The sequence below is a fragment of the Podarcis vaucheri genome (assembly GCF_965113315.1).
Source record: "Podarcis vaucheri genome assembly, chromosome: 4".
In the NCBI taxonomy this organism is placed as follows: Eukaryota; Metazoa; Chordata; class Lepidosauria; order Squamata; family Lacertidae; genus Podarcis; species Podarcis vaucheri.
In genome coordinates, this window is record NC_138762.1 from 4307894 (window position 1) to 4379585 (window position 71692).

At 45.5% G+C, this 71692-nt stretch overlaps 5 protein-coding genes across 5 annotated transcripts in view; 3 read left to right on the top strand and 2 right to left on the bottom strand.

The window, feature by feature from the left end:
- LOC309530427 (uncharacterized protein) overlaps positions 1 to 3467 on the top strand; it is a 14968-nt gene extending 11501 nt beyond the window's left edge. The window contains exon 5 of the mRNA XM_082219398.1: positions 1798 to 3467. Within this exon, the coding sequence (XP_082075524.1) occupies positions 1798 to 3032 (1235 nt within the window). The 3' untranslated portion in view covers positions 3033 to 3467. The remainder of the gene's footprint in view (positions 1 to 1797) is intronic.
- A 10436-nt stretch (positions 3468 to 13903) lies between these two features.
- On the top strand, positions 13904 to 16311 carry LOC309530521 (olfactory receptor 51E1-like). The gene is made up of 2 exons (XM_082219546.1): positions 13904 to 13999; positions 14337 to 16311. Coding segments are annotated over exons 1-2 (948 nt in total). The 5' UTR covers positions 13904 to 13998; the 3' UTR covers positions 15284 to 16311.
- A 3968-nt stretch (positions 16312 to 20279) lies between these two features.
- Positions 20280 to 48391, bottom strand: LOC309531596 (uncharacterized protein; the record flags this gene model as incomplete). Its single annotated transcript, XM_082221186.1, is given in 5 exon segments — positions 20280 to 21983; positions 44839 to 45012; positions 46825 to 46981; positions 47702 to 47950; positions 47952 to 48391. Coding segments are annotated over 5 exon segments (2163 nt in total). The 3' UTR covers positions 20280 to 20840.
- A 1532-nt stretch (positions 48392 to 49923) lies between these two features.
- Positions 49924 to 50886, bottom strand: LOC309530507 (olfactory receptor 52M1-like; the record flags this gene model as incomplete). Its single annotated transcript, XM_082219531.1, has 1 exon — positions 49924 to 50886. The coding sequence occupies one exon, from the start codon at positions 50884 to 50886 to the stop codon at positions 49924 to 49926; it is 963 nt and encodes a 320-aa protein (XP_082075657.1).
- A 19224-nt stretch (positions 50887 to 70110) lies between these two features.
- On the top strand, positions 70111 to 71154 carry LOC309530794 (olfactory receptor 52K1-like; the record flags this gene model as incomplete). Its single annotated transcript, XM_082219915.1, has 1 exon — positions 70111 to 71154. One exon carries the CDS (start codon positions 70111 to 70113, stop codon positions 71104 to 71106), a length of 996 nt encoding a protein of 331 aa, XP_082076041.1. The 3' UTR covers positions 71107 to 71154.
- Positions 71155 to 71692: the final 538 nt, after the last annotated feature.

Consider the following 71692-nt stretch of genomic DNA (forward strand, 5'->3'; position numbering starts at 1 on the left):
GGTAGATGAAGGGAACGCAGTGGATGTAGCCTACCTTGATTTCAGCAAGGCATTTGACAAGGTGCCCCATGATATTCTTGTAAAGAAGCTGGTAAAATGCGGTCTTGACTATGCTACCACTGAGTGGATTTGTAACTGGCTGACTGACCGAACCCAAAGGGTGCTCATCAATGGTTCCTCTTCATCCTGGAGAAGAGTGACTAGTGGGGTGCCACAGGGTTCTGTCTTGGGCCCGGTCTTATTCAACATCTTTATCAACGACTTGGATGATGGACTCAAGGGCATCCTGATCAAATTTGCAGATGACACCAAACTGGGAGGGGTGGCTAACACCCCAGAGGACAGGATCACACTTCAAAACGACCTTGACAGATTAGAGAACTGGGCAAAAACAAACAAGATGAATTTTAACAGGGAGAAATGTAAAGTATTGCACTTGGGCAAAAAAAATGAGAGGCACAAATACAAGATGGGTGACACCTGGCTTGAGAGCAGTACATGTGAAAAGGATCTAGGAGTCTTGGTTGACCACAAACTTGACATGAGCCAACAGTGTGACGCGGCAGCTAAAAAAGCCAATGCAATTCTGGGCTGCATCAATAGGAGTATAGCATCTAGATCAAGGGAAGTAATAGTGCCACTGTATTCTGCTCTGGTCAGACCACACCTGGAGTACTGTGTCCAGTTCTGGGCACCACAATTCAAGAGGGACACTGACAAACTGGAACGTGTCCAGAGGAGGGCAACCAAAATGGTCAAAGGCCTGGAAACGATGCCTGATGAGGAACGGCTAAGGGAGCTGGGCATGTTTAGCCTGGAGAAGAGGAGGTTAAGGGGTGATATGATAGCCATGTTCAAATATATAAAAGGATGTCACATAGAGGAGGGAGAAAGGTTGTTTTCTGCTGCTCCAGAGAAGCGGACACGGAGCAATGGATCCAAACTACAAGAAAGAAGATTCCACCTAAACATTAGGAAGAACTTCCTGACAGTAAGAGCTGTTCGACAGTGGAATTTGCTGCCAAGGAGTGTGGTGGAGTCTCCTTCTTTAGAGGTCTTTAAGCAGAGGCTTGACAACCATATGTCAGGAGTGCTCTGATGGTGTTTCCTGCTTGGCAGGGGGTTGGACTCGATGGCCCTTGTGGTCTCTTCCAACTCTATGATTCTATGATTCTATGATTCTATGATCCTTCCATTTGCGTCTTTATATATTAGCTTTGGCTCCAGGTTAGGTTTTACGTATATCACCATACCTCTTTTTTTTTTTTGTCTGCTGTTATAAATTCTGACCCTAGTTTTGGATTTATCAACACTCTTGTGTGTTTTTTATTTATATGTGTCTCTCGGATACATGCTATATCTAAATTCTGTTTTTCCACTATGCGTTCTAACTTGTTTCTTTTCTTTTTATCTTTCAATCCTTTTATATTCCATGATAGTATTTTTAGATTCATACTTTATTAATTTGAATAAAGAAGAAAGAAGACAAGAGAGAAAGAAAGAGGGGAGAAACAGGAAAAAACAGATATTACAATTAGACAATTTTAAAATGCAGTATTAACTGCACAGATTGTTTCTAAGAAGTAACTGCTAAAAGTTGCCTTGGTTTGTTATGCTCTTTCTTATACTCTTTTTATTTGTGGTGCCTAGTCACTGTCATGATCTTGATTTGATATTCCTGATTTGTTGCTGGGGTCTTCATCAATTGGTTGCCTACCACAAATTTAATTAGCATTAATCCATAACTGGGACTTCCATTTGTTCCTCAGGCTTAATTCCTTTTTGTTTCCATTGCAGATTGTGAAAAATTGGAAATCAAGAACAAGGGTGACCATGAGAAAATCCCCAGAGAGGAGAAGCCACATAAAAATTTGGAGTGTGGAGAGAGTTGCAATCAGAGCTCCCATTCCATTTCCCATCAAATAAATCTCATTAGAAAGAAACCCTACCAGTGCATGGAATGTGGAAAGAGCTTCAGTCAGTGCTCCTCTCTCACTTCCCATCACAGAATTCATACAGGGGAGAAACCCTATCAGTGCTTTGAATGTGGAAAGAGCTTCAAGAAGAGCTCCCATCTCATTTCCCATCAAAGAATTCATACAGGGGAGAAACCCTATCAATGCTTTGAATGTGGAAAGAGCTTCAGTATCAGCTCCAATCTCACTTCTCATCAGAGAATTCATACAGGGGAGAAACCCTATCAGTGCATGGAATGTGGAAAGAGCTTTAGTCACAACGTTTCTCTCACTTCCCATCACAGAATTCATACAGGGGAGAAACCCTATCAGTGTGGGGAATGTGGAAAGAGCTTCAAGAAGAGCTCACAGCTTACTTCCCATCAAAGAATTCATACAGGGGAGAAACCCTATCAGTGCATGGAATGTGGAAAGAGCTTCAGTCACAACGTTTCTCTCACTTCCCATCAAAGAATTCATACAGGGGAGAAACCCTATCAGTGCATGGAATGTGGAAAGAGCTTCAGTCACAACGTTTCTCTCACTTCCCATCACAGAATTCATACAGGGGAGAAACCCTATCAGTGTATGGAATGTGGAAAGAGCTTCAGTCAGAGCTCACATCTTACTTCCCATCAAAGAATTCATACAGGGGAGAAACCCTATCAGTGTGTGGAATGTGGAAAGAGCTTCAGTACCAGCTCCAAACTCACTATCCATCAAAGAATTCATACAGGGGAGAAACCCTATCAGTGCTTTGAATGTGGAAAGAGCTTCAGGGAGAGCTCCTTTCTCACTTCCCATCAGAGAATTCATACAGGAGAGAAACCATATCAGTGCATGGAATGTGGAAAGAGCTTCAGTCACAATGTTTCTCTCGCTTCCCATCAAAGAATGCATACAGGGGAGAAACCCTATCAGTGTGTAGAATGTGGAAAGAGCTTCAGGGAGAGCTCCTTTCTCACTTCCCAACAGAAAATTCATACAGGAGAGAAACCATATCAGTGCATGGAATGTGGAAAGAGCTTCTGTCAGAGATCCAATCTCACTTATAATCAAAAAACTCATAGTGAGTAGAATCATAGGATCGAAGAATTGTGGAGTTGGAAGTAACCTCTGGTGTAATCTAGTCCACCCCATGTGAAGCAGGCATCGCAGCTAAAGCATCCATGAGAGGTGACCATCCAACTTCATAAAACCTCAATGGATGGAGATTCCAGCACCTTCCAAGGGAGTCCATTCCACTAACAGCTTTTGCTGTCAAAAGTTCTTCCTCATGTTTAGTCAGAAATCTCCGTTCTTTTAGCTTGAAGTCATTGATTGATGTCCTACCCTCTGGAGCAGGAAGGAAAAAAGGTTTCCTCTATCTTCCATTGTTTATAGTATTATTGTGTATTTTGTGTTTTTATAGTGTGATTTTATGTTGTGAACCCTCTGAGACCTGTGGGAATAGGGTGGTTTACAAATTCAATCAATCAACCAATCAATAAATCAATAGATTCTTAGTTGCCATCCTCTGTACATGTTTCAACTTGTGTTTTTTTTATAAATATTTTTTATTGCTTTTTTCCAGATGAAAATATACAGTCAATTACACAAAGAAACATCAACAACAAAGAAAAGAAAGAAGAAAAAACAGATCATTTCAAAGCTTATTTCAGTTTTCTTTCGGACTTCCCCACATCTCCCACACAATGCATTCCTAACAATAAAAATATCAGCAAATTATAACCTTGTTTCATGTGTTTCTTCTATACTTTCAAAAACTTACGTTTTAGTTTAAATTACTTGTTGTCAATTTACTCTAAAAAACTAATATAATATCATTTTAAACATTTAAACATTAGTCCTTTCATTAATTATTATTTGATTTCATATGTCATCCACTCTCATTGCTGGAGCTAATCTTTCCAAATCGTGCGAGTTCTTATGATTCATATAATTTGTAAAACTTTTGCAAATAGTCCTTAAATTTTTTCCAGTCTTCCTCCATTGCTTCTTCTCCCAAATCTCGGATCCTGGCAGTCATCTCGGCTAATTCCATATAGTCCATCAATTGCGTCTGCCACTCTTCCAGTGTGGGTAAATTTTGTGTCTTCCAATATTTTGCGATAAGAATTCTTGCTGCTGTAGTTGCGTACATAAAAAACGTTCTGTCCTTCTTTAACACTTTCTGGCCGACAATGCCCAGCAAGAAGGCCTCTGGTTTCTTAGGGAAGGTGTACTTAAACACCTTTTTTAGCTCATTATATATCATTTCCCAGAATGCCTTCACTTTTGGACAGGTCCACCATAGGTGAAAGAATGTCCCTTCAGCCTCCTTACATTTCCAACATTTGTTGTCCGACAAATGGTATATTTTTGCAAGCTTGACTGGGGTCATGTACCACCTGTATATCATTTTCATAATATTTTCTTTCAGGGCATTACATGCCGTAAATTTCATACCGGTGGTCCATAACCTTTCCCAGTCTTCAAACATAATGTTGTACCCAATGTCTTGAGCCCATTTTATCATGGCTGATTTAACTTTCTCATCCTGAGTGTTCCATTTAAGCAGCAAGTTATACATTCTTGATAATAGCTTAGTCTTTGGTTCTAACAGTTCTGTCTCTAGTTTCGATTTTTCCACCTGGAAACCTGTTTTTTTATCCATCTTAAACACCTCCTGAATTTGAGCATAATGAAACCAATCTTGCACCTTATTCTTTAGTCTTTCATAACTCTGTAACCTCCAATTGTCTCCAATTTTTTCTATTATTTCCCCATATGTCGGCCAGCCGGCCTCCATATTGGGTTTTTTCCGAGCCTTGGCCTCCACTGGTGATAACCACCTCGGGGTCTTACTTTCTAACAAGTCTTTATATTTTGTCCAGACTATAAATATTGCTTTTCTGACAATATGGTTTTTGAACATTTTATGTGTTTTTACCTTGTCGTACCACAAATACGCATGCCATCCTAACGAATTATTAAACCCTTCCAGATCTAGGACATCAGTGTTCTCTAGTAACAACCAGTCTTTCATCCAGCAGAAGGCTGCAGCTTCATAATATAACCTTAAGTCTGGCAGGGCAAACCCCCCTCTTTCTTTTGCATCAGTTAGTATTTTAAACTTTATTCGGGGCTTTTTGCCCTGCCAAACGAACTTTGAGATATCCTTCTGCCACTTCCCAAAACATTCCACTCTGTCCACGATCTGTAAGGTTTGAAACAAAAACAACATCTTTGGCAAAACATTCATTTTTATAGCTGCTATTCGGCCCTGTACATGTTTCAACTTGTTGATATCCTTTTTATTATTTATAAAAGTCATGTTCTGCCCTTCATCTGAAGATTTCAGTAATGGTTCTTCGTCATCCTGGGATGAAGTGACAAGTGAGATGCCACATGATTCTGTCCTGGGCCCGTTGTTGCTCAACGTTGTTGTTGCTGCCGCATTCTGGATTAGTTGTAGTTTCCGAGTCACCTTCAAAGGTAGCCCCACGTAGAGTGCATTGCAGTAGTCCAAGCGGGAGATAACCAGAGCATGCACCACTCTGGCGAGACAGTCCGCAGGCAGATAGGGTCTCAGCCTTCGTACCAGATGGAGCTGGTAAACAGCTGCCCTGGACACAGATTTGACCTGTGCCTCCATGGACAGCTGTGAGTCCAAAATGACTCCCAGGCTGCGCACCTGGTCCTTCAGGGGCACAGTTACCCCATTCAGGACCAGGGAATCCTCCACACCTGCCCCTCAAGACGGTCCAGAAGGATGCTATGGTCGATGGTATCAAACGCCACTGAGAGATCCAGCAGAACTAGGAAACACCTTTGTCCCTAGCCCGCCGGAGATCATCAACCAGTGCGACCAAGGCAGTTTCAGTCCCATGATGAGGCCTGAATCCCGACTGGAAGGGATCCAAATGGTCCGCTTCTTCCAGGCATGCCTGGAGTTGTTCGGCAACCGCTCGCTCAATCACCTTGCCCAGGAATGGAAGATTTGAGACTGGGCGATAGTTGGCCATCGTGGCCGCATCTAAAGATGGTTTTTTAAGAAGCGGTTTAATAACCGCCTCTTTCAACAGGTCTGGGAAGGCTCCCTCACGGAGGGAAGCATTCACCACCCCACGAAGCCCATCGCCCAGTCCTTCCCGGCTAGCTTTTATAAGCCAGGATGGGCAAGGATCCAGGAGACAGGTGGTTGGTTTCACTCGTCCAAGCAGCCTGTCCACATCCTCGGAGGTAACAGATTGGAATTGATCCCACTCAACTTGACTAGACAGAACTCTAGCACTCTCCCGCCCCGGCCCTGCTCCCACGGTGGAGTCTACTTCTTCCCGAATCTGAGCGATTTTATCTGCAAAAAACTTTGCAAAATCATTGCAGGAGATCTTGGGGTCTTTACAAGGCCCTGATGTTGCAGGTGGTTCCGCTAAATTGTGAACCACCTGAAAAAGTCTCCTGCTGCTGTTTTCTGCAGATGCAATAGAGGCGGTGAAGAAAGTCTTCTTCGCCGTCGCTATCGCCACTTGGTAGGCTCGACGTTGAGCTCTAACCTGTGTCCGGTCAGATTCGGAGTGAGTTTTCTGCCACCGACGCTCTAGCCGTCTCAGCGATTGTTTCATCGCCCTCAACTCCGAAGAAAACCACGGGGCTGTCCGGGCTCCATGCAATCGGAGAGGGCGCTTCGGAGCCAGACAGTCGATAGCCCTGGTTAACTCCGCATTCCAGCGGGCCACCAGGGAATCAGCTGAAAGGCCATCAACACGGGATAAAGCATCCCCTACCACTCTCTGGAAACCATTTGGATCCATTAAGTGGCGGGGGCGGACCATCCGAATTGGTCCCATCCGATTTTAACATATAAATTATAATACGTACCACAAAGCTTTGTCACTTATACAACCTTTTTGGATTTACATCAGCACCGCTGATGATCCACCGTTTTAATCACTTCTTATGCATTTCTTAACTTTACATTACCTTTAAATTTCTTAACTAATCATCCTCCCCCTTATCCATTTTTGCAATAATTCCAATAATACTCCTCACAAAACTTCTTGTAAACCTACAAAGGTCGTCACTTCAGTTTGTTGACTCTTATCCAGTCCGTTATCGAGGCAAAACACTGCTCCAGAGCATTGACTGCCTGACCTGCAGATGTCAAGGAGAAGAACTGAGTGTCACCAGCAAATTGCTGACAACGTGCCCCAGATCTCTGGATAACCCCACCTAGTGGTTTCATGTTTCTTTTTTTAAAAAAATAATTATTGGTTTTTCACCTTTTATATAGACATATAGACACACAAAAAGACAAAAGACAAAAACATGTATAATTTCAGAAAATCCTATTTTCCTAACCCTGTTCCCTGACTTCCCCCCACCCCCTCTCTTGCATCCCAATTCCCAAAATTATGTCAGCAAATTGGTATTTCTCGTCTTGACCATCTTAATATTACGCCTTTTATAAAGAAAAATAAATTTTTTCTAAGTTGGACCCAGGTTCCCTTCCATCGATTTCCCATTTTGTCTTAGATAAAGATCATATTAACTAAACCCCATGGTCTTGAGTGTTTTTAAAAATCCATTCTTCCCTCCCTCCCATCCCCGGTTTTCGTCCCTTCCCAGTGCATGTCCAAAATGACAGTTCTTAGCCTGGGTTCCTCACGTCCGAGGCTCTCAAGTCTCTTTCAGTCCCTCTCCGCCGGTCTTGTTGGTAATCCTTTTTGTCGGTCGTCGAATCTCGAAAGAGTTCTGTCACCATCAACCCATAGTCTCTTCCCATAAGGGTATTTGGAAACAGCTGCTGGAAAATTTCCACAAAACCTGCATCTTCAAAATCAAAGTCAGAGTCAGAGTGGAGGCCCCAATTATATTTCTTTATTTTAAGTTCCTGTATTCCATAAACTCCCGGGACCTCCACTTTCATCTTTTGCATCTTTCGCAGATTTGTGGTAGATTTAATCCAAAAGTCTCCTTGCCTGTTTTCCACAGATGTCAATTTCTGGTTGGTACTTTCCAACTTTACTTTCTCTTTTTCTTGTTTAGACTCTTCCACTTCTTTAGATATCATTTCCGATGCAGCTGTGGATTCTTTCTCATTCAGGTCCTCATTACATTCAGCAGAGCTGCTTGTTCCAGAAGTCAAGGTCATAAGTTGTTTATTCATAGCCAGACTCTGCTCTTGCAAGATTCCCACCAAATGAAACATTCTTTCGATTTCCACTAGTATCTTTCCATCCACAGCCATTGTAATTTCGCAGAGTTCCCCCTAGAGGGAATCTGGTTACTTGGTGTTCTTTTTTCCAACAATCCTCTAACTTATTGTTATTACTTTGTTTCCAACAATTTTAGCTCAATTGTAACTCATTTTAGTCCAGAGGGCTCTTAAACAAGAATTTTTCCGCTCTAAACTGTCCGTTTGACAGCTTTGACAGCTGTCAAACTCTACACCTCTTGCACAAGCTCCAAAACAGGACGCTCCCGAGCCCGGGAGGGGGGGTTGTTTACAACGGGGGAAAAAACTTCCAAAGCTCCACTCTCCTACTCAAAATTTCTTTTTTGCCAAATCTTGGAAGTTTATGTCTTTTTTAACTCACCCCTCGAAGGGTAGGCTCTCCAGCTTAGTTCTTATATCGTTGCTCTAGATCGTCTGCAAAGGGGGGGGGGGGTGCGGACTTCCTTTTAGCACACCCCCCGGTCGTCTCAAATTCACAGGATAATATTCTTAAAGTCCAATTCCGTCTTACTCACGGGTTATTCTTTTCGGTCCGAATTTCAAGGAAGGAAGTCAGCGCTCTCCAGTCCTGGCTCGCGGCTTCACTCAACCGAGGTAGCGATCGACTCTCAGCGCCACGCCGCCCTCCGTATCCTCTCCGCAGCCTTTAAAAAGGCTCTTTGTGAATCAGAGGGGGCGCTTAAGGCGCCCACCGAGTCTTCAGTCCGCAGGCTTCCGCGCCTGCGGTTTTTAAGGGTCCCCGCGTCACCGGCGCGGCAAAGACCCGTCCTCAGTTGAGCCGATTCCCTCCGCAGCTCGGAGGGAATCCGCCATTTCCAGATCACGCCAACCCGGAAGTCAGTGGTTTCATGTTTCTTAGGGGATAAAATCAAACCCCAAGGAACCCCACATTGAAGTCTCCATGGGTCAAAGAGCACTTCCGAAGCATCACCCTGTGGAGATGCTCATCCACAAAGGACCAGGAGCACCACAAAGCGGCGTCACCCACCCCTAACTCAGACGGAGGACACCATGGCCAATGGTGATGGTATTATTATTATTATTATGTGTACACCCATCATCATGGCAAGCTCTGTGCAAGGACCAGGACCCAGGACCAGGTTCTCAGATGGGCCATCAAGATCATTTCTCATGTTAACACCTCTATCCCAGGCATAGCTGTCAACTTTCAGATTTGAAAATAAGGGATCAGCAGCCTGGAAAATAAGGGATCAGCAGCCTCACCTATCTAACAATCTGGGATAGCAGCAGGAAGCAGCGGGAAACGGCACTAGAATAAGGGAATTTCCCACAAAAAAAGGGAAGGTTGACAGCTATGATCGCAGGTGAGGCCCTGGCTTGGAAAGGAAGCTTAGCCTGTATTTTTCCACTGGCCCCCCGATCTTCCCTTCAGTTCAGGTTATCCTGTTAATTGGATTTTAATTAACTGCCCTGCCCTGTAGGAACCTCCAACTTAAAACACTGATGTTTTGGTGTGGCAGCAAGTGTACTTTGAAACTCCCTGCCACTTGACATCAGGCAGGAGGCTTCACGGTCCACTTTGCAGCTGAGTTTGTGATAGCTACCCATTGAGGAGAGAGAAACCAATCTCTTTCGTATATCTGAATAAATTGAGAAAGTCTGGTTTTCAGTAACTCCGATTAAGCTAACATTGCAAAAGAATGCCTAACGGACTCATGGGGAAATAAGTATTTTGGGGGATGTTTTGAAAAAGTAAGTTTAGTGATCATTTATTTATTTATTTATTTATTTATTTCATAAAATGTCTATACCGCTTGATGGTAAACAAAACAAAACCCTCGAGGCAGTTTACAAAAAGATACACTGAAATCATGAAAAATGTACAGCAGTACTTTAAAACATGCAAAAAGTTAAAATGCTCATATTCACCCCAACTTTTTAAGCACCTGCACAGGCATGTTTTTAGCAGGTTCCCCGAAAAGGTGGGAGGGAGGCGCCTGTTTGATCTCAAGAGGCAGGGAGTTCCGAAGGGTCTGTGCTGCCATACTAAACAATTGAGGTCTATTATGTGGCACCTAAAGCTGAAGCGGTCGAGTGGGCGTCTGTAGTTCTCTCAATCCACTTTCTACATGCCGTGCAGAAATTCATAACCATCCATACCAGGATTTCAAAGGCGGAATTGTCCAACAACTTTCGGGGTGTCCTGGCTTTTACTTTTTGAAATCGGGCAACCCTAGGTCACTTGGGATACAATGGAGAATCTCCTTCAGAGCTGAAGTCAAACTGTTGGAAGATAGCAGCACCTGCAATAGAAGCCGGTACAGAAGAGACATGTTTAGTTGCAGCTGGGGCTGATGAAGTCATCTGTTTGTGCTGCCACAGATGCACCAGGGCATGTTGAAACGTCACCAGCCCGGGAGCTGTGCCAGCCTCCAGCCAGCCTCCCGAACATCCTGCAAAGGCGAAGCTTCGTGATCATCCCTGGCTGCCGTTCAGGAATCTTCCTCCTCCTCTCAGTCCAGGACGGTCGGACAAATGGGCAGCCTCTCTCTCATGAGGAAGCATACCAATTTTCCCTTGCACAGCAACAAAGGGAAAAGGCAGTCCTGTATTTTCACAACTACTTTATTTACTGCAAAACAACAACAACAACACAAAGGACTGCATGTTTGAGCACCCAAGCTCTGGGTTTTGCCATACAACCCAGCTCTCTCCTGAGAGCGGAAGAGACTGTTTGTTTTTTTCTCTGGATCATGTTTTGCCTATTGATGCTTTTGGGGGAGGATGTTGGGAAAAAGCCCCAAGGCAAATGCCAGCTCCAGATGGCTGGAATGCAAAACAGGAAGCTGTTGTTTTGCACTGTACTGTTGGGGAAAAGGTGGAGCCTATTCTCTGTACTGAGCACCGGATGTTAGCTCAGTGTGTCATCTGTCCTGTGCTGGAAGTACAGGGGAGGAGTGTGAGTCTCTTCTGATGGAGTCTGAAGGGAACGGTCGCATTTCCATGTACTGATGAGTGACAGGAATAAACATGTAAAAAGGACTCCTGTCTGTCTCATTTCTCCTCCCTGGGAGAATGCAGGGAGGGAGAGAAGAAGAGAGAAGCAGAGGGTGTGTTCTTCTCACGACTAATGAGAAGAATCGCCGAGTTTGTTTACCTAGCCTGCCGGGGTCGCAGACGGAAGGTAAACACAGTATCTCGCTCAATTGCCTCGGGGGAGGCCAGGTACCTCTGCCTGTGAGCCAAGATACTAACAGAGAGACCCCTCCCAGCACACAGTGAATCAGGCTGAGAATCCTCTCTGACTTCCTGTCTCACGCTGTGAGGCTTCACATAATGTAAACAGCACCTGCTGTTTCCTGCCAGCGTGACAACTGGTGGGGGCTGAAATCCCAACAGGGCGTTTCTCCTCCCTGCTCTCCTCCCAGAGGTCATTCCTCCTCCGGTCACTGCTATGGATACATGACCATATTGTCTGTCTCCAGGCTCTGCGGTCGTCTGTGGACTGTGTATCTCTTCCCTCACCCAAAGGGATACCTGAAAGATGGATAAATAGAGCCAGGAAGTGAGTATTGTGTGTGAGGCCATGGCATGCAGGCTACAGGGCCTGGTGTATTTGTTTCAAGAAACAGTGAGAGGAGGTGAGTGTGCCATGATTTTGGTGGTGATATTTCTGAGCAGAATTTGTGATCTTGTCATTTTTTAATTGGATCTTGAATTACACAAAGGAGGATATCTTCAACCCCCTGCTATGCAGGAATCTCAGCTAAAGCATCCAGGACAGATGTCCGTCCAACCTTTGTTTAAAAACCTCCAAGGAAGGAGAGTCCACCACCTCTTGTGGGAGTCTGTTCCACTGTCAAACAGCTCTTACTGTCAGAAGATTTTTTTCCAAATGTTTAGTCAGAATCTCCTTTCTTGCAACTTGAAGCCATTGGTTTGAGTCCTCCCCTCCATGAGCAGGAGAAAACAGGCATGTTCCCTCCTCCATGTGACAGCCCTTAGAATATTTGAAGATGGCTCTCATATCTCCAATCAGTCTCCTCTTCTCCAGGCTAAACATACCCAGCTCCATCAACCATTCCTCATAAGGCTTAGTTTCCAGAATCTCGATCGTTGTGGTTGCTCTCCTCTGCCCACCTTCCAGCTTGTCAACATCCTCCTTAAATTCTGGTGCCCAGAACTGGACACAGTATTCCAAGTGTGGTCTGACTAAGGCAGAATAGAGTGCGACTATTACCTCCCTTGATCTGGACACTAGACTTCTGTTGGTGCAACCTAGGTAAAGGTAAAGGGGACCCCTGACCATTAGGTCCAGTCGCGGATGACTCTGGGATTGTGGCGCTCATCTCGCTTTAGTGACCGAGGGAGCCGGCGTACAGCTTCTGGGTCATGTGGCCAGCATGACTAAGCGACTTCTGGCGAACCAGAGCAGCGCACGGAAATGCCGTTTACCTTCCCACCGGAGCGGTACCTATTTATCTACTTGCACTTTGACGTGCTTTCGAACTGCTAGATTGGCAGGAGTAGGGACCGAGCAATGGGAGCTCAGCCCGTTGCAGGGATTCGAACCGCTGACCTTCTGATCGGCAAGTCCTAGGCTCTGTGGTTTAACCCACAGTGCCACCCGCGTCCCTTGATGCAGCCTGTTGTTGTTGTTGTTGTTGTTTAGTCATTTAGTCGTGTCCGACTCTTCGTGACCCCCTGGACCAGAGCACACCAGGCACTCCTGTCTTCCACTGCCTCCCACAGTTTGGTCAAACTCATGCTGGTAGCTTCGAGAACACTGTCCAACCATCTCTGTCCTCTGTCGTCCCCTTCTCCTTGTGCCCTCCATCTTTCCCAACATCAGGGTCTTTTCCAGGGAGTCTTCTCTTCTCCTGAGGTGGCCAAAGTCTTGGAGCCTCAGCTTCACGATCTGTCCTTCCTGTGAGCACTCAGGGCTGATTTCCTTCAGAATGGAGAGGTTTGATCTTCTTGCAGTCCGTGGGACTCTCAAGAGTCTCCTCCAGCACCATAATTCAAAAGCATCAATTCTTCGGTGATCAGCCTTTTTTGCTGCTGCATCCCACTGTTGACTCATGTTAAGCTTGTGGTCCACCAAGATCCCTAGATCCTTTTCACATGTATTGCTGCTGGTAAGCCAGGTGTCCTTCATCTTATATTTGTGCATCTGGTTCTTCCTGCCTAAGTGCAGAACTTTACATTTGTCCCTACTGAAATTCATTTTGTTAAGGTCATTTTGAATTCTGATTCTGCAGCATTAGCTACCCCTCCCAGTTTGGTGTCATCTGCAAATGTGATGAGCATCCCCTCAGTTCCTTCATCCATGTCATTTATAAAAACGTTGAACAACAACAGGCCCAGGACAGAACCCCTCTTGTCACTTTTCCCAGGATGATGAAGAACCATGAAGGAATCCTGTTCAGGTTTAGACAGTCAAATCCACCTAACAGGTACCTCATTCAGCCCACATTTTACCAGCTTCTTCACATAAATATCACGGGGGACTTTGTCAAAAGCCTTACTGAAATCAAGATACACTATGTCCACAGCATTTCCCTGATCCACCAAGTTTGTAATGCCATAAAAATTTAAAAAACAAACAAACAGATTGGTCTGGCATGACTTATTTGGGAGAAATCTTAGTAATCACAGCACCCTTTTCTAAATGCTCACATACCAACTTGAATTATCTTTTCTAGGATCTTCCCTGGTATTGATGTCAAGTTCACCAGTCGGTAGTTAGCTGGGCCTTCCATTCCCTCCTTTCTGAAGATGGGGACAACATTTGCCCACCTCCAGTCTGTAGGGACATCACCTGTTGGATGACTGGGAGAGTGGTGACGGCAGCTACTGCACAGTAAGATCCAGTTGGCAGCACTGCAGGGTTATTGTGCAGGAGATGGGCAAAAAAGGGGTGTGAGGAGCTCTCCTAAGGCTCCTCTCCAACTTCTCCACAATGCATAGAACCACTAAAACACTTATTCTGTAACGTTCTCAACTGGCTACACAGTACTACCTGAGTCTGAAGGGCGGAATTATTATTTATTCAATTAATATACAGCCCTTTATCAAATGATCCCAGGGCAGTGTGCAACATTAAAAACACACCAATGATAAAGCAAAGTAAAAAGCATACTGACAGATAATAATAAATCAATACGATAAAAAAAGAATACCCGCTCCTTGTGTTTCAGTGCTCACTGAATCCAGAAGGAACACAGAGGCACTGACCATGTCCTCTTTCCATCAAGGCAACGTCACCACTGCCATGTTCATTTTAGTCGGTTTCCCAGGCATGGAAGCATCTCACTTCTGGCTGGCTTCCCCCCTATGCTTCCTCTTTCTGCTGGCCATTCTGGGCAACTGCACCATCATCTACATCATCCGCGCAGAGCGGAGCCTCCACGAGCCCATGTACCTCTTCCTTTGCATGTTGGCAGCCATCGACATCATGATCACCCTGTCCACCGTGCCCAAGATGTTGGCCATATTCTGGTTCAAATCCACCAGCATCGCCTTTGATGCTTGCTTGGTCCAGATGTTCTGCATCCACAGCCTCTCTGGAATGGAATCCACCATCTTGCTAGCTATGGCTTTCGACCGCTACATTGCCATATGCTACCCACTGAACCACTCGTCTATCCTCACCACGCCCAGGGTAGCTAAAATAGGACTGGTGGCTGTGTTTCGTGGAGCAGCCCTGATGGCCCCTTTGCCCGTTTTCATTAAGAGGCTGCCCTTCTGCAAGTCCAACGTTCTCTCCCATTCCTACTGCCTGCATCAGGATGCCATGAAGCTAGCCTGCACCAGCATCAAGGTTAACATCATCTATGGACTCGTGGTCATCATTTTCGCCATTGGGCTGGATTCCCTGCTCATCTCCTTGTCTTACTACTTCATCCTGAAAGCTGCCCTGAGTCTGAGCCAAGAGGCACGTGTCAAGGCCCTCGGGACGTGCCTCTCCCACATATGTGCTGTCTTCCTTTTCTACGTGCCCTTTATTGGCTTGTCAATGGTTCACAGGTTTGGTAAGACGCACGGCTCCAACATCCATACCGTGATGGCCAATGTCCACCTTCTGGTGCCTCCAGTGCTGAACCCAGTCGTCTATGGGGTGAAGACGAAACAGATACGTCACTGAATAGGGCGGGCATTTTGCAGAAGTAGGTGCTGATAAGAACCTACCGCAATTAACTTTTTTAAAAATTAAACCATTCATTTCTCAGTTCCAACATCATGAAACATATGGTGATCCCTCTGCAGGGTGTGGGATGTCTCTCCAATGAATCGTTGGGTACAAGCTCCCATCTCCTGCTCCCTTTATTTTTCTTCATGGATATTTTCCTCCTCAATACTAGAAGCATGGATGCGTCAAGAAGACCCCTTGCTATGGTGATTTTGAGCACTACAGATGACAGTTCTGGTTCTGCTCCATTTCACCCCCAAGTGGTTGTGAAGATCCTTCTGAAGATTCCACACTTTGAACTTCCATAACCACCCAGATCTAATATAGAGAACCACCCTTCTCTATATATGGGCTCATTCCTGGCCCATTTGAAAGAACCAGTACAGTTTTCTCTTACTGGCCATCTGTCAGGGATTCTTCAGCTGTGATTCCCGCATAGCAGGGGGTTGAACTAGATGGCCTTTGGGTGAACTTCCAACTCCACAATTCTATGATTCTGTGACAAGGAGGTTTGGAGTGAAATGCCATCAGCAGATGTTTGATAATCTGCTCCTTCTCTCTGTTCCACCAGAATCAAAAGAAGAAGTTGAGGTATCAGAGTGGTGCCTGGTTCAATAAACTGAAGTTGAATCTTGAAAATACAGAAGCATTTTGTGTCCTAAGTTATTGAATCTGGAAGGAGATGACACTGATGATGTTGATGATGATGATTACCAGTTCTCTGTTCCATCGGAATCAGGAGAACTAGTTGATGTTATTAGACTGGTGATCTTGAAATGACCCGTCATTTATGCTGAGTAGCTTCCTTTTGTTGTTGTTTTACCTTTGTGCTTTAAATTAGAGGCTAACTTGGCAGTAAATGCATAGAAGTAGGAACTTGGTCTAGATAGCAGAGGAAGTTTACAGTGGATTCCAGAGAAATTCCATCCAGCTTCTGATGAAGGCTAGCAGATTTTCATTCATTCATTCATTCATTCATTCATTCATTCATTCCATTTATGTCCCATTCAGCTCAGAGTGTCATCCAACAGTTATTGTTGTTGCTGTTGTTGTTAGTCCCATCTTCCAGGAACTCACAATCTAAGACAATCAAATGGTTGGGGGATAAAATAGGGCAAATGAAACTAAAAAGACTTAGTAATGATAAATCTATCCTCTCAAAACTAACCCAAAGCCCCAGGGTAGCAGAGCTTGCTGTCAAGTCCTGCTGACCATACAAATTGTCCTGCCAAGGGCAGTGGTTCTTTTAGGATTTAGAAGCAATGGACACACTGATGGGTGAAGACTGAAGGTTCTTTATTAATGCAGAGAAAGACTAAAGCATAAAAGTGAAGAACAAGACCACAATGCTTATGTCCCTCTTATTGCTTGAGCAGCAATGCAGAGACTCCTCTGTCTGCAGTCTGGGTGTGCACTGAGGTTCAAAGATGCAGGGCTTCTCTTGGGATGACTATACTGCCTTCATCTCCTGGACCTCAAATTAACCTTGCACATCAGATTGATGCGTTAATCACACTTGTGGTGAGAATTAGGCAACGGTCCTCCAGTTCATACATTCTTGCACACCTAGGTGAGTCTGTGGCAAGCAGCCAATATAGATGACTGCATTTATACATTTCAAAGATAAGGGATGTGGTGGCAAGCAGCCAGTACAGAACCATCCCAGGTGCTCCCTTAGTCAGCTGGTGGGACATACTTAACTCAGGACATCCTTAACTTGGACAGAAACAGACATACAGACACACATAACTTGCTAGTGTGTGAGGAAATATTGAAGCAGAGAAATAGAGAAGAAAGCAGCAGAAAGAAGCATGGCTGACCACCAAAAGACTGTCAGGATCGTCCTACATGCACGTAGGCATCCGATAGAGACACATGCCCGACTAGCATGTTCGCTCCCTCCTGGTTGGTTGTTTGGGAGCTTCAGAAGCTTTCTCCAGCCCGAACATCACAGTGACGGATACCAAGAGGCATCAGCGCACTTAGGAACAGCAGAGTGTTAGCAGTTTGCATAACAGAATCAGCAGCACAGCATTTTGGCTCATCTACTTTATTTACATATAGCACACTCAGAGCATTCTGACTCGGCTCCTTCCTCTTTCTCATCAGACAGCAAAGAGAGAAAGACAAAGGACAAGAGTCCCACATCACGGAAACACAGTACAGTGGTACCTCAGGTTAAGTACTTAATTCGTTCTGGAGGTCCGTTCTTAACCTGAAACTGTTCTTAACCTGAAGCACCACTTTAGCTAACTGTTCTCATCCTGAAGCAAAGTTCTTTTTTTTTTTTTTTAAAAAATGTTTATTACAGTTTCACAGACAATAAAAAATTCCAAGATTTATACATAAAAGAAAACTACTAAAATGTAAAAATACAAAAACAAAACACATAAAGAATGCACAATAAGAAACATTTAGCAATAGAGAAAAGACAAAGAAAGAATAAAAAGAGAGAAAAAAGCCAAAAGGCAAAACAGAAAATAGATTAATATTTTCGAATCTTATATTTCACTCACTAGTTTCTTGACCTCCTCACACCTCCCATTTTGTATTCCAGTTCAGATATTAAGTTCAGCAAATCCTTACCCTCTAACATTTATCCTCACTCAAGATATTAACCTATTATAAATTTCAATTTTCCAGTTATCAATCCTTCTTTACATTTTCTTAACAGTCTTTTTACCAATACCAATTATTTTCCATCAGACATCGTTTTAACATTCCTTAATTTTACAATACTTCTGCAAGTAGTCTTTAAATTTCTTCCAGTCTTCCTCCACCGACTCTTCTCCCTGGTCACGAATTCTGCCAGTTATTTCTGCCAATTCCATGTAGTCCATCACTTTCATCTGCCATTCTTCCAATGTGGGTAGCTCCTGTGTCTTCCAATACTTCGCGATGAGTAGTCTTGCTGCTGTTGTTGCATACATAAAGAAAGTTCTGTCCTTCTTTGGCACCAATTGGCCGATAATGCCCAGGAGAAAGGCCTCTGGTTTCTTCAAAAAGGTATACTTAAATACCTTTTTCAATTCATTATATATCATTTCCCAGAAAGCCTTAATCCTTGGGCACGTCCACCAAAGGTGAAAGAACTGAAGCAAAGTTCTTAACCCGAGGTACTATTTCTGGGTTAGCGGAGTCTGTAACCTGAAGCGTATGTAACCTGAAGTGTATATAACCCGAGGTACCATTGTAATCCAAACATCCCGTCTCCATCACTTCCCACACTGTGGAATGAAAACATACACCGTCATGTGATAGAAAACAATCCCATGACTGCAAGAACGGAGCAAGAATCCTAGCAAAGACTTGGGTAAGCTGGGTACAAAAGGACGAAGGGTGTCATACCACACAATGCTAACTCCTCAATATCACAATATCACCCATCCCACACCATAAATAACCATTCTAATATGTCAACCAAATGACAATAATTCAGCCAGCTGCTAAATGCCCACTTTGCTCTTCATTTTGATTGTTTCCTTTCCTTTTGGTCCAGGAGAACCTGAACATCCAGAAATACAGCACAGTACGTGCCAAATACTTCAGATTTGCTCCTATCCAACAGGATGCTTGAGCTTCAGAGAAGACAGAGCTGGGCTTCCCAGCCTCTGACCACCCATGCTGCACCAGGTTTCCTGATTTTGAATCTTCATGCACAGCTTGCTCACCTGCTTCTTCGTTTATTTCAGTCGTGTCCCACTTTTTGACTGGAGTCTCCAAAGCAGCTGAGAACATTCATTTAAAAAAAAACACCACAAAACAACCCAACTGTTCCATTAAAAACTCTACATTTAAAAATGGAAACCATGAAAAAGATAGAGAGGAGGTGGAGAACACGGAAAATAAATTAAAAAATCATCCTGTGTAAGAAAGTGAAATGCTTCTGGGAAATGATTTATAATGAGATGAAAAAGATGTTGAAATATACATTTGTAAAAAAAAACCCAGAAGCATTTCTACTTGGTATTGTAGGCACTGACATTAATAGACAAGATTAAAAAAATTGTTTTTATATGCGACAACTGCAGTAAGATTACTGGCACAGAAATGGAAGCAGGAAGAACTACTGATGAAAGAGGAATGGCAGATGAAATTAATTTGGATAAAGATGACAGGGAGAATTCGAAACCAGCAGGACCAGAAATTTGAAAGATTGGAGTAAATATGTGAGTTATTTGAAAGACAATTGTAATCATTGGCTACGTTTGAAGGACTACAGGAAGTTTTATAAGGAGAACTATATGAAATATTGCAGAAAAGATTTGTGAGGATGGATTTTAAGTTATTGATTACTAAAAGTAATAGTTAGGATAACAAATGCAAGATTAAGAGAGGAGGTTTGAGAATCATTAGACATGGTTGATGGAAGTCTCAGGCTAAAATAGACAAAATGATGTATAAGATGAGATGAGATGTTCTGTTTGGAAAATATATGTAAAAACCAATAAAAATGTGTGTGTGGTGTGTGTGTGTGTGTGTGTGTGTCATTCTGGAGTAGTGAAACAAACAAACCACAGGAGAATGTTTAGTTCAGCTGAATTTGAAATAGGGAACAGTGGGAGGGCAACTCTAAAATGAGCTATCTGATAATCTCTCCCTCCCTCTCTCTCTCTCTCTCTCTTTCTCTCTCTCTCTCTCTCTCTCTCTCTCTCTCTTTTATGACCCTGTGAGAGGCAATGTGGTGAGAGCCAGTGTGGTGTAGTGGTTAAGAGCGGTAGTCACGTAATCTGGGGAACCGGGTTCGTGTCTCCGCTCCTCCACATGCAGCTGCTGGGTGACCTTGGGCCAGTCACACTTCTTTGAAGTCTCTCAGCCCCACTCACCTCACAGAGTGTTTGTTGTGGGGGAGGAAGGGAAAGGAGAATGTGAGCCGATTTGAGACTCCTGAAGGGGAGTGAAAGGCGGGATATCAAATCCAAATCCAAAATCCAAATGGGTCAAACAGAACCAGAATACCAAAGTTTTTTATTGCTTCCCGAAGGTCCTTTAATGGGCTAAGGAAGGCGAGGAAACAAGAAAAGCTCCGTGCCTTCAAAGTTTCCCAGAACAGGCTCTTGTCCCACACATCTCCCATTTGCCACTTCCTCCACAATCGGATTGTGCAATGTCTCTTATGTGGCTGCTAAGGGTGCCTGCCAAGCCTACCAGGATCGCTTTGGGCAAAGCAATACTTGCTTCCGGTGTAGGGCGCAACATATAATGATTCCTGGAAAGTTCAGAGAGTAAGCAGCAGGCTAGGAAGAAGCATGGGATTTCATAGTGCCATTCAGATTAGAAACTTCGGAAAGATTAGAAAACTTCTGTACTGCTGTCATCTTGGCTGGCAGTTGGCCAAAAGATTCAGCATTCACTACTGTGTCCCTAAGAGGAAAGCTTTCTTCCTAAAACTACAGCAGAAATACTGGATGAAATTTGGGCCTCCTGCATCTGAGGAAGTGATATGCATCGGTGATGGGGATGCACATAGAACGTGTTTGTTGATGGCTTGACCCATGTATCTTCTCCACCTTCAATGGCCATGAGACACCACGGTCTTTCCCTTACTGAACAGCCTTAGGACGCTTTCACGTATCTCTTTTGTCTTCACACCATAAACAATGGGGTTCATCATGGGGGGCAGAAGAAGGTAAAGGTTGGCCATAATGATGTGAACGTGAGGAGCGATGCTGTGTCCCCCAAAGCGGTGTGCAAAGAACGTGAAGAAGGCCGGAGTGTAAGATATTGTGATGGCGCAAATGTGTGCGGTGCAGGTGCCAAAGGCCTTGCTCCTTGCCTCCTTAGAGGAAAGTCCCACCACCGCCTTCAGGATCATGAAATAAGACACTGTGATGCAGAAGATGTCGAAGCCCCCTATCAGCAGGGCTACTGTCAGGCCATAGATGGCGTCCACGTGGATACTGCCGCAGGCCAGCTTCACCACCGCCATGTGGTCACAGTAAGTGTGAGCAATGACGTTGGTGTTGCAATATTGCATCTTCCTGACCAGGAAAGGGAAAGGGAGGATGAAAATGGCGCCCCTGATGAAGGTCACTAGCCCCACCTTCAGAATCAAGGGGTTGGTCAGAATGGTGGCATACCTCAGTGGGTAGCAGATGGCCACAAATCTGTCCAGAGCCATAAGCATGAGGACGCCAGACTCCATCCCAGTGAAGGTGTGGACAATGTACATCTGGACCAGGCAGGAGTTGAAATCGATCTCTTTGAGGTTGAGCCAGAAGATGCAGAACGCTTTGGGCATGGTAGATGTTCCCATCACTATGTCTGTGATGGAGAGCATGCAGAGGAAAAAGTACATGGGTCTGTGAAGGGCCTCCTCAGTCCAGATGATGTACAGGAGCCCACAGTTCCCCACCATGCCAATGAGATACATGGAAAAAAATGGGAAGGAGATCCAAAGGTGAGCATGTTCCAGGCCTGGGATCCCGTTCAAGATGAACTCCAAGAGAGGCTTACCTGTCCCATTGGTGGCTGCCATGTTTGAAAGAGAAAAATCATCTGGAGATCTAAAGTTAATAAAACACAGGAAGAAATCCATTAAAATGTTTTCAGCCATGGACATTTCATAAAGTAGCTCTTGAGCTGAATAGTGTATGGGATTAAAAACGGGATTTTTAAATATAAAATATTTGTTTTTAAAAATGTTTATATACCCCTTCAGTTAACCACCAATTTACTGTTTTCAAAACTCTTCCTCTCTTTTATCCTTTGGAATGCATGAATGAAAACTTTGTAGAGTGGTACTTTGGTTCTCAAACTTAATCCGTCCTGAAAGTTCCAAAACCAAAGCATTCCAAAACCAAGGCGTGCTTTCCCATAGAAAGTAATGCAAAACGAATTAATCCATTCCAGACTTTTAAAAGCAATCCCTAAAACAGCAATTTAACATTAATTTTACTATCTAACAAGACGATTGATCCACAAAATGAAAGCAATAATCAATGTACTGTACTATAAAATAAATAAGACAGAACTGAAGATGATAAAAATTAAAATATTTTTTTTTCTTACCTGCACTGATGATTGTCATTGTTTGGATTTTATCTATTTCCACAGTCACACAATCAATCAGTAGCTGAACTGGGTTTCACACAGTCACAAAAACAAATTAACTGAAAAAGCCTCAAAAACAAAAACGCAAAATAAATAGCAAAAGCGGCAAACTTAATCTGTTCCGGAAGTCCGTTTGACTTCCGAAATGTTTGAAAAGTGCAGTTTCTGATTGGAACAGGTGCCCCAGAAACAATAGCTGGCAGTCGCATCGGATGTTCTTTTTTTATATATATAAATAATTTTTATTAATTTTCCAGTATACATTTATAATATCCAATCTAAATTTATCACATATTTTCTCTTTTGGACTTCCTTCAGCCTCTCTAACAATCATCCATTATTCAATTTTTTAATTACACATTTCCTAATTTTTTCCTAATTTCCTAATTTTTATATAGTCGCATCGGATGTTCAGCTTCCGAAAACGTTTGAAAACAGGAACACTTACTTCTGGGTTTTCCTCATTTGAGAACCAAGGTGTTTGAGAACCAAAGGTTCACTGTATTAAAACTATTACATGCCATACTAGGAAATACTATCAAATCAGATTTTCAAACCCTCTTCCAGGCTGGCCTCAGCTTATTAGGGAGCTCTCAATGAGAAGAACTCCCTGGAAAAGAGAAGACTCCCTGGAAAAGACCCTGATGCTGGGAAAGATGGAGGGCGCAAGGAGAAGGGGATGACAGAGGACGAGATGGTGGGACAGTGTTCCCGAAGCCACTAACGTGAGTTTGACCAAACTGCGGGAGACAGTGGAAGACAGGAGTGCCTGGCGTGCTCTGGTCCAGGGGGTCACAAAGAGGCGGACAAGACTAAACGACTAAACAAAACAACAATGAGAATAGACGAGACACAGCTTGCCTACGATTTCTGAATCTTTGCCTGCAATGAGCAGAGATGGGAGGAGAAGGACTCACTTCACACTGGGTTACAACCCCTGCACTGATCCTGTGGTCCAGCGACACACAAGGAGCAGCATTCTCATGGCATGTATGCTGAGGTTACTCAACAGTCATTGACAAGGAAAGCACCCCTTGAAAAGCAGGGAAACTGCCATGATATACCATTGCATTATCAGTTATCAGCATAGTCAAACATTAAACACTGTTCCATGTGTCAGTTATCTAAAACCCTCCAACTCTAGGAGCAAGAACTGTGAGAGGAGAGACTCCATCAGGAAAGGCCTCCTTCCACCTGCCTTCTTCCACCCTCCAGTCCCTGCTTCTCAATGTGTATTGTATTATTTTATGCACCGTGGCTTGCCGTTGTTTTATTGATTATAGTTTAGATATGATTTATTGTAACTGTTGAGTGGATTTCTGTTTAACTTTTATATGTTGATATTATTATGGTGCTGTGGGGTGAGTTCCCGTTGCTCAGTCCCTGCTCCTGCCAACCTAGCAGTTCGAAAGCACATCAAAGTGCAAGTAGATAAATAGGTACCACTCCGGCGGGAAGGTAAACGGCATTTCCATGTGCTGCTCTGGTTCGCCAGAAGCGGCTTAGTCATGCTGGCCACGTGACCCGGAAGCTGTACGCCGGCTCCCTCGGCCAATAAAGCGAGATGAGTGCCGCAACCCCAGAGTCGGCCACGACTGGACTTAATGGTCAGGGGTCCCTTTACCTTTACTTAATGATTGTTGAATGTTACTTTTCTGATGTAGGTTGCCTGTTTTAAAGTTATGTTTTATTATCACATTTTTGTATTGCATCAGATTGTTATAAGATGTACATTTTTGGTTTCTTCAGCTTGTAAACCACCTTGAGTATTGTAAGATAGAAAGATGGTATACAAATTAAAAATGATGATGATGATCTAAAACTCTCAGTTACTCTTTAGTAACCACCAGTTATATTGAAATTGAACTAAAGTGTGTTATTTTTGGTGTTCAGTTCAGACATAAGAACCTAAGAAGAGTCAGCTGGAGCAGGCAGCTTGAACCTAAGCCGTGTCGGGCTTTACAGGTCATAAAAAGCCCTTTTAATTGTGCCCAAAATCAGAGCGGTAGAGAGTGGAGCTGTTCTAGCAACGCTCCTTTTAACCAGCCCTGGTGAACCAATGGCTGCAGCTCTTTGAGGCAGTTTTCAAAGGCAGCCCCACCTAGAGCAAGTTCCCATGGTCCAAACAGGATGCAGCCAAAGCATGTGCCACTGTGGCCAAGTCAAACATCTCAAGGAACGGGCGCAGTCCATACCCATTTTCAATACATGACATTTCACCATTCACTGGATTGATCATGCTCAACCTCATGTCCGTCAAGGATATCTCATCTTTTATTCATTTGGAAATAAATCACACCACCAACATTAGGAGAAGGAAGATCCCTGTGGCCATTCTTAAAAGAAGAGATGGATTTGACCATAGAGAAAATGGTTAACTTACGAAAGCCCAGGAGCTCTCAGGAGCTCTGTTCATCATCAGCTGTCTGCTTGGTTTTTCCTTTCAGAACAGAATGTGAGACAGACTGTTTATAAAGCTTTGGTGTATATAATCCCTTTGGGTTTTCACTAGGCAAAGAGCAGCCTGTGATTCTATACATAGCCCTCAGATCTCAAGGTAGACCAGGAGGAATTCCCTAACTAGAGGATGTTAACCTCTCCGGCATGCTGTTGGAGAACGTGGCAGCCTTTCACAAATGGATCTATGGGAATGGAATTACTGGCAACTGAGGGGCTAACCATAGGAATCAGCATCATCCAAGCATCTCAACCTGAGGAGCAAGAGGAGGCAGTGTGGTGTAGTGGTTAAAGCGTTGGAGACCAGGATTCGAATCCCCCACTCAGACATGAAGCTTGGGCCAGTCACTGCCTCTCAGGGTTGTTGAGAGGAATAAATTGGGAGGGGTAAAAATGTATATCCTGCCTGGATCTCACTGGAAAGACGAGATGGGACACTGAGGTCCAGCGCCAAGGGCCTTCTGGCAATTCCCTCCCTGCAAGAAGCCAAGTTACTGGGAACCAGGCAGAGGGCCTTCTCGGTGGTGGCACCCCCCCTGTGGAACGCTCTCCTATCAGATGTCAAAGAGAACAACAACTATTAGACTTTTAGAAGACATCTGAAGGCAGCCCGGTTTAGGGAAGCTTTTAATGCTTGATGTATTATGGTATTTAAATATTTTGTTGGAAGCCACCCAGATGGGCAGGGTATAAATTATTGTTGTTGTTGTTCTTGTTGTTGTTGTTGTTGAGGTATCACAGAACTGAGAGGGACCCTTGGACTAGGTGGCTGTAGAAAACTAAACTGATATTATCCTCCAGCCCTCAACATTGCAGACATTAAAGCCAAGCTGAAAGATGCCTCAGTATCAACAGAATATGGTCAGCATAAAGAGGCTTCTGTAAATTCACCACTTTCGCCCATCAGATCATTTAACAAGGACCCATTTGAAGGAGTGCCACTGTATTCTGCTCTGGTCAGACCTCACCTGGAGTACTGTGTCCAGTTCTGGGCACCACAGTTCAAGAAGGACACTGACAAACTGGAACGTGTCCAGAGGAGGGCAACCAAAATGGTCAAAGGCCTGGAAATGATGCCTTATGAGGAACGGCTAAGGGAGCTGGGCATGTTTAGCCTGGAGAAGAGGAGGTTAAGGGGTGATATGATAGCCATGTTCAAATATATAAAAGGATGTCATATAGAGGAGGGAGAAAGGTTGTTTTCTGCTGCTCCAGAGAAGCGGACATGGAGCAATGGATCCAAACTACAAGAAAGAAGATTCCACCTAAACATTAGGAAGAACTTCCTGACAGTAAGAGCTGTTCGACAGTGGAATTTGCTGCCAAGAAGTGTGGTGGAGTCTCCTACTTTGGAGGTCTTTAAGCAGAGGCTTGACAACCATATGTCAGGAGTGCTCTGATGGTGTTTCCTGCTTGGCAGGGGGTTGGACTCGATGGCCCTTATGGTCTCTTCCAACTTTATGATTCTATGATTCTATGAGTGCTCCTCCCAGAACACATTTTCTAGGGGGAAATGGTGGAGAAATCCTCTTGAAATTTCAAAAATGGTTTGGGCCTGGAATGTGCGGTGGTGGGTGGATGAAAGAGGAGTGGGCAAGAAGAGGCCTGCTGGACTTGATAGAGCAGAAAAAGGACTTGGAAGGTCTTCAGGGACCCCTCCCAGCTTCATGGCTCCCTGGCTCTATTTGGGGAAGTAGCATATCCTTCATTATTCAATCTACAGTGGTACCTCCGGTTGCGAATGGGATCCATTTCGGAATTCCAGCCAGATCCTGAGTTTTTTGCAACCAGAGGAGAAGCGGTAGACCGCTTCTGCGCATGCACGTGCGGCGGTAGAAGAAGAGAAGAAGAAGAGTTTGGATTTGATATCCCGCTTTATCACTACCCTAAGGAGTCTCAAGGAAGGGAACCCTAAACCACAGAGCCTAGGACTTGCCGATCAGAAGATCAGCGGTTCGAATCCCCGCGACGGGGTGAGCTCCCGTTGCTCGGTCCCTGCTCCTGCCAACCTAGCAGTTTGAAAGCACATCAAAGTGCAAGTAGATAAATAGGTACTGCTCTGGTGGGAAGGTAAACGGCGTTTCTGTGCACTGCTCTGGTTCACTAGAAGCGGCTTAGTCATGCTGGCCACATGACCCGGAAGCTGTACGCCGGCTCCCTTGGCCAATAAAGCGAGATGAGTGCCGCAACCGCAGAGTCGGCCACGATGCCCATGTAGACCTTGGTAGATGAGTCTCTGGCCTTGTTCTTCCTCAAGTCTTGGCCTGTGATGTCACCTTTGAAATACTTTATTGTCACTTGTACAACTTGTATACAGTGAGATTACACGAGCACCCCCCATTCAGCTCTCTTAGTCTTAATTCCCCTCGTTTACTGACGCACACCCACCAAAACCTTTGGCCATCATCCTTGGCCATTGGCTATGCGTGCTGTGACTGATGGGAGTCATAGTTCAACAGCATCTGGAAGGCCAAATGTTCCCCACCCCAGAACTAGGAATTAAGAAGATGCCCTTGTCTTGGCTTCAGAGAATCACCTGAACGCAGCCATTGCAGAAGAGAGTGTAATTCCTTTCCACTTGAGCATCCTTTATGTTTTTAAAACACGGAATCAGGTTGGTATGGTTTTTAATTGTATCTAGAGCAGCGGTTCTCAACCTGTGGGTCCCCAGGTGTTGTTGGACTACAACTCCCATCATCCCTGAGCTAGGGCTGATGGGAGTCGTAGTTCAACAACATCTGGGGACCCACAGGTTGCGAAAGGCTGATCTAGAGGAACTTGGCAATATTTGCTACAGTTCACCAAGACAAAGTTGTGGTTTGCTGATGGTTTGTAGGAACTCTTATGGTGGCTTGCAAACCTACAAATGGAGCTCCCTGAAGAACGCACAGGATGAGGCCAATGGCCCCCTAGTCTAGCATCCTGTTCTCACAGTAGCCAACCAGATGCCTCAGTAGGAAGCACCCCAGCAGGACCCTCTTCCTTCCTGTGGTTTCCAGCAACTGGTATTCAGAAGCATTTCTGCCTGCGACTGTGGAGGCAAAGCAGAGCCATGATGGCTAGAAGCCGTTTTTTAAATATATATATATAATGATATTTATTAAAGTTTCATAAGCAATCAATAACTTCAGAATTTAAACATAAAATACAAAAGCCAAGAAAAATAGCAAAAATAAAAAAGATACAAAATGAAACACATACAAAATACACAATAAAAAAGAGTTAACAAAATAGGAGAAAAAAGAGGGGGATAAAAAAAACACCAATAAACAAAACAGAAAAAAGATTAATATTTTCATATCTTGTATTTCCTTCACTAGTTTCTTGACCTCCTCACACCTCCCTTTTTGTATTCCAGTTCAGATGTTTAGTTCAGCAAATCCTTACCCTTTATCATTTAACCTTACTCAGCGTCTTAACCTATAATAAATATATATTTTCCACCGTTATCAATACAAATTTACATATTCTTATTAATCTTTTTACCAACACCGCTTGTTTCCAATCCAACATCCCTTTAACATTCATTGATTTTACAGTATTTCCGTAGATAGTCCTTGATGGCTAGAAGCTGTTGAGAGCCCTCTCCTCCTTCATAAACTTGTCCAATCCTCTCTTACAGCCATCTAGGTTGGTGGCAATCACTGCCTTCTGTGGAAGTGAGCTCCATCATTTAGTTATGCTTCCTTTCACATAGCTGTTTCGTGAGCTTGATGATGACAAAATCGATGCAGTTAATGTTGATGATCTCATGGGCTCTGGGCTGCTGTCCCCCTAGGAGTTTCAGTAGAGAGTATAACTTCCTCCGCTCCCAACTGGCTTGCAGCAGGTTCTCCGCATGTGGCTGCAGAAACCCAAAAGGACACAGCTAGCATCAGAGCACAAGCACAGGCAAAAGTGTGGCCAGGCAGCATCTCCAACAGACCTTGGGAAGGGCAACAACTGAGATGGCCCCAGTTGTCTGCTTGAGAGCATGGGGCAGCTGGAGTTTCGCTGAGGAGCCCATGATAAGGTAACAACAGAGGGGAGCAGAAGGGTGATGCCAGCAGCTGAGGAGGCCACTGAAAACTGGCTCCAAGGAAGGGAGGCAGCTAATGATCCAGACCTCCCTGTTAACATTGCCAGAACTGCTAGCTATTCATGGCAGTTACGGGTCTAAGTAGACCACAGTTTCTAAGCTCAACATCTCTATTCTGATACAGAACTTAGTGGAAAGGGGTGAACAGCGCCCCTAGCCTGATGGAGGATCTTGATTCTTATAATGACTCTGTAGCTCACAGTATTGTTATTTTTTAAAAAGAAAGTGGTAGAGGAATAAGCTGCACCAGTTTTGTTCTCATTTTCCACCTCCCAGGGTGAACGTTCCACACATTAGCAATCAATGAAGTTCCTCCTAAACTGCTTGCTCCTAGTTTTGTGGTTAGGCCATACACTTGAAGATATGAAACTGGCCTTACTGATGATTGGTTTTGAAGTGTTTCTACCTCAGAGTCAAAGAGAGCTGATGCAGAAGACCAAGTGTTAAAACACTACTGTATGTTCCTAACCTCCTTGGTCTCACCTAACCATAAGCAGCAAGCGCAGTAGCACTGCCTAACTTCCTTTTCGCCTTAACAGCAGGCTATGAAATGGTTCCGGGAGCCAGGTGGAAGCCATGGCGTGCAACAATCGCTCCAACAGCAACCCCTCCGTTTTCATCCTCGTGGGCATTCCTGGCCTGGAAGCTGCTTACTTTTGGATGGCCTTCCTCTTCTGCTCCATGTACTTAGTAGCCTTGCTGGGCAACTTGACCATCCTCTTTGTGGTCAAGAAGGAGCCCAGCCTCCACTTGCCTATGTACTACTTCCTGTGCATGTTGGCCACCCTCGACTTGGTGCTGTGCTCCTCCACTGTGCCCAAGATCCTGGCCATCTTCTGGTTCCGGTCCCACTCCATTGGCTTCAAGGCCTGTGTCATCCAGATGTTCTTCATCCATGGTTTCTCAGCTGTGGAGTCAGGGGTGCTGCTCGCGATGGCCTTTGACCGCTACGTGGCCATCTGCGCCCCTCTACGCTACACCACCATCCTCACCAGCTCTGTCATTGCCAAGATTGGGTGTGCAGCCTTCGTGAGGGGCATTGGCTTGATGACCCCTTTGACTTGCATGGTGAGCCGTCTACCATATTATGGGCCCAATGTCATCAGCCATTCCTACTGTGAGCACATGGCCGTGGTCAAGTTGGCTTGTGGAGATATCACACCCAACCACATCTATGGGATCACGGCAGCCACCTTCGTGGTGGGCTCAGACACCATCTTCATTGCTGTCTCCTATGTGCTCATTCTCAGGGCAGTCATGGGGCTCTCCTCTAAGGAGGCCCGACAGAAATCCTTCGGCACTTGCGGCTCCCACATCTGCGTCATCCTGATTTTCTACACTCCTGCCCTTTTCTCCTTTTACACACAACGCTGGGGACACCACATCCCTGCCCACATCCACATCTTGTTGGCTGACCTCTATGTCCTAGTGCCCCCCATGCTCAACCCTATCATCTATGGCATGAAAACAAAGCAGATTCGGGAGCAAGTACTGAAGCCATTCTACCCGAAAGGAGTCAAGGTTGAGACTTGACTCCAACTGGTGTTAGACCCCCAAAGGATGAGAAGGTTAGAACTTGTTATGATTTATCTGCATCTAGATCCCCCTGCCAGGTGGAGCCTCCAAGCTTTGGGTAGCTCAGTTATTAGAAGTATGGTTCAAGTTTCATTATTCTTGTCTCAAGTATACCAAGAAATATCTAAAATAATTAATTTGCCTGTTCAGGCTTCCTCACAACTGTCATTACTGAATATGTGGGTGGACAACACATGACAGCTTGTTGAAGAGTTCCTGACATGGATTTTTGCTGCAGCCAGGATTTCAATAGCCCATTAATGGGAAACCTTGAAAAAATCTACATATGTCATTGTAATGTAAGAACATATGGATTTTGGCCATTGTGGGAAAAACCACGCATAAATTGCATGTTTCCCAGGGGATGGGGGATCCAGAACATTTTTATGTCAGCTGGTGGGATTTTATTCTCTATGCTTCAAACCTTGATGCTCAACATTCGCCATCCATACCAGTTTGGGAAATATGGGTGTCTAGATTTATATTTGTGTGTGTGTGTCATCATTTCTTTCTCTTACTGTTTGTTTGTTTGTTTGTTTGTTTGTTTGCTCTGGGTATGGTATGATGTAATCCCTTGCTACCACACTTTTGGGTTGTTAGTAATGAGGTGGGGGGAGAGAGAGAGAGATGTAGTTCTAAATACTTATTGGTCCCTGTAGGAAGAATGGAGGATGACGGGAGGTTGGATGCAGGTGAGCTGTGCAGGAGCAAGCTGGCAAGCATGCTCCAAGCAGGCTGCCGACTAGCTGTGCAGAGGCTCCTTTTATTAACAGAAGTCAACAATTGGAAACTACTCTGAACATGACATATCTCCATCTAAGCACATTTCCAGCGTTGTCAAATACACGTGTCAGCAGGTGTTTCCCGAAAATGTTTTCCCCGATACTTGATTACGTCTGCGTCCCCGGTCATGCTCCAGCCAAGTGTTATGTCTCGTAACCAAATCTGTGAGAGGACAGACGATCAGGGGGAAAACCCTGTCTTCTGGCCAAGAGGTTAGAGTTCAGGCAGAGTGGCCGCCAGGCTCCTTGGCACGCTGTGGTATGCCGGGTGCGAGGTGTGCCTCGGCACAGGTGGAGCATCACTCCCACCGTCCCTGCATCACCTCATAGCTTTCAGCCAAGTATTTGCCTCTCAGGGAACCTATAGACAGAACTATTCAAGCTTATCATAGGATCATCCAACGCTTCCCACTTTGCAAGATTTTAACTCCTAACAAAGCTGTCCAAAGTTAGGTGGAATGGATCATCTCAGGAGGTGGTAGACTCTCATTGGAGGTTTTACAACAGAGGTTGGGTGACCATCTCTTCAGGGATTCCTTAGTTGTCATTTCTGCATAGCAGGGGGTTGGACTAGATGGCCCTCCAACTTCACGGTTCTATGATTCTCTGTGTTAAAACAACTGACAAGTTACTTACGAAAGATACATATTTGTGATAAGCTGTAGAATGTCCTGGTTACCTCAGACGGTTGTTGTGTGGATAAAACTGGGAGAGGGAGAGCTACGTATTTCACCTTGAGCTTCCTGGAGGAGGAGGGGAAAATGGAATGTAAATGTAATGGCTGTTAGGCTTTTCCTCAATAAAAATGGAAACTGTTTTTGAGGTACATTGTAATCTGTGCTTGACTTTATAACCCTTCCGTGTTTTAATCTGCCTGCTGTTGAAGTTTTTTACCTGCTGCATTCTGCCATTTGTTGATTAGAGTGTCATGGAATTCTGCCCAATATGCTGATCCAGAGCAGAACTCCAGTGTATAGTTAGCAGAGTAAAAACTTAAACACGTTGCAGGATCCCCCAAAAATAGACCAGAGACAATTTCATCCAGCAAAGCTTTACTGCTGCTGAAGGCAGATGAGCATAACGGTCACAAATCCAAAACCTTCGGGATTGGGCCTGCCCATAAGAAATCCAGTTGCAGCAGACTTAAACTTACAATAACTTATAATAAGACTAAAACCTTAACACTAAGCATACTATGTACAGAGCACCACACCGGAAGGAAGAGAGAGAGAAATAGAAAGTGAAACCCAGGCTCCTTCTGGCCTCTTCTTATAGTCAGCATGACCTTGAGAGAAAGAGATAACAGAACCAGTTTAAACCAGCTGTACTCAGCGTCTCTGAAGGAATAACCCAAACAACACATGAACCTTCTGCTTGCTTCTTTCACACAGAGAAACTTCCAGAAACCTCTTGAATGAATTAGAATAGGAAAGATCTCTACACATCAGATCAATACCTTCTGCACTAAGAAATGCAAACTGACCCAGAGGGTTTTTTCCAGGTGGGGCGGACTGCCCTTAGAGGTCTGTCCCGCAGGCCTGTTCTAAGCTCAATAACTGACTTAGTGAGGAAGATTCTCAAAAACATTTGTGGCTTGATGATGGAGTCCGGCACACTTCTGCTGCGCCACACTGGACTCCTGTGCGTAGCTCACTGTCAGCGTCCTTCAGCAGAGTCTCCGCAGCGGTAGAAAACTGTTGCAATGTGTGTGTAATAAATCAGACTGTACGCAGGCTTGTTGCTTATCTCCAACAGTCTTTAATCGTGTAGCAAAAAATCTTAAATCATCCCGGCGAAATAGCACACATCTTTCGCCTCTCGGTAAAAACGAAAGAAGAATCACACACAGAGAAACCACTCCCATATGTGAACATAACCACGCCTCAGAATGTGAGACGTCACTCAGAACTGTTTAACCCTGTAAGTTCTGATTCTCTTCACACCCCCTCTCGTCTCGCATCCTGAGGGAAACTGTGAACACCCATTTACAGACCTCTTTGAGTTCAACCCCCTTCCCATTGCCTCTTGCCCCTTTCTGGCATCTGTCTCAGGCAACTGTTGAACCTCCTCAAAACTCCCAGGTTCGCACTGCGTGAAACCAACCCACGCACTGGTGACCTGAAACCTCTCAGGTGGCACCCCCTTTGTTGTGCGTGCGGATCGTCTGAGCACAGTCTCAGGTGCTCCTTCTGACCCACTGGGGCCAGCAAGTGTGTCTTCTACATCAGAAGACTCCCCCTCTGACTTACTGCGTCTTCGGGCCTTCTGAACTTTGCTAACAGGAGACGAAGGCTCACTCTTAGGGCTCTCTTTTAACAACCTGTGGAGAAACCCAACCCTGTTCTTGACCCTGTTCAGAGACCTGGTCCTCAGCAACAGGTTCAGCCTCTGGCTCTCCCTCTTCCTCAGAATCAGACAGACATTCTGAGAGAATGTCAGGACCCTCATTGAGTCTTGACCAACCATTCTGCTCACAGAACTCAGCATGCTTGCTGATCAGAAGCTTGGTCTGATCACCTTCTGGATATGCAAACCTCCACCCCTTCGTCGCAGGCTCATACCCACAGAAGATCATTTTCTGGAACCTTGGATCACCTTCCTTCCATTGAGCCTTTGGCATAAGCACCCAGGCTTCGCAACCAAACACACGGAAGGAATGCACCTGCGGTTTTTTCCGGTGCAACAAGAAAAATGGTGTGTCACCTATAACCGAGTTATAGGACCTATTCATCGTAAAGTTGGCCGCCCTCCAAGCTTCGCTCCAAAAGCTCCGAGGCAAACCGGAGTCACACAGTAGAACCTCAGCAGCTTGAGCCAGAGCTCTACTCTTGTGCTCCGCCACGCCCGTCTCCTGAGGAGAAGTAGCACCCGTCACCCTGTGACGTATTCCCTTCTGGCTGAAAAACCCCTGCAGAGCAGACCCAGTAAACTCTGCACCTCGGTCACTCTTGAACCCCTGAACCTTGGTGGAGAACCGTAGTTCCACCGCCGCAACCCAGTCTTTAATCAGTTGCGCTGCCTCGCTTCGCTTCTTCAGCGAGAAAGACCAGCCATTTTGGCTAAAATCATCTGTCAGCGTCAGCACATACCTGGCCCTGCCCAGACTCAGACTTTGCATGGGACCACAAAGGTCTATGTGCACAAGCTCAAAAGGTTTTGTGGTTACCCTCTCCCTTCTGGGATAACTGCACCTTTGTACCTTTGCCCTTCTGCATGCCCTACAATCTAGGGATTTACCACATGCTTTCAGTTTGCAACCCTTCGTGCATTTGGGCAACTTCTGGACATCTTCCAAACTGCTGTGCGACATTCTCCTGTGCCACAAGTGAACACAAGAATCATGAATGGGAACATTAGCACACTTCGCCTGTGCTGTCTCGGCGTCTCCCTTACCCTCCAGAGGTGTCTCCAGAACAAAGAGGTTGTTCTGACTTGCAACACTGACCAGTTGTCTCCCACCCCTGGAAATGGAACAGACATCATTTTCAAAGCAAACATTATAAACCTCCTTTACAAGAGCAGGTACAGATAAAAGACAACAATGCATCTCTGGCACAACGTAGACTTCCAGCTCCGCCTGTAACAAAGAAACAAAAACATTTCCCACGTTAGACAAAGGCCTCTGTGACCCATCAGCAAAAATAACAGTTTTCCCAGCTGAAACAGCTCTGCAGTTCCACATTCCGCCACTAAGTGGCATCAGGTGATGGCTGGCTCCTGAGTCGATGACCCAGCGCATCATTCTGTCCTCACTGGAGTTGTTCCGTAGCGTTGCCATGGAGGCAGTTAGGTGATAAGAACTGTCTTCACTCCCTGAGTCACGTCCTCCCTTCGCTTTCCCACGCTGGCCTCCTCTCCTGGACTGGCTGCCATGGAAACCTGGCTGACTGCCATGGGAAGCGACCTTGGAGACATCCTGCCCGGCCTCTCTGGCTCTCTGCGGACAGGATCGACGCAGTTGATCAACAGACTTACAGACAAAACATTGACGAATGGAAAAAGCCTGAACCGTATCTTCTGCTGGCTTGCCCCCCCCTCTTCTCACGGGGCTCCCAGGACGCTTTCCTGCACCCCCTCTGGTGGGTAAAGGGCTCCCAGCACTTTGCCTCTTTCCAGGCTCCTCACACAGACACGTTGCAGCATCCACACAGCCCTCAGACTCTGCAACAGTAGCAGCAGCAGCAGCAACAGTAACAGTAGCAGCCCCTTCACCCCCCTGTGGGGCCTCCCAGCTCCTCCCAGCTGTGTATCGGCTCTGAAGAAAGTGGCTGGCGCCATCTTGCCTCTCCTGTTCGGATGCAGCCACTTCTCGGCCCTTGCTTCCCACTCCAGCTCCACAAGCTTCTTGGAGTGCTAGCCAAGCGGCCTCTGGCCTCCTTGCACCCTGGACAACAGGCACCAGATGAGCATCCACATTCTCTGCCAAAAACGCAAGCACACACTTCTCAACTTCACTTTGCTCTGCAGCTCTCTTAGCCTCTGCTTTCCCAGCTGCCTTTGGTATTGGCTGGACAACTTCCCACAGCCGCTCCCCAAATAACAGCAGCTCTGCTTGAAAGCTCCACTGCAGCCAAGTTTGGCTAGTCAGTGTCTGACACGGCAGCTTAAGCTCAAAGCCATGTTCATGGGGCTGAGCCATTGCCTCCCTTCTGTTGGCTTTTCCAAAGGTACTCACTCAGCAGCCAAACTGGGCACTCCGGATGACGTGGCTCCTCAGCTCCCACTCCATCAGCCTCCTCCGATCTGCCTCAAACGTTAGGCAGGACTCCAGCTGGCCCACACACACACCAGCACGACTTGGCAACAGCTTCCAAAACTTGGCTGACCTCCCATAACCTGTGGCTTGATGATGGAGTCCAGCACACTTCTGCTGCGCCACACTGGACTCCTGTGCGTAGCTCACTGTCAGCCTCCTTCAGCAGAGTCTCCGCAGCAGTAGAAAACTGTTGCAATGTGTGTGTAATAAATCAGACTGTACGCAGGCTTGTTGCTTATCTCCAACAGTCTTTAATCGTGTAGCAAAACATCTTAAATGATCCCGGCGAAATAGCACACATCTTTCGCCTCTCGGTAAAAACGAAAGAAGAATCACACACAGAGAAACCACTCCCGTATGTGAACATAACCACGCCTCAGAATGTGAGACGTCACTCAGAACTGTTTAACCCTGTAAGTTCTGATTCTCTTCACACATTAGCCACATCTCCTTCCCCTCTTCCCTCGTCCTTTCCTCAAAGAGAGCCATTGTCATGAAAACACCACCATTTCATGAACCTGTTCCCAAAAAAAAGAGAGTCAGGCTTTGCTTTTGCAGCTCAACTCCCTCTCAAGGGACCTAAGACCCCGCAATGTCCGCTGTCGGTCAGAGGAAGTGAATAGAATTGATAACCAGTGAAAGGGAAACAGCTACTTAAGCCCAGTCTTTCTACAGACTCTCCCTCCCTCCAGCAGCAGAAAGAAGAGCCTTGAGCAAAGTGGGGAGCAACTTTTAAAACCTCAGAAAGGGTCCAGCCCCCCCCCCGTCCTATCAGTATGACCACCCACCCAAAACGTATTGAGAACATCACAAAATGTCATGGAAGGGGGAATTGTTCAGCGAAACTGGAGCATGTGTGATGCCATGATTTCCAAACTTGTCCATCAGGATACTTTGTGAATTGCCTGTCTTGATCCGCCATTCCTATTTTACTTCTCCAGGCATTTTGACTACCTGTCTCCTCCCTCCCAGATCTGTTCTTCATGTTCTTCTCCAAATTCTGCTCTTTGATAAGCATTGGAGGGTCTTCTATCAATGAGCAACCCCTGCAACCAGTTACAGACCCCTGACACACTCGCAGGCCCTTGGGGGGTTTCCCAGTTTCCTGGTTACGTGACTTTGGAGATGGCTGCTAGGGTGAGATATGGGCCAAACACTGTTCCCCTGTCCACCTTTTGGTTTACTGTATCATTTGATGTGAGCTTGTTAACGGAAGAAGAGAAGAAGAAGAGTTTGGATTTGATATCCCGCCTTTCACGCCCCTTCAGGAGTCTTGAAGCAGCTAACATTCTCCTTTCCCTTCCTCCCCCACAACAAACACTCTGTGAGGTGAGTGGGGCTGAGAGATTTCAGAGAAGGGTGACTGGCCCAAGGTCACCCAGCAGCTGCATGTGGAGGAGTGGAGACGTGAACCCGGTTCCCCAGATTACAAGTCCACCGTTGTTAACCACTACACCACACTGGCATTGGACAAAAAAACAAGGACACCAGCCAGGAATACCAGAGCAAAATAGAAGCCAGTAGGCTTGGTCTTTATTGAAGACTATGGCAACAGGACTCCCACCTGCCATAAGGTGGAACAAGATGGAAGCCCAGAACAAAAGAAGACCTCAACCTTTATTAGCTACTACTCCCCCATGCTACACCCCTAAGACTACATCATGACTACATCATTGACACATCACAAAGAGGAGGGGTTCAGGGAGGAGTTGTGGTGGTAACCTGAGTGTCTTGTCACCTGTCCGGTTCCTCCTTTCCCCCTCCCCATGATTACATTCCTGAGGACAAAGAGGAGTTCACAGTTTCCTGCCCCCAGAGGGAAGGACTGGTCACTGTCCTTTGTTTCAGTCCGTGCTGAATCCACTTCCATATGCAGGTCCTTTGTGAGTGTCATGATCTTCTGTCTAGGACCATCAAGGTTGGCATGCCAATTGGGTAGGGGTCGCTGCGGACATGTTGGCTGCCTTGTGTCAAGTCTCCCCCCTTTGATAGTCCTTCCTTCATGGTGTAAAATAAAAGTGGAATGGTACAGATCCAATGCATGGCTGATTTGTGTGAGTGTGTGTGTGTCATGTTTGTACAAACTGAATGATGGGGGTGGGTGGGTTCCTGCAACAAGCTTTATCCATAAAACAGACAAAACAATCTCAGCCTTCTGCTGCTTCTTGAAACTTCTTCTCAGTTCTTCTCCGTTTCTGGAACAAACGATTCTCATACACACAGAGAGAATATCCAACAGCTTCGCATTTGGTGCTGTTTGCACCGTTCCTCCTGGGACCCTGGAGGACTCTGAATGCTCCCAGTGCTGGCTGGGAAGCAGAACTGAGATGGGGAAGCCCTCAAATCCATCTGTACCACAGCACGGCCGGGCAGCCAGGCTGACGTGCACATGGCTGGTGCACCAATGAGGCCACCATGCTTTACAGGGTGCAGGAGATGCGACTGGTCTCCTCCCACCCCACAGATCCAAGGCCTGAATCAGGGGTGTGGTGGGGGCATCAGCAACACATCTTGCCTTGAGGCCCATATTTTGTTATTCTGTATGTTGTAATTCTGCTAGTTTGCCTTATGATAGAACTGTTTAGTTGTTTATGGGTCCTGTTGATACGATTTTGTAATTTTTGTATATAGTTTTTCTCTGTTTCTTTTTATTACTTTGTACCCCACTCTGGAAGAGAAGACTCCCTGGAAAAGACCCTGATGTTGGGAAAGACGGAGGGCACAAGGAGAAGGGGACGACAGAGGACGAGATGGTTGGACAGTGTTCTCGAAGCTACCAGCATGAGTTTGACCAAACTGCGGGAGGCAGTGGAAGACAGGAGTGCCTGGCGTGCTCTGGTCCATGGGGTCACGAAAAGTTGGACACAGCTAAACGACTCGGCAACAACAGCAACCCCACTCTGGGATTGAAAACATTCAATAATGAGTGGGTTATAAATACTGCTATTAAAAAAAAAAAAAACAGGGCAGAAAGTGGTGTGGTCCCAAGGTACTTCTTCTCCCTCACACCACAGGAAATCCTTTCTCCTTGCTTCCCTCCCTGAAGAGGATGAGTTTGGGGATCAACCAGGTAATAAATACCCTTATAGCGCCTCAGCTGAATGCAATGGCTTTGCATGCAGATGATGCATTCCTGGAGAAGGACAAAAAATCAGGTCACTGCTGCAATTGGTGTGCTAGTCCTAGACGGTGCTCGTATGACCTCATACAACTCAGCTGTTGCCACCTGGAAGACACACCTCAGGAAAGGGCTGCTGGGGGTCAGAACTGCAGATAGACTAGACAAGGAGACACACAGCATATTCAGCTGAGTGTCTGTTTATCATCTGTGCTCCTGACAAGACAGGATGTCTAAGGAGTAGAAGAGTGTTCAGCCCTTGTGGTTTTCCTGGAGCTCATATAAAGCAAGGAGGGAAATGTAATTTTGCATGATGGGGTCTTCTTGGCATGGCTCCCTATTGCCAGTTGCAAGCAGAGAAGAAGGCCTCCTTTACAGTTATGCCTTCACCTGATCTGGATCTGACTCAGGTAGGTCTGGCGTCAAAGAGCAGCTTAGAGATAATAATAATAATAATAATAATAATAATAATAATAATAATAATAATACATATTATTTATACCCCACCCTCCCTGGCCAGAGCTGGGCTCAGGGCAGCTAACACCAATAAAATTACAGTCAAAACATAATGGGGGGGGGGGCAATTTAAAACACAGGTTAAAATGCAATTTGAAATGCAGCCTCATTTTAAAGTAGCTGATAAATCAAGACCATAAGGGGAGGGAAACATAAGGGTCAGACTGAGTCCAAACCAAAGGCCAGGCAGAACAGCTCTGTCTTGCAGTCCCTGCGGAAAGATCTCAAGTCCCGAGAAGAGTCGGTGGAAGAAGATTGGAAGAAATTTAAAGACTATTTACAGAAATATTGTAAAATTAATGAATGTTAGAATGATGTTAGAATGAAGTTAAGTGGTTTAAGCAGCAATGTTTTAAAGGTGTATGAAAAATGGATTATTAACAGGTGAGAACTCAAAGTTACATTATATTAAGTTAAATGATTAAGATAAAAACAAAGAGGGAAAGAAATTGCTGAATCAACTAATTAAATTGGAACACAAAAAAGGAGGTGTGAGGAGGTCAGGGAAGCAAGGATATGAATATATGATATGGAAAGATTGATGTGTTTTCTTTTTAAATGTTTTTTATCTTTTTTCTGTATTTTCTTTTTTTCTTTTTTTCTTTTTGTCTTGTTTTCTATTCTTTTTACTTATGTATTATTTTTTCTTTGAAAACTTAATAAATATTATATATTTTTTTTTATTTTTTTTTATAATCATATTTATTAAAATTTCCAATAATAACAGAATAGGAAAATAAGAAAGATAAAGAAAAGAAAGAAAAAGAGAAACTAATTTAGACCCTTCTTTTCATAACCTTCTTTCTGGGACTTCCTCCTTCCCCTCCCGATTGTATTCCCCTTTCTCTAAGTTGGTTCCACAAGTTCTCATTAAACCTGATATATTTTACTCATAAACCAATTTAAATTTACACAATCTTAACGTCGCTCCTCGTCTTATAATAGAACAAAATTTTCCCCCCAAGATCAGCTCTCATTCCTTCCACGAGTTCCCCCTTTCTAAAAAAAAGAAAAAACAAAAACATATAATATCAAAGTTATAAAGAATATAAGATAGAAAGTATAGAGAATTTCAAAAAGTTGGTTACAAAGCCTTTGGATTCTAAGGTTCCCCCTCCCTTCCCCGGTTTTGATTCCCCATGTCCATTTGTCTATATGTTGTCGGCCTGGAGATCTTAAGTCCACAGCCAAATTTGTCTCAGTCCATCTTGCTGGTTTCTTCGGATTTGGTTGTTTTAATGATGTTTAACTTCAAAAATCCAATCTAATAGAGGCCTTTAATTTTCTTTAATCTTTTGTTGCTCCTCCCATTGTTCTTTCCGTGTCGTATTCAGTCATCTGCTCTTTTATTTCTTGGTTTCTCAGGTTTCTGTCTTGTTCAGCTGTCAAAACATTCTTGTTCCAAAATTTAATGTCTCTACAGAGGTTTGTTATTCAGGGACAAAGACTTACGTCCAGTTCCTTTCTTGCTTCAATAGAAGATTCTATTGTATTATAGTCACCTCTGTAGACAAAATAATATTTCAGTTCTGCAGCTTTCCCAGGAGATAAGACCTTTGCACATCCCAGAGTAGTTTTCCACATACGACACTTGTAATGTCCCGAATCCCCTCTAGAGGGATTACAGTAACTTTGTATCCTCTAATCCAAAAGTCAATTTGTTGTTTCTTTTCCCCGACAGTTTATATCCATATTTATATCAAATTTGTAACAAAATTAACCAGCAAAGAACTTGTAGCACAGTCCTCTTTATATTTTCCAGTTTTGACAGCTCCTTTGACAGCTGTCAAAATCTCCATCTCTCTTCGCCAGGCTATCCAAATCGCCCCGGTTCCCGGGGGGGGGTTGCTTTTTTTTTCTCCTCACCCTCGACTCCTCTCCTCCAGCACAGTTCTTATAATTCACATCGTGGAGTTGGTAATTTTTGTCATCAATAAGCTTCTGAATCGATCTTGGTTTCTCAGTCCTTGTTTTAGCATGTTTACAATCAGGGAGGGGACTGACTTCCTTTTTTGGATCCCCTCCCGCTCGTGCCAAATCCGGAAAAAAATTTCTTTTTTCCTCCTTTTATACCCGGTTGCCCAATTACTCACGGGTTGTTGATCAATTGTCCGAATTTCCTTTGGAAGAAGCCAGCGCTCTCCGCCGGATGGCATGCGGCTGCGCCCGGCAGGGGAAGCGGAGGACTCAAAGCACCACGCTGCTCCCCGGCGCCCGATCCGTAGCCTTTAAAAAGGCTCCTTCACGAGCCGGGAGAGCGATAACGGTGCCAGCCGAGTCACCATGTCCACGGGATCCGTTCCCGTGGTTTCTAAGGGTCCCCGCGTCGCCGGCGCGGTAGGACCCAGCCCCTGCCGGGCCGACTCCCTCCGGAGCTCGGAGGGAGTCCGCCATTCGGCGATGGCGCTAACCCGGAAGTCCCAAATATTATATATATATTTTTAAAAAAGATCTCAAGTCCCGCAGGGCCCTGGTCTCTTGTGGCAGAGCGTTCCACCAGGTCGGGGCAAGTACTGAAAAGGCCCTGGCCCCAGTTGAGATGAGCTATATGACCTTCAAATGCACATAGGGAAATGCATAATTCAAGCTCAGTGGATGAGGAAGCTTTAAGCAAAGTACACTGTCTTGTTTGTTAGAGGGCCTTCTCGGTGGTGGCGCCCTCCCTGTGGAACGCCCTCCCATCAGATGTCAAGGAGATAAAGAATTACACAACAGGCAGCCCTGTATCAGGAAGTTTTGAATGTTAGACATTTTATTATTTTTATGTTTTGCTGGAAGCTGCCCAGAGTGGCTGGTGAAACCTAGCCAGATGGGAAGGGTATACCAGTAAATGTTGTTGTTGTTGTTTGTTTGTTTGTTTGTTTGTTTGTTTGTTTGTTGTTTTGTGTACTTTTGTCCCTTTTTATTTTAAACTGCCCTGTGATCCTCAGATGAAAGGTGGCGTAGAAATTTAAGTAATAAATAATAAATAACAAAGTGCCTCACCAAAGAGTAAGCTGAGCAGTCACCGAATTAGAGAAGTCCTCTTGTGGATCAGAAGTTGGTTAAGTTGCTGGAAGCAAAGAGTAGGATTGAACGGACAGAGAGAAGTAGAAAGTGGAGTCCTACTTCAATTAGTACTGGGACCTCTGCTTCCTAACTTGTTCATAAATGGTCTAAAGTTGGGAATGAGCAGTGAGGTGGTCAACTTTGCTGACGATAATACATTATTCAGAGTTGTTAAAACAGAATGAGATTGTGATGAGCTCCATAAGAACCTCTTCAAACTGAGTGAATGGGCAGTAAAATGGCAAATGCAGTTCAATGTAAGTAAGTTTAAAGTGATGCATATTGCAGCAAAAGAAAAAGAAAGAAAGAAACCCTTAATTTCACTTTTGTGCTCATGTGGTCTGAACTGGAGGTGACAGGCCAGGAGAGAGACCTTGAGGTCATAGAAGATATCTCGAGGAAGATGTAGACACAATGGATGATGGCTCTGAAAAAGGCAGATTCCATGCTAGGGATCACTAGGAAAGGCATTCAAAATGAAACTGTCGGCATCATATTGCTGTTACACAAATATATGGTGTGGCTGCATTTGGAATACTGTGTACGGTTTTGGCCACCTCACCCCAAAAAGGATATTGTAGAGTTGAGAAAGGTTCAATAAAAGGTAGCCAAAATAATCAAGGGGGTAGAGTGACTCGCCCTGTGAAGAATGGCTGCAGCATTTTAGTTTAGAGAAAAGGCAAGCAAGAGGCGACATGATAGAAGTTTATAAAATTATGCCTGGCCTGGAGAAAGTGGATAAAGAAAAGCTTTTCTCCCTCAATCATAGCACCAGAACTTGTGGACATCCAAGGAAGCTGAACGTTGGAAGATTCAGGATAGAGAAAAGAAGGGACTTCTTCACGCAGCAAAGAGTTAAACAATGGAACTCACTCCCACCGGAGGCCAGAAACTTGGATGGCTTTAAAAGAGAATTGGATGAATTCATGGAGGATAAGACTACTAACGGCTACCAGGAGGGAAGAGGGCTGCTTGCTGCTTTCTCATTGGGGCTGTAGGCTCTTCTTATGTTCCAGATGTGCTGGCTTTCAATTCCCACCATCCCCAGCCAGGTTGGGGAATACTGGTGTATTTGTTTGAAGGTGCTCGATTTCCACTCACTGATTGACTTGTGTACCGGTGAGCCAAGCAGAACTCCTAGGGCTCTCCTAGAACTCAGCCCCGGCCAGCAACTGATCCTCGGGGACCCTTGGGGTTGTAGAGAGAGAAGGTGTCAGTAGGAAACCTTCTACAGGGAAAGAGGAGGAAACAGCGTTGCTTCCCTTTGGTGAAGCCAACCTTAAACGCAAATTCTCTTTCTTGGGATTTCATTTTTTGTTAAACTAGAACACCACGCTCAGCTTCATGGATCCAGACAAGTTCAACTCCAGCTCCTCTGCCTTCTTCTTAGTTGGCGTCCCTGGGCTAGAAAATGCCCACTCCTGGATGGGCGCCCTCTTCTGCTCAATGTACTTGATGGCGCTTGCAGGAAACTGCGTCCTCCTCCTGACAATCCTCCTGGCTCACACCTTGCACCATCCCATGTTCTACTTCCTGGCCATGTTGGCAATGATTGACCTGGTCATGGCCACATCTGTGGTCCCCAAGATGCTCGGCATCTTCTGGATGGGCTCTCAAGAGATTGGCTTTGATGCTTGCTTCACCCAGATGTTCCTCATCCACGCCACCACAGCTGTGGAGTCAGGAGTCTTGCTGGCCATGGCCTTTGACCGGTACGTCGCCATCTGCCACCCACTAAGATATGAGACTATCTTGACATCCCAAAGGGTCGTGCAGATAGGGCTGGCCATTCTGGCAAGAGGGATCCTCTTCATGGTGCCTTTGACCTGGATGTTGAGGCGTCTGCCATACTGTGCTTCCAGAGTGATATCTCATTCCTACTGCGAGCACATGGTGGTCATGAAATTGGCCTGTGCGGATTATTCTGCAAGCAGCACCTACAACTTGGTGGGGACCACCCTCATTGTGGGGACCGACACAGCCTTCATCGCCTTGTCTTACAGACTGATTCTCAAGGTTGTGGGGAAGCTTGCCGAGAAAACCGAGCGGCTCAAGTCCTTCAGCACCTGCAGCTCCCACATCTGTGTGATGTTGCTCTACTACATCCCGGGTTTGGCCTCCATTTACATCCAGTGCTTTCCCCAGGCGGTGCCACCACACGTGCAGGTCCTGCTGGCTGACCTGTATCTCAGCCTCCCTCCCATGCTGAACCCCGTCATTTACAGCATCCGGACAAAGCAGGTGCGTGAGGCTCTGTGCAAAGTATTTTCCTTCTTCAAGGGTCCTCTTGGATGAGCAAGCCTGGGATGGAGCAAGAGAAGATTTTTCCAAAGGAGGAAAAAATATTTTTCATTGGCAGGCTGAAGCCTTTCTCCCTCTGCTCATCAACCCCTCTGCCCTTCCCCCCCACATTAACTCTCTAGAAAGAGGGGGGTTTCCATCATATGTGGTGGATGTGCGAAGAGGTGAGGAGATTCTGGGGTCTTATCTATGATGAATTAAAAAAGATTTTGAAATACACCTTCCCTAAAAAACCCGAAGCCTTCCTTTTAGGAATGGTGGGAGACGAGATTAAGAAAGAGGACCAAACCTTATTCCAATACGCAACGGCAGCTGCCAGGATATTGTTGGCGCAGAACTGGAAAACACCTAACATCCCAACAATTAGAGAATGGCAAACCAAATTATTTGAATATATACACCTAGCAATGATGACACAGAAGATCAGGCATCAGAAAAACTCCAAATTTATTAATGATTGGAATAAATTTATCTCATACATGGAAACGAATTTAGGAAACATTGAAATCACAGTAGGCGTAATATAAAACCAATGATGTAGAGACAATGGTTGTAAAAGGACACTGCAGAAGATAATAGTGGAATACGGCTCAAACCGTGGTGGGAGGAAGTCAGACTAAATATATAGTATGTAGTTATTTATGCTATATGTATTTTTCGTTTGTATGTACTTTGTTGTTCTGTTATGTTTGTGGGTTAGTTTTAATACTTGTTGGAAAATAATAATAAAAAGATTTATATTTAGAGCTTCCCCTTCCCATGCCATGGGACTATGGAGATTGCTTTTTACCATCATTTCTGAAGCCGTTTCTCTCTTCTGTTCTGCAGTTCTGCTTCGCACCCAATTTCACCACCACCCACATGCCCATGCGTCTTCCCCTCTCCTTTCGTGCAACCCACCCTGCATGCAAACCGCCTCCATGGTCTAGTGGTTAAAAGCGGTAGTCTCGTAATCCGGTGAACCGGGTTCGCGTCTCCGCCCCTCCACCTGCAGCTGCTGGGTGACCTTGGGCCAGTCACACTTCTGTGAAGTCTCTCAGCCCCACTCACCTCACAGAGTGTTTGTTGTGGGGGAGGAAGGGAAAGGAGAATGTTAACCGCTTTGAGACTCCTTAAGGGGAGTGAAAGGCAGAATATCAAGTCCAAACTCCTCCCTCCAATTGTCCTACCCAGTTTACACACACAGATTCCATCACCACCACCTTCACCCCCTGTAAACAGACAAGGAGCATCTCCTTTACAGTACATTTATGATTCGGGAACTACAGAGATAAAGATAAATGGCCTTCCCAAAATTAAGGTTTACGTCCTCTTCAATTCAAACCTATCTCACCGGGGCTTTTTCTCAGACAGAACTTGCCAGAACTCAGTTCTGCCACCTCTCAGATGGCCGCCATTGCCATTAAAAGAGAACAAGAGAAGCATTCATGTTGAGTTCCGGCACCTCTTTTTATAGAAAAATAGCACTGTATCTCACAAAACACAATAGTAAGCTAGGAGGAACTGCAGATATAGGGTGGTATACAAATTTAGTAAATAATAGTAACAATAAATAATAAAACAACAGTTCAAAAGACTCAGGTGTGATATTATTCACTAAGTAAATAAGCTCCACCCCCTATGATAGACTATACTTTATTGTCAAATGTCTTCTTTTTTTTGTCTGAACAAATCCAGATGCAAAAGAGAGAGAGAGAAGGGGGGAACAAAGGGAGGGAGAGAGGAAGGGAGGGAGGGAGGGAGGGAGGGAGGGAGAGAGAGAGAGTTAAGAAGCTACACTTAAACTATGCTTCCAATGGTTAGTGAGCTCACAGCTCCAGCAGGACCCCCTCTTTGCTCCTCAACAATCTCTAGGATCAACCTGAGAGATGCTGTTGCCTTGCTGGCCCAGGATTCTGAAGAGGAGAGCTTATGTCTCTCAGAAGACGATATGTGTTCCCCAGTAGCGGTCTCCGAAGATGACCAAAGCCTGTGTGCAGATGGATGTTGCAGTAGAGGCCTCCTTCAACTCTCTGGATCCCAAACAGATACAGAAAAGCACAGGCTTTGTTCAACAGCTCACCAGAGGTCAAGTGCAGCAAACCTGATTCCTTATTCCTTGGAATCAACAACCTGTTTAATGAGCATCTAGTCTGATTTGTTTGCAGGGAGCTTAGACAATGACCAGGGCCGGCTCAAGCATGAAGTAGTTGCCTCAGGCAACAAATTCTGAGGGGCAGAAAGTGGCCACAGATGTGTGCCATGTGGTCTCCCTGCAGCCCCTAAGCTAGCCTGTTACTCTTGGGGTCAGTGAAGGACTGTCCCATTCCAGTGGTCAGGTAAGAGTCAACTACTACTCTGGTCCAATTCTGTGCACAGAATAGTCAATGCATCTGCTTGTCTTTTGTGTTGGGCAGCAAAATTGCTTGGGCCACTCCTGGTGATGGCAGATAATCAATGAACATTCGATGAGATTTAAAGGGACCGCAATACCTCAAGGACCGCCTTTCTTCAAGTGAGGCTCTTCTTCATGTGCCTCCTCTGTGAGACATCTGGTGGGTGGCAACACAGGAACAGGGCCTTTTCTCACCTGGCGTCTTCATTGCATATATTTAAGCAACAGGCAAAAACATTTTTTATTAGCCATGCCTTTGGCTGGTTAACATTATATGGCTTTCTAAATGTGGAAATGTGGAGAACTGAATTTTACATTGAAAAGAGGATGTGAGCTGCAGGAGCCACATTGTGCCCAAACCGATGTATCAGGGAGGAGACAACGATGGGGATGTAGAAGATCAAGATGGCACAAATGTGTGAGGTGCAAGTGCTGAAGGTCTTAAGATGGGCCTCCGTGGTAGACAAGCTCATCACCGCCCAGAAGATGAGGACATAGGACATCCCAATGCACAGGGAGTCAACAATGAGGATCAGGAAGCAAATTGTTACACCATAGACGTTGCCCGATCTTGGCCACCACCGAGTGGGTCAGGATGGTCCTGTGCCTCAGTGGGGTGCATATGGCCACGTAGCGGTCAAATGCCATCGCCAGGAAGATCCCAGATTCAATGGTGGCAAAAGAGTGGATGACAAACATCTGGAGGAGGCAGGAGTGGAAGGCAATGTCCTTGTTGCCCAGCCAGAAGATGCTGAGCAGCTTGGGCATGGTGGAAGAGGAGAGGACCAAGTCGATGACAGCCAACATGGAGAGGAAGAGGTACATGGGCTCGTGGAGGCTGGGCTCGGCCCGGATGATGAAGAGGATGGTGCAGTTGCCCACCACGGCCATGACATACATGGAGCAGAAAGGGATGGAGATCCAGACATGGGCCGTTTCCAGCTGAGGGATTCCCGTGAGGGAGAAGGTGGACGGGCTGACACAGGCATTGTAGAAGGCCGACATCTTACCAATGCGCCACGGGAGGGACCATCATCCCATGTGACTGGAAACAAATGAATTGGTTTGGTATGTGGCACATTTAACACAGAGGCAAAGAAGCCAGAAATAACAGGATCTGGACAAGAGAGTGTTGCTGTGACCCTTTTTTCAATCCCCACAACAACCCTTTGAGGTAGATTAGGCTGAGAGGCAGTGACTGGCCCAAGGTCACCCAGTGAGCTTCATGACCAGGCGGGGATTTGAACCCTGGTCTCTCCCAGATTCTAGGCTGACATTTTAACCAATGCACCACACAGGTTCTGTCTCAAACCTTCCTTCCCAAAACTCCCAAGAGACGGAGATGGCCGTAACCCACCCAGGGAACTTTCTGCCTTTCTTGTGTGATCAACCCCTTGTGCATACATCGAAAATTACAAAGGGAAGGTGGATCTCTGCAATTTCCTGCCATGGCATTGAGGTTGAGCTAGCAAAAGAGTAGATAGAGTGGATCATTTGGCTGGAGGTTTGAAGAGGATATTTCCCCCAGGAGGCCACATGAGCTTCACGCAACAGTGATGGATCCAGAAGTACCCCAAAGCTATGGAGTTGCTTCTTCAGAGGGATCATATCCCCATCAAGAGCAGACCGCCTCCCACCCATCCTGTCTAGAGAACCAGTGGACAATAGCAGTATCTCAGTCTTATTTGGACTGAGCTTCAGTTTATGGAGTTTCACCTTTACTGACAAATAATCCTTTGACAAGGAGTATGCTACTAAAAAACCTGCTGCACACACGAACTCCTCACTGCTGTAAATGATAGTGAGGTCAAATGCAGCTGGGACCAAGTAAAGAGGAAGGCGATATGGGTAATGAAGGATTTTACGTTCCAAATTTACCACGCCAAACTGGAGGCCCAGGGGAGTCACATGTGAATGAGGTAACACGCAACATACTGTATGTGCATTTAAGCATGGCAGGGAAGGCAGGGAACATTTATTGCAGATATTAATATTGCACAGTTTGAAGCGACTGGATGCATAAAAACCGACTCCTTTGGAATGAAGCATTGCCCAGACTCATTAGAGTGTTCAAAGCTTTGCTTGCAGAACTTTCTTCAAAACAGAAGAAAAACATCAAAGATACATCCAAATATTTCCATATAATATATTGTGCAGGTCCAGCACAAGCTCATCTTCTTAGAAATAAAATAAATATTATATAAGGTTAAACACTCATGTGTTAGCTAGCAGAAAACAGCAATTGTTAATTATCAATCCATCAAGGAGCTCAGAGACTACTTCTTGCTGTTCTTTAGCTTCAGTGGAATCTCCCACTTAAACCCTTTCAGCAAAACACATATGCATTCTTCATATCAGTGCCAATTAAGCAATTATACTTAACACCAATAATGTGAGTCAGCCTTTTATATTCTATGACTGATTCTTAGTATATGCAAGTGGTATTGGTAAGAGACTCCCCCTCTAGAGCTAGTTCAGAAACGCCACAGATGAGCTTTCTCCTTGCATTTGATTTGATCCACAAATCACCCTGAAGCTCACATCAGGCCTTTAGCTCGTCTCCGGGACCAAGACAGCATCTTAGCCAGTTTCCTTTGGATCTCTTTTGTCCGGACGGCATACACAATGGGATTCAAGACGGGAGGGAAGATGAAATAGAAGTTGGCCAGGAGGATGTGAGCTGCAGGAGCCACGTTGTGCCCAAACCGGTGAGTCAAAGATGAAACTGCTATGGGGATGTAAAAGGCCAAGATGGCGGTGATGTGTGAGGTGCAAGTGCTAAAGGTCTTAAGGCGGGCCTCCGTGGTGGACAAGCTCATCACCGCCCGGAAGATGAGGACGTAGGACACCCCGATGCACAGGGAGTCAACAATGAGGACCAGGAAGCCAATGGCCATGCCGTAGATGTTGCTGATGGAGATGTCCTCGCACGAGAGCATCACCACAGCCATGTGCTCGCAGTAGGAGTGTGCAATGATGTTGGTGTGGTAGTAGGTGTATCGATGGGCGAGAAGAGGCAGTGGAGCGATGTATAGGAAGCCTCGCAGAGCAGCGGCCAGTCCGATCTTGGCCACCACCGAGTGGGTCAGGATGGTCCTGTGCCTCAAGGGGGTGCATATGGCCACGTAGCGGTCAAAGGCCATCGCCAGGAAGATCCCAGATTCAATGGTGGCAAAAGAGTGGATGACAAACATCTGGAGGAGGCAGGAGTGGAAGGCAATGTCCTTGTTGCCTAGCCAGAAGATGCTGAGCAGCTTGGGCATGGTGGAAGAGGAGAGGACCAAGTCGATGACAGCCAACATGGAGAGGAAGAGGTACATGGGCTCGTGGAGGTTGGGCTCAGCCCGGATGATGAAGAGGATGGTGCAGTTGCCCACCACGGCCATGACATACATGGAGCAGAAAGGGATGGAGATCCAGACATGGGCCGTTTCCAGCTGAGGGATTCCCGTGAGGGAGAAGGTGGACGGGCTGACGCAGGCATTGTAGAAGGCCAGCATCTTACCAATGCGCCATGGGAGGGACCATCATCCCATGCGACTGGAAACAAATCAGGGGATAATTCCTATTATTGTACTTAATGCATTTTCTCTTTGAAGACCCTGAAATTTCAGGTGTCCTCTCAAGAGCAGAGCAGGTCAGGCTGCCAATGTTCTGTGGAACAATTGGACCTGCTGTGATGTGGGAGGTACCCACTATTTGTAGTATTCTAGAAGCAACTGAAGGCATAAAATCCCAGAATTGTAGAGATAGGAGGGGATCCCAGGGTCATCTAGTCCAACCCCCTGCAATGCAGGAATCTCAGACGGCCATCCAACCTCTGCTTAAAAACCTCCAAGGAAGGAGAGTCCATCACCTTACAAAATGTTTCCCTGGTGTTTACAAGCTTTTCAATGGAATCCTAGAACTGTAACATTGGAAGGGACCCCAAGGTTCTTCTCGCCCAACCCGCTGCAATGGAGGGATGGGGGGTTTGAAAGGGAATTTCAGGAGCACCCATAGTTGAAGATAAAATCTGCTTTCCTTCATAAACTGTTTTCACAAATGCAAGTTTGTACATAACCCAAATATACTGCGAACCTGACATGGGAAAAGGCCTTCTCTATGGTGGCATATCCCATTTAGGGAATGCCCTGGCAGTTACAGGGTGTTTGTGTGCAAAGTGAGTGCTAAAATGTGTGTTCTGTAGGCTGTTGATCCAACAATTTATTTTATCTGCTCTCGTTTTATTGAATTGCTGCATTTATGAATGCCTGGCATGGTTTTAAACTGTTTGTGTAAATAAAGGCACCTGGAACGAACAGAAGAATGGGCAGGGAACAGAGCGATGGAAGAGTTTCTTCACAGCCGAGTTTACCTGCAGCCTCACCCTTGTCCTGGAAAGAGCATCATCTCAAGTGCTGGTCCAGAGGGTCTTCCGAACCCAGGTTGTGTGGAAAGAGGGGAGCCACTTTGCCCTGTGGTGGCTGAGACTTTGGGAGCAGAAAGTCATGGGAAGTTTGAGAGAAGAAGAAGAAGAAGAAGAAGAAGAAGAAGAAGAAGAAGAAGAAGAAGAAAGCATCAATGGATGACCATCCGCCATGGGTGCTTTAGCTGTGACACCTACATTTCAGAGGCTTGGACTAAATGACCCTTGAAGTCCCTTCCAACTCTATAATTCCATTATTCTATGACTGAGTGGGTTGCAAGTTCCCCACCCCAAGAAGAGAATAAGAAGAGTTTGGACTTGATATCCCGCCTTTCACTCCCCTTAAGGAGTCTCAAAGCGGCTAACAATCTCCTTTCCCTTCCTCCCCCACAACAAACACTCTGTGAGGTGAGTGGGGCTGAGAGACTTCACAGAAGTGTGACTGGCCCAAGGTCACCCAGAAGCTGCATGTGGAGGAGCGGAGACACGAACCCAGTTCCCCAGATTACGAGTCCACCGCTCTTAACCACTACACCACACTGGTACAATCACTACAATCTTCTTCAAGAAATCGCCTGGTTCTGGAGATCTTGAAGAGTTACTTTCAGACAGACATTGGTCTGGATCAGCCAATGATCTCACCCAAAAACTTATGACACTCTCTCTCTCTCTCTCTCTCTCTCTCTCTCTCTCTATATATATATATATATATATATATATATATATATATATCACATCCAGAACCCAAATTCTCTGAGCCTAAGCCACTCCCTGCAGCAAGCTCTCTTCCAGAGCTGTTCTGCCTGGGGGGCAAAGATCTCCTCTTGCCAGCTTTCCTGCACCACGGCTACCAAGTTATGAGCTGCAATGAAATTTCGGGGACTCCAGAGCAGTTTTGAAGTGTTTGGAAGTGCTGTACGGAACACTGTGCTTTCTGCTGTCAGAAACAATCCACAATTGGTTCACCACTGCAGATTCAAATGCTTCATTCTGTGGAGCGTAGTAGCTATTTTTTTAAAAAAAATGCAGCAAGTATAACCCAATACATTTTGGCCCTCCCACCCAGTTCAAAGTACTCATTACCAGTCAGGTTATTTGGGCAGAAGCAGAAAACCCAACCAAAACCTCTCCTCCTCTCTGACAGTAAAAAAAATATACAGTAATAATAAATCAAATAGCTAACCATTTCCTGCCTTACTGACACCCAAAATCCTTCTTCCTGTGGAAGCTGCCTCACAACAGGACTGATCCTAAGGTTCAACTTACCAAATTATTGAGCCAGCAATGGTTTTTCCTAAGCAAATGCTGGCTTTGGCCGTTTGGTGAGGTATTTGTGCTGCATATTTCGGAGACCTTGAGGGATCTCCCAACCCAACTGGGGCCTGGGACAATTAAGTGGCTCTTTGGCTGCCAAACCTCAAAGCACCAAGCAAGGACTACAAATATTGAAAATGGAAAGCCTTTGTAAAAACTGTCTTCTTTATTTTGGCTATGTACCTTTCAGGCAGGACACGGGTGGCGCTGTGGGTTAAACCACAGAGCCTAGGACTTACTGATCAGAAGGTCGGCGGTTCAAATCCCCGCAACGGGGTGAGCTCCCGTTGCTCGGTCCCTGCTCCTGCCCACCTAGCAGTTGGAAAGCACGTCAAAGTACAAGTAGATAAATAGGTACCGCTCCGGCGGGAAGGTAAATGGCGTTTCCGTGCGCTGCTCTGGTTCGCCAGAAGCGGCTTAGTCATGCTGGCCTCATGACCCGGAAGCTGTACGCCGGCTCCCTCGACCAATAAAGTGAGATGAGCGCTGCAACCCCAGAGTCTTTACCTCTTTACAAGCCCACCACATTTCCAACACTAATTAGATCTTGTGTATCTGAAGAAGTGTGCATGCACACGAAAGCTCATATCAAGAACTGACTTAGTTGGTCTTTAAGGTGCTACTGGAAGGAATTTTTTTATTTAGATCTTGTCCTATATATTTTGGCAAGCTCTGATGGTGTTAAATACCATCTGTACATCCTTTTCATCACTTTTTCTTTTAAGTGCACTACATGCAGTAAAAATGATACCTTCATTCCACAGCCTTTCCCAAGATTCTAACTGAATGTTATATCCAAAATCTTTAGCCCATTGTATCCTCAACCCCTTTAACCTCTTCATCTTTAGTATGCCATTCCAACAATAATTTGTACATGCCTTGGGCAGAGCTAATATCCCATTGTTGTTCCATAAATTTCTCCATTGCTCCATTCCGGAGGGAAAGAGCTTCCAGAGCAGAGGAGCATCCCTGGGGGTTCATGGCTGAACTTGGGCCTCACCCTTTCCCAAATAGATGACCCACCCAGAAGACCATGCCAACAATGCTTCTGAATCCCATCTGCTGGAGGCCGCAGGAGGGCAGAGGGCTCTTGTGCCCAAATCCTGCCGGAGGGCTTCTCCTGGGGACACCTGGTTGGCCATTGTGAGAAGGGGCTGCGGGACCAGGCGGGCCAGTGGCCGGAGCCAGCCATCTTTGCTAAGTATAATTGTTTAATTATACTTAAGTATAATTAAGTATAATTGTTTAATTTGCACTCGGGCAAAAAAAAATGAGAGGCACAAATACAAGATGGGTGACACCTGGCTTGAGAGCAGTACATGTGAAAAGGATCTAGGAGTCTTGGTTGACCACAAACTTGACATGAGCCAACAGTGTGACGCGGCAGCTAAAAAAGCCAATGCAATTCTGGGCTGCATCAATAGGAGTATAGCATCTAGATCAAGGGAAGTAATAGTGCCACTGTATTCTGCTCTGGTCAGACCTCACCTGGAGTACTGTGTCCAGTTCTGGGCACCACAGTTCAAGAAGGACACTGACAAACTGGAACGTGTCCAGAGGAGGGCAACCAAAATGGTCAAAGGCCTGGAAACGATGCCTGATGAGGAACGGCTAAGGGAGCTGGGCATGTTTAGCCTGGAGAAGAGGAGGTTAAGGGGTGATATGATAGCCATGTTCAAATATATAAAAGGATGTCACATAGAGGAGGGAGAAAGGTTGTTTTCTGCTGCTCCAGAGAAGCGGACACGGAGCAATGGATCCAAACTACAAGAAAGAAGATTCCACCTAAACATTAGGAAGAACTTCCTGACAGTAAGAGCTGTTCGACAGTGGAATTTGCTGCCAAGGAGTGTGGTGGAGTCTCCTACTTTGGAGGTCTTTAAGCAGAGGCTTGACAACCATATGTCAGGAGTGCTCTGATGGTGTTTCCTGCTTGGCAGGGGGTTGGACTCGATGGCCCTTGTGGTCTCTTCCAACTCTATGATTCTATGATTCTATGAATTCACACTGAAATGGAGAAAAATGTGTCTTGCTAACATTCAGGTTTTCCCCATGGCAGCATACTGAGCTTTAACCGGTTGATAATTAACTGCGAATGTGCTCTGCTGTAATGCTGAATCTCTGAACAGGTCAGGAAGATATTTGGTTGCAGATCTCCATCCTGGAATGGTGGTGGCTGTGGTCTTTGTTCTGTCTCAGGACCGCAATAGCTCAAGGACTTCCTCTTCCCATATGAACCTACCCAGAACGTTAGATCATCTTCCTAGGCCGCAGGGTCCGCAGGGTGGCAACACGAGAACAGGACCTTTTCTGCAGTGGCTCCCCTTCTGTGGAATGCTCTCCCCAGGGAAGTTTGCCTGGCACCTTCATTATACACCTTTAGGCACCAGGCAAAAATGTTCCTCTTTAACCATTCCTTTGGTTGATTTGATTGGCATCCTATGTCCTTTTAAAATGTGCTTTTGGGGAAGGGGCTATTGGGTTGTTGTTGTTGTTATTTTATTATGTATTTTGTGGTTTTATATCTTTTATCCTGCGAATCGCCCGGAGACGTCCAGGTTTTGTTGGGAAACGCCCTGGGGTGTTCCTGCAGGCCCCGCTGTCCGAGAGTCCTCCGGTATGCGCAGCTCTGGAAAAGGCATTTCCCTTCCTCTCCAGTGCGCTCAGCGACATATACCAAATGGTAGATGCACACTAATCTTCTAGCATTACACAGCAAGAAGCGTGAGACATCATAGAGCTAATGTATGTATTTATTTACACACTATGTACAGACAAAGAATTATGGCATCCTCTCTCATCAGCTCCGAGAGAGAACAACACGATGGTGACAGCAGTCACAAAATTAAAAGACGCCTGCTTCTTGGGAGAAAAACAATGACAAACCTAGACAGCATCTTAAAAAGCAGAGACATCACCTTGCCAACAAAGGTCCGTATAGTTAAAGCCACGGTCTTCCCAGTAGTGATGTATGGAAGTGAGAGCTGGACCATAAAGAAGGCTGATCGCTGAAGAATGGATGCTTTTGAATTATGGTGCTGGAGGAGACTCTTGAGAGTCCCATGGACTGCAAGAAGATCAAACGCATCCATTCTGAAGGAAATCAGCCCTGAGTGCTCACTGGAAGGACAGATCCTGAAGCTGAGGCTCCAAGACTTTGGCCACCTCATGAGAAGAGAAGACTCCCTGGAAAAGACTCTGATGTTGGGAAAGATTGAGGGCACAAGGAGAAGGGGACGACAGAGGACGAGATGGTGGGACAGTGTTCTCGAAGCTACCAGCATGAGTTTGACCAAACTGTGGGAGGCAGTGGAGGACAGGAGTGCCTGGCGTGTTCTGGTCCAGGGGGTCATGAAGAGTCGGACACAACTAAACAACAAGAATTGGAAGGTATTGGCCTTAGGCAGTGGCTCCTATCAACTACCCGGCATGGGGACCGGGAAAGGTTGTCCACAAGCCGTGGGAGTCCTGTTGAAGTACGCCAACTAGGATTCCAACGGGTGTCACCGCTCTGGGGCGTGCCAGAGGCCCTTACCTCCCTAGGTTTCGGACAAGGCAATGCCCCCCGGAGTCCTCTACCGGACTACCCTTTTCCTTTTGGGGAAGGTGATGGTGTTTCCTTCCCCCTTCATTTGCATAACAATAGACCCCTGCCAATGCCTAACCGCCAACACCGAATAAGTTGTGACGTTTGCTAGGAGGTAGGCGAAAAAACCAAATGGCTCGAAATGTGCCAACTTGGAAAAATTCCTACCAGGCCCCTTGCGGCGACCAACCGAAGTCCATAGCAAGGTCAAAGCTACCTAAAACCTAATGGGTGGGTGGGTTGGGAAAAAAACCGCTCAGCTGGCAAGGGGCAAAAAGGGCGGTCCCCAGGCATGCCTAGCCAATCGGCAGACCGGGTCGCCGACACGCCCGGGGATTCCCTAGTCTCGCGGGGGCAATCGCCAGCCCCCGCGTGGGATGTGGGAGGGATTTCTGCCCGCAACCCACTCTCCTCCCAGGTCGGAAATGGCTTTCTTAACCTGAAACTGTTCTTAACCTGAGGTATCACTTTAGCTAATGGGGCCTCCTGCTGCTGCCAGAGCACAATTTCTGTTCTCATTCTGAAGCAAAGTTCTTAACCCAAGGTACTATTTCTGGGTTAGCGGAGTCTGTAACCTGAAGCGTATGTAACCCGAGGAACCACTGTATACGCTGCTGCGTTTTGATATTATAGTGATTGCAATGCCTGTTTGTTTTTTAATGCTATTGTGATTATCACAAGCCGCTTTGAGCTTGACATTTGTCGCTGGGAAAGCATATCAAATCAAATTAAAGCTGCAGGGTTTTGCAGTCAGGGCGGTCGACAATTTGGTCTTGGAGAGGACCCATCACGATTTCGGTCCAGCCTGTGTCTTTATGAAAATCCCTATTGTTGATTTTCAAGCTCTTCTTCTCAGCGAAAAAGGGGGAAAGCAGGTAAAGAAGTTTCTCCTGTTTCCCTTGTCTGCGGAAAGGGCTCCATCGTGTGGGAGAAATTCAGGCTGCAAGCTGCCCACCTCCACCTGAGGTTGGAAAAGGCACTAGGGATCGCCTCTCCTCCTTGCCTTGGCCCTCTGCCCACAAGGGGAAAAATCACGTCTGCAATTAGCAAAGGCCTTTAGGGGCTGCCTCTCTCACTTTTCTGAACCACTTTGGAAAACTTTCTGTGTCCTGCACGGAAAGGAACAGCTTGCATGGCTTTTATTTTTTACCAAGAGAGATCACTTCTTGTTCGTGTCTTTTCTTAGCATTCTTATTCTGGTGCGTGTATATTTTTAGCTTTCTGCAGAAAAGTCGTAACTCACTGCTCTTGTTTTCCACATAGCTGCCATCTGGGGACCTGCGGCCTGCCAGCCAGCCTTGGGCACAGGGGGCAGATGTTATCTCCCCACAGCCACCTGCTCCCGAGACTGACATGTTTGTCCACTCGCCATTAAGTGGGACCCAGAGGAGACAGGATCCTTCCTTTGTTTACCAGCAATGCCTAATAGCTCCAGCCTCATTAGTGCCGGCCGGACTCGGCCACTGGAGAGCGGAGAACAGCGGCCAAGTAATTAAGCCCTGGGCACCACGACTCATTTGCAAGCTTGTCGGCTTTAGGAACTTTTAATGTGACCTTTGGGTACCGAAAGGAACTTTTGCAGAGCTGACAGTTGCAAAGGCCTCCTCTGGTGACAGCAGAGAATGAAGCAAGGATCTCGAAAAACCCAGCACCTCCCTCCCTCCCTCTCCACTCCGATAATCTCTGTCATTTTCTCAAGTTAAAAACTTTATTGTAAATTTCAAAAGCAATTACCAATTATGCCTGTCTTGTCGGGACTATTGTTTATTATTATTCATTTATTGAATTTATGTACCGCTCTATACCTGGAGGTCTCAGGGTGATTCACATAAAAACATCACAATATATAAAATTAAAATAAAAGCAATAACCCAATAATACACACACACACCCCCCCCAAAAAAACAGGCACATTTTAAAAGGGTATGGGAGGTCGAACAGGTCAACCAAAGGCCTGGTTAAAAAGGAATGTTTTTGCCTGTTTCATAAGGCGTGTACAGTGGTACCTCAGGTTAAGTACTTAATTCGTTCCGGAGGTCCGTTCTTAACCTGAAACTGTTCTTAACCTGAAGCACCACTTTAGCTAATGGGGCCTCCTGCTGCCGCCGCACAATTTCTGTTCTCATCCTGAAGCAAAGTTCTTAACCCGAGGTACTCTTTCTGGGTTAGCAGAGTCTGTAACCTGAAGCATATGCCTACGTTTGTTGTCAGCATTTGTGCCCTGCATCAAGGCACTGTGCAACTTCCGCCGTAATAGAATAAAGTGATGTTTTATTTCATTGGAGAGATTTGTAAGCCACCCTGTTTCCAAAAGGGATTCCTTTGCAACATACAAGAGACGTAAAAGAATTATTCACACCAAGCCCACTACAATTAGACAACCGCCTTCTTGCAGCAAAAAACTCTAAAAGGGAAACTGAGGCAATGTAATTTATTTCAGAAAAATTATACACTGCTTGATCATTCAAAAACCTCAAAGCAGTCTACAATAATAACACAGTTCAGATGACGCAGGAATTTAATTTTAAGTCTGGACACTTCTGTTACAGAAAGAGGCAAGTAAGATTTTAGGCAGGAATAATTAAGGTTATATATCTCTGTTTCTGTCTCCCTTGTAGCTATTGGACTCACAAACTCAAACAAATTAAACCACAGCGCCACCTAGTGGCTTTTGGGAAAACAGCAGTTATTTTTGAAAATGTGCAGAAACCAGATACCTTACATGGAATTGTTATCTTTTGAAACCTAAACTGATTAGATGCCAGAACAAACACACAATATGAGCACGCTAGTCTGTGTAAAAAATAAAACACAAAGTTTAAACAAATATGCAACACAAAATCAATCCCATCGTGTGTGTGTGCGTGCACATTTATTAATGCAGAGGGGAAAATTTAAAATATTACACAAAATTAAAACAATTACAAATGCAACAAAATATTAACATCTCTCTGTGTGTGTGTGTGTGTGTGTGTGTGCTTATAGGCTTTAGCTAGTTATTACGACTTCAGTGTTGGACGGCCATCTGTTCTAGATGCTTTATTTAGCTGTTTCAGCTGCGTTATTGTGTAAGCCAATTTTTGTAATGTTGTGAACTGAAGCCGCACTTTAACTTTTCACGGTCAGAATGGGGGGTGGGGGGAGTGAGGCTTATATTCAGGCCAATACGGTGCATAAATCACTGGTTCTCAAACTTTTTTCCCCCTCTGGGCAACACTTCTAGAATAAAAATTTGCTTGTGCCACGACTAATTTTTTTATTGATAAGAAACGCATTGCAAAACTGAAAAGGAAAAGCTCTTTGTAGCACTAGATTTGTAACATAGAACACAATTGCTTTGTAATATGATGGCCGTGGGACTTCCAGAAAGTTTAAAACAATGCAGCTACATAAGAACTTTGAATGCTTCTTTGGTGGTTCTTGAATCTTCCTGCCACACTTGCCTGGCACCCCAGCGTGGCATGCACTGACATAAATAATATATATATAATAGCAGCCTGAATTAACAGTCAATTGCTGTTAAGATTCCAGTCCTTAGGGACATTTGGAGGCACCAGGTTGAGGAAGGCGAGTGCATAGGATTGCACCGCAGCCTTAAAGCATCGTGCCTCTTGTTTCCACCCCCACTTAGGCTCCGACCTTTGACCTTGTTCCCAGAATAAGTGAGGAGCCTAGATTGTCCCATACCCTCCAACATTTCTCCAATGAAAATTAGGGACGTCCCATTCCATAATGATCATTTTACTATTTATACCCCGCACATCTAACTGGGTTGCCCCAGCTACTCAGGGCAGCTTCCAACACCTATAAATATATAATAAAACATTTTTAATTTTTTTAAAAAACTTCCCCATATAGGATTGCCTTCAGGTGGCTCGGGGGTTGGATAACTCCATACCCTCCAACATTTCTCCAGTGAAAACAGGGACGTCCTAAGGAAAAGTGGGACATTCTGGAATCAAATCAGAAATTGGGATGGCTTCTCTAAATCAGGGACATCCCTGGAAAACAGGGGCTGTTGTCTCAAAGTCACATTTCCTCACTCGTTCAAAAGTAAACGGTTAAATTTTGCAATTGACCCTGAGGCGGGGCCAGATTCTACAATCCACGTAGCGTTCCTTGGAGGTTTATTCATTCTCTTAAATGTACAGTGGATGCTCAGGTTGTGAACGTGATCCCTATGGGATGCATGTTCGCAACCTGCAACCCGCAGCTACGCGTCTGCGCATGCGCGGGTTGCGATTCAGCACTCCTGCGCATGCGCAAAGTGCAATTTAGCGCTTCTGCGCATGCGCGACTGACGAAACCTGGAAGTAACCCATTCAGGTACTTCCAGGTTTTGGTGGTCCGTAACCTGAAAAAATGCAACCTGAAGCGTCTGTAACCCGAAGTATGACTGTATTGCATTTCTATCCCTCCTTTTCAAGCAGCTCAAGGCTGCATGCATAGTTTTTCCCCTTCCTTATTTAACCTCCACAACACTAGCCCTGTGAGGCAGGCCAGGCCGAGAGCAAGCGGCTGGTCCCCAAGGCTTAGCCCAGCCAAAGCTTCATGGCAGAGGGGGTGATCCGAACCCCGGTCTCTCCCGGGTCCTAGTCAGACACTCTAACCAGTGTGCCATACTGCTTTGCCATGCAGAAAAGGCAGAAGTGTAGGACCACAAGGCAAACTTGGGACTCTAAAGGAAAGTTTTCTCTCTCTTCCCTCCACAGGTCCGAGCAGCAACTTCAGGTCTGAAGGGACAGCCATTTTGCTTTGTGGAAAATTGGCCCCACAGGGAGGCAGGTGGCAATTGTTACAGCAGGGCAGCTAATTGAGCCGTCTGCGGACAGGCAGGGGCCGTGGGGCCGCCCAGGCCGGGGAGAATCAAGTCCGCTGCGGCCCCCAGACTCTGCCACTGTTATTGTCCAGCTCGTTAAGGCTAATTGTACTCAGCGGTCTTGGCTGCACCCGCAGGGAGGTGTGAAAGGACAGTGGAGATAAACAGAAGCAACTTTAGAAACTTCTAACTTTGTCCACTTCCGGAGTCCAGTAACTGAAAGCGAACAGCAGGCCAGGAAATAGACACCCTGCCGTTTTCTATGCTGCTGGAAATGCTGCAGCCATTTCGGGTTGTGTTGTTGCAGGAATTTATGTATAGGTTTTTTGGGGGGTTGCCCCTCCAGCAGATATCATGCACTACTAGAATCAGCACCATCACTTTTGTGACTTTTGTGATTTGTCCCCACAAAACACTTCATCACAGTTTCTTCCTATCTATTCAAAGGGCCTCTGCTGCACAATACCAAATGTAAGAATTCACTGATAAATGCATCTATGTACTGGCTCACTAAGGGACGCGGGTAGCGCTGTGGGTTAAACCACAAAGCCTAGGGCTTGCCGATCAGAAGGTCGGCGGTTCGAATCCCCGCAACACGGTGAGCTCCCGTTGCTCGGTCTCTGCTCTTGCCAACCTAGCAGTTCAAAAGCACTTCAAAGTGCAAGTAGATAAATAGGTACCGCTCCGGCGGGAAGGTAAACGGCGTTTCCGTGCGCTGCTCTGGTTCGCCAGAAGCGGCTTAGTCCTGCTGGCCACATGACCCGGAAGCTGTATGCCGGCTCCCTCAGCCAATAAAGCGAGATGAGAGCCGCAACCCCAGAGTAGTCTGCGACTGGACCTAATGGTCAGGGGTCCCTTTACCTTTACCTTACTGGCTCACTAGGGAAACTGCAGAAATGCATATAGACATGTGAGCTCAGCTCCTCAGCAGCCCCTCTGCCTGAGGGATAATTCCTGGCATCCTGATACCTGAGTGCCAGACAGGTAGCCATTCCAGAAATAACAAACCCAATGGAGACTTGGCTGGGAAACAGGGAAATGTGAATATCTCTTTTGTTACACTGGATGGGTGTTTGGTGGAGGGCAAGGAGAACCAGGGGGCAGGGTCCAGGATGCTCACATCACTGCCACCAGACCTCCCCAATCATGATATAACCGTGATGTATGAGTGATGTAGTTTGGGGGTGTAACATGGGGATTAGCAGCTAATAAAAGTTTGGGTTCTCTTTTGTTTGGGGCTTCCATCTTGTTCCGTCTTGTGGCAGGTGGGAGTCCTGTGGCGACAGTCTTCAATCAAGACCAAGCCTACTGGCTGCTGTTTTGGTCTGGTCTTCCTGGCTGGTGTCCTTGTTTTTTGTCCAAGGGAGCCCTCAGATTTCTCCGTTAACAGTGTTATGAGGAAGTTTTACACAGATCCTGCTGATAAATGCTGATGTCATTTTTGCAGATTCATAGAGTTGGAAGGTCCAACCCCCTGCAACGCAGGAATCGTGGCTACAGAATCCCTGATGGTCCAATCTCTGTTTTAAAACCTCCAACAAAGGAGATGCTATCACCTTCTGAGGGAGTCTGTTCCACTGTCAAAGGGCTCTTCTTGTTTTGCCAGACGGGGATAATAATAATAATAATAATAATAATAATAATAATAATAATATAATTTATATCCCACCAATCTGGCTGGGTTTCCCCAACCACTCTCAGTGGGTCCCAATAGAATAATAATAATAATGTAATAATGTAATAAAAGATATTTTTATTATTATTATTATTATTATTATTATTAATAATAATACCCTGCCCATCTGGCTGGGTCCCTGGTCTTGAATGGGGTAACTGTGCCCCGGAAGGACCAGGTGCGCAGCCTGGGAGTTATTTTGGACTCACCACTGTCCATGGAGGCACAGGTCACTTCTGTGTCCAGGGCAGCTGTTTATCAGCTCCATCTGGTACGCAGGATGAGACCCTATCTGCCTGCGGACTGTCTCACCAGAGTGGTGCATGCTCTGGTTATCTCCCACTTGGATTACTGCAATGCGCTCTACGTGGGGCTACCTTTGAAGGTGACCCGGAAACTGCAATTGATCCAGAATGCGGCAGCTAGACTGGTGACTGGGAGCAGCCACCGAGACCATATAACACTGGTCTTGAAAGATCTACACTGGCTCCCAGTACGTTTCCGAGGAAAATTCAAAGTGTTGGCGCTGACCTTGAAAGCCCTAAACGGCCTCGGTCTAGTATATCTGAAGGAGCGTCTCCACCCCCATCGTTCAGCCCGGACACTGAGGTCCAGCTCCGAGGGCCTTCTGGCTGTTCCCTCCCTGTGAGAAATGGTGGTGGCGCCCGCCCTGTGGAACGCCCTCCCACCCAGATATAAACAACTATCTGACTTTTAGAAGACATCTGAAGGCAACCCTGTTTAGGGAAGCTTTTAATGTTTGATGGACTACTGTAGTTTTTAATGACAGGTGCTTTAATGTATTTTTAATCTTTTGTTGGAAGCCGCCCAACCCAATCAGGCTCCAGGAGGGGAGTTGAATCAGCCGATCTCACAGGACCCATTGTGTAAATAATGTATATATAGCCAGAGGTTTCGGGGAAGACTTACTCCCTGTTTACCATGAGCTGAAATAAAGAGCATGAAATCCGAGTATATTTCACTTTGTTTTGCTGACATTTTATATGTATATTTCTGAATCTTTTGTGATATACATGCTTAGGTTTGTGGGTTTTTTAGCTTTTGACACAGCCCCTCCTTGGGATTCCAAGAATTAAGATTCCAGCCGCTATTGTGGTTGGTAGACACTGATAATGTTCACTTCTGTATATCATGATCTGTATGATCTGTCTGTTAATATGTTCTGTATATTAAGCAGAATACAAATGTAGTAAATTGAGAAATAAAATAGATTTAACGGATTAAAGTGAACACACATCTCTCAGAAGTGGTGGTTCTGTGTTTAAACGGCCCCAATGAAATGAGTATAGCTTTGCTAATATTCCTATTCTTTATTCAATTTTTAATCGACATTTATCAAAAGATCCCAGGGCAGTATGCAACATTAAAAACACATTTTACAGAGCATAATAATAATAATAAAACATAATAAAAAGCCTAATGATAGACTGAATAAAATGATCATAGATTGTTTAATGGCTAAAGGCCTGGGTAAAGAGGAATGTTTTTGCCAGGCATGGGAGCCACCACAAACAAGGCCCCGTTCTCGTGTTCCCACCCTCCAAACCTCTCTGGGGGCGGGGGACATAGAGAAGGACCTCTGGCATCTGACAAGTACAGGGTCCTGGACAGTTTGTATGGGAAGAGGAGGTCCTGGAGGTATTATTATTATTTATTAATTAATTTTTTTATACCACTCTATACCTGCAAGTCTCATGGCGGGTTACAACATAAAATCACAATATAAAAACACAAAATACATAATAAAAACAAAAACAACTCAATAAAAAACCCCTCCCCAATACATTTTAAAAGGGCACTGGATATCGATTGAGATTAACACATATAAACATATAACATGTATTAGGTAAAGGTAAAGGACCCCTGACCGTTAAGTCCAGTCGCGAACGACTCTGGGGTTGTGGCGCTCATCTCGCTTTACAGGCTGAGGGAGCCGACGTTTGTCTGCAGACAGTTTTTTCAGGTCATGAAAGGGAAGGTATCTTTTACCAGACCTGGTGGACTTGTATAGAGGTAAAGGCTTTCTGGGAAATGATATATATAGTGGTACCTCTGGTTAAGAACTTAATTTGTTACGGAGGTCCTTTCTTAACTGGAAACTGTTCTTAACCTGAAGCACCACTTTCGCTAATGGGGCCTCCTGCTGCCACCGTGCTGCTGGAGGACGATTTCTGTTCTCATCCTGAAGCAAAGTTCTCATCCTGAAGCAAAGTTCTTAATATTTCTGGGTAATATTTCTGGGTTAGTGGAGTCTGTAACCTGAAGTGTATGTAACCTGAAGAGTCTGTAACCCGAGGTACCACTGTAATGAGTTAAAGAAAAAGAAGTTAAAGAAAAATACTTTTGTTATTAAAAAAAACACCAGAAGCCTGTTTACTGGGTATAGTGGGCGAAGAGATACTAAGGGAAGATAAAAGACTGTTTATGTATGCAACAACTGTGGCAAGAATTATTTTAGCCCAAAAATGGAAACAGCAAGAAGTACCAATGAAAAAAGAGTGGCGGATGAAGATGATGGACTTTGCAGAACTGGCGAAGCTGACAGGAAAAATCTGAAACCGGCACAATCAAGTATTCCAAAAGGTTTGGAGTAAATTTATACGATATTTGAAAGATCATTGTAAGCAATTAACATCACTAGCAGGGTTGTCCGATGATTTGTAATGAGAAACTTTCTTCCTTTTTTATATTTATTTAAATCTTGAGACATTCTGTAATAAGTCTAATTAGAATTGGAAAACGTATAAATTGCAGTGATATAAAGGTTAATTTTGAAAACTATGAGGTGGGAGGGAAGGAAGTCAATAGGCTCTAAAAAGCAAGGGCGGTATAGTGGATAATGACGGTGTGAATGTATAACATTAAATGGAAAATAAATAAAAATTGTATTTTTTTCAAAAAAAAAGGATGTGTCTCTGTCCTCTTGGCTTCAAAAGACATAGAACTCACTTACACTTGTAACTGGAACAACTGGTGGTTAGAGCATGGCTTACATCAACAGACAAAGGCATAGAGGCATTGACCAAATTCCTCACTACTATGAGCTGAATAAAGAGCATGAAATCCACACTCGACTCTGAGTATATTTCAGTAAATGTGAGGGATGGGCAGCAGAATTCAGGGTGAGGGCAGATGTCAACAGGGGCGGGGATTTTAGTATTTTAATTAGGCGGTTGCGATAGGCTGTAAACTCTGCGCATACCCAGCCAATGGTGAAACAGGGGAAAGAACTTGCACTGCATGTAGCTTGTATTTTGCTAAGTTCGGGTGTGCCTACATTTGTTTTGTTTTTTAATAAGATATTTATTAAGATTTTTTCACACATTACAATAAAAATGGGGGGAAAATGCAAAATAAAAACAGTTAAAAACACATTAATTTTCCGTTTCTTATTTTCCTTAAGCTTATTTCCCCGGACCTCCTCATACCTCCCTTTTTTGTATTCCACTTAAATTTATTAGTTCAGCAAATCCTTACCATTAAGCTTTTACCCATTTATAGACCTTTGTTTCATATTCTCTTAAAGCATTACAGCTAGAAACCACTTAATTTCTATGCAACATCATTCTAACATTCATTAATTTTACAATATTTCTGTAAATAATCTTTAAATTTCTTCCAATCTTCTTCCACCGACTCTTCTTCCTGGTCCCGGATTCTGCCAGTCATTTCTGCCAATTCCATATAGTCCATCACTTTCATCTGCCATTCTTCCAAAGCGGGTAGATCTTGTGTCTTCCGGGTGTGCCTACATTTGGACACCTGAGCTTGCAAGGATGTCTATGTAATCAATAAACTCTTCGCTGCTTCACCAATTTTGTTCAGATTTTATTTTGAGGGTCTCAGGCCCACCTGTCCAGCCTGAGAAGTCAGAGGTCAGCATATTCTGCCGTGGGCAGTGAGGACATGCAGCCCTCATCATAAACTCCGCAAACCTTGGGATTCCCCCAAACCTGGTGACTCCCTCTTGTGTGTGGATGGGGATGGGTGGTTTGGCTACATGAGGAAGATTTCCACTTCAAGAATAACTTGGCTCTGAGGGCATGAGGTAGAATTTTGTGTGTCTTGCTCATTCATAGTGCCTGGGTGACTGGCTGGCATACTTGGGTCAAGCTACAAATGGTCCATGATGCCAGATCTATGACCTGACCATCATCTCCCGCCCAAGAGTGATAGAGCTGTGCCAATTCCCAACTGGAGGCCAAAAGCGGACTCCATCAATTACGGCTCCCAAGAGGGGACCATCTTGCCAGGGACTCCTCTGAGAACAGAGCTGAGCTTACTTAATCCTGTCGGGCTCAACAGCATCCTTCAGACCCTGCTGGGCCCTTGGATGCTTCTTAGCGCATCAAGGTAGGTAAAACTGCAGCATCTGTCCCTAAAGAGGATGCTGAAATGAAAGAGGACAAGGTAAGGAACGTGGCTGAGTCAAACTAGGATGCTGGGCTGCTGTTTTAGGTGCAACATTATCCAGGTTGCCTTATGCAAGACTTACAAGGCTCAAAGTTGGACAGAGTCTGGAAAGCCCACATTCTATCCTGGGCACCCTCTTTCAAGAAGAGCTGATCTGATGTGGATTTAGGGGAGAATCTGGAGGAAGATGTAAGGAGGAAAGTTGTGGAGAAAAAGAGGGGAGGGAAGCGAGCTTGCCTAGGGATGTTGCAGCACTTCCTTCCTGTCAGTGGCTATTAGCCAGGATGGCTCTGCTCTGCTCTTCACGGTTGTGGGGAGAAAGTCCTGCTTGGGGCATCTGGTCGGCCTCTGGGAGAACCATTGGCCGGATCCAGTAGGCTCTCCTTTAGTCCCTGGAAACAGTGGTGCCTCGCAAGATGAATGCCTCGCAAGACGGAAAACTCGCTAGACGAAAGAGTTTTCCGTTTTGGAGGTGCTTCGCAAAACGAATCTCCTATGGGCTTGCTTCGCAAGACGAAAATGTCTTGCGAGTTCCTGCGGGGTTTTTTTCCTCCCCCCCCCCCTTTTCTAAGCCGCTAAGCCGCTTATCAGCTGATCCGATAAGCCGATAAGCCGCTAAAAGCCGCTAATAGCGCTACTGCAATGCGCTCTACGCGGGGCTACCTTTGAAGGTGACCCGGAAACTACAACTAATCCGGAATGCGGCAGCTAGACTGGTGACTGGGGGCGGCCGCCGAGACCACGTAACACCGGTCTTGAAAGACCTACATTGGCTCCCAGTACGTTTCCGAGCACAATTCAAAGTGCTGGTGTTGAGCTTTAAAGCCCTAAACGGCCTCGGTCCAGTATACCTGAAGGAGCGTCTCCACCCCCATCCTTCTGCCCGGACGCTGAGGTCCAGCGCCGAGGGCCTTCTGGCGGTTCCCTCATTGCGAGAAGCAAAGCTACAGGGAACCAGGCAGAGGGCCTTCTCAGTAGTGGCGCCCGCCCTGTGGAACGCCCTTCCAGCAGATGTCAAAGCGATAAATAACTACCTGACATTTAGAAGACATCTTAAGGCAGCCCTGTTCAGGGAAGTTTTTAATCTGTGATATTTTACTGTATTTTTGGTTTCTATGGAAGCCACCCAGAGTTGCTGGGGAAACCCAGCTAGATGGGTGGGGGACAAATAATACATTATTATTATTATTATTATTATTATTATTATTATTATTATTACGCTAATCCGCTAATCCGTCAATGGGCTTGCTTCGCAAGACGAAAAAACCGCTAGACGAAGAGAATCACAGAACGGATTCTTTTCGTATTGCGAGGCACCACTGTATATATTCCAGGAAAAAGTTGGAGGTCCCTTCCAGGGATGCTTTGGAGATCCTTTCCACGCATTCTGTGTTCTGCCTACAGAACTGGGAGCAGAATCCTGCTCCCTGGGTCGGTGCGTCTTCAGGCAAACCTTGGGACAGATCCAGCCTGGTTGCAAGTCCAAAGTTTTGTGCAGGAGCTCCTGGTCTGAATAAAGGACTGTCAGCAGGAAGACTTGGCTTCTTGCAAGATGTGAAGGTCTGTTGACATTTGCCTTGGAAGTGACTCAGGAAGTTCTTGGAGGATAAGGGCTTCAGTCATAATGGCTGTGTCCTCCTTTCAGGATAAGGGCCGAGATGCTGGGGAGCACAAGTGGGGAGTGCGCATATCCTGCTTGTGGGATGTCTTTTCGGCAGGGTTTCCCAAACTGGGGTCTGCAGCTGGTTTAGACTACATGCAAGACAGAGTTGTTCCGCCTGGCCTTTGGCTTGGAATCAACTTGATCCCCTCCCTCTCTTTCTTTTTTCCTTTTTCCTTCTGTGATGGAACTCCTATTTGGGGACTTCCCTGGCTTTTTCTGGCCCACATAGGACCAGTCTGGATAGTTGGCCTTGGTAAAGATTTGACGTTTTTGATTTGAATTTCTACTGAAATGAGGCTGCATTTTAATGTTGTATTTTAATCATGTTTTTAAGTTGTATTTTAATCAATTGTTTTTATACCGGGTGTTAGCCCCCCTGAGCCTGGTCTTGGCTGGGGAGGGCAGGGTATAAATATTATTATTATTATTATTATTATTATTATTATTATTATTATTGAGCAGGAGAAAGCAAGCATCAAATTGTGATGTTTCTAGCTGCTGAATTTAAGTGTCTTATGAGTTCTTTGACATGTATGAGTGCATTGTTGTCCTGGAAGGTGTTTAATAGGGCTAGTTCTGGAGTTACTTATGTTATCTCTTTTGTTATTTTGGAGGTTTCCTGCAGGAATAAACTTTGGGGCATTTCCACCTCATGTGGAGATATGTGCCTATGGAGGTGCAGGCTCTCCAGCATTTAGATGCTCCCATTTTACAAATGGGAACAGATTTGGAGGCTACCTAAAAACAGCAAAAATAGGGTGGTGGAACTGTTCCTCTCTTTCTTCTTTTCAGATCTAAGGATTGTTATCTCCAATCATTGCGAAGATGGCTGGAGGGGATCAGAACGGAACAGCCAACGTCTCCTACACAGACTTCCTTCTGCTTGCCTTCCCAGGCCTCCAAGAGTCCAGATATCTCCTCGCCATCCCTTTCTTCTGCCTTTACCTCATGATTGTTGCGGGGAACTCCATCCTGATCTACACCGTGAGGGCAGATCACAGTCTCCATTCGCCCATGTACGTCCTGATTGCTTTGCTCTTCGCAGTCAACATCTGTGGCTCCACCGTCATCCTTCCCAAGATGCTCCTCAGCTTCCTTCTCAGAGTCAGCCACATCTCCCTGACGGAGTGCCTGGTCCAGATGTTCTTCCTCTACTTTGCCACCATGCAGGACTGTAATCTTCTTCTCCTGATGGCTCTGGACAGATACGTGGCCATTTGTCACCCTCTGCACTACACAGACATCATGACGAAGAAGCTCCTGGTGATATTGACACTGGTCGCTCTTGCCCGGGGCGTGGCTTTCGTCAGCCCAGTAGTGATCTTGGCTTCCCAGGTGAGGTTCTGCCGGTCCAACATCATTGGGCATTTTGCCTGTGAGCACATGGCCCTCATGAAGCTGTCCTGTGGCGACATCTCCAGGAACAAGGTTCTAGGCCTGGCAGCAAGAACCATCACCGCCATCTTTGATTTTGTCTTTCTCCTGGGTTCTTACGGCTGCATCCTCCAGGTGTCCATGCAGATGAGCTCTGGCCACGCCCGACACAAGGCCTTCCACACCTGTGGCACCCACCTCATGGTCATCTTAACAACCTACTCCTCCAGAATCATCTCCTCCATTGTCTTCCGCTTAGCCAAGTCAGCCAGCCAGGATGTCCACAATCTCATCAGTGCAATATACCTGTTTCTTCCCTGGATCCTGCACCCCATCATTTATGGCATGAGGACTAAGGAGATCCAGGACAGTCTTTGGAAGCTGCTCAGGAGGAAATGGGCTCATTTGGTCCCTGGGAAAGCTGTGGCTAGGAGCAGAATCAAGTGATCGATCTGTCTGTGTGGATACGAAGCGGGTTTAGCAGAACTATCTAGAGGAGACATTGGACACTTGGTGACCAGGTTGCCCAAGTCTGGTCTAGATTCATGTAAAATAGCCCATGTGAAACCTGGGTTATTTCTGGGGGAGCAGTTGTATCGGGCTGCTCCAGCTCGCTACCTGGCGGATATCCACTACGTGGAATACCGCAGACTATTTACTGCGGCTAGGCTGAATGTTCTTGACTCGGCGGTCCTGAAGGGAAGATATGGGGGAGTTCCATATGACCAGAGATTATGCCACTGTGCATTGGGTGAGGTAGAATCCACAGAGCACATTTTATTGAGCTGTCCCTTCTACAACGATTTAAGACAGTATCTTATAACTCCATACTTACCCCAGCTCAGTTCCCGACAAAGAGGAAAGCAGACAGCATATCTGCTAAATAAGTCTTCTGGGAAAACAACCTTGTCAGTGGCTAAATTTCTTTTCCTGGCACTCAAGTGTCGGAAACGTATAACTGAATGCTTTGACGTGGGTTATCTGTGAGAGGTCTAGAACTGTGGCCCTACCTTATTTATGTACCCCCTATGAT